The sequence below is a fragment of the Cyrtonyx montezumae genome, unplaced genomic scaffold (genome assembly GCF_038088225.1).
Source record: "Cyrtonyx montezumae isolate F1298 unplaced genomic scaffold, pur_monq_1.0 scaffold_8, whole genome shotgun sequence".
Lineage (NCBI taxonomy): Eukaryota > Metazoa > Chordata > Aves > Galliformes > Odontophoridae > Cyrtonyx > Cyrtonyx montezumae.
The window spans coordinates 1,122,737-1,194,825 of NW_027072089.1; the positions used below are offsets into that span (position 1 = coordinate 1,122,737).

The window sequence follows — 72,089 nt, forward strand, 5'->3', positions numbered from 1 at the left end:
AGTGTCTGCTAGACTTGCTGAAGACGCAGAGGGAAACACTTGTCAGTCACCCACCAGGAAGGCTGCCCTTGCTAAACGAAGCAATGTGCCATGACCTATATCATAGGCACCCACCTACACTGTGTGTGGGCTGCGTCTTCTCCTGGGGGGAAACCCAGCAGATGTGTGTGGGTATTATTCCAATTAGTTTTCACGTTGTCACTGTGAGTGTAATACAGAGACATGCTGGCATGTCCTGCATGACAGCCTTCTGCCAACAAATTAGACTCCCCTTGCTACTGGGAAAATATCATTTATTTGCAAATCTGTCCAAAGTCTTACATATATTTGTGGTATTCTATGAAAATAGATTTTATTTATTATTTTTTTAGAAACATATATCTGCCTCTAAGCGTTTGGAACTATATCCCTCTCTACATACAATACTTGGCTGGCATTTTCCAAACTCAGCAATTTAAGCAACAGATGAGCTGGGTTTTTTTTAATCCTTATGTGTCATTAGTTAACAGCCTGTGTGCTTCTATCCCAGGGAGGAAAAAGCCCGCAGCTGAAACTCCAGTCCCTTTCTCACAGGCTGAGTCAGTGGGAGATACTTATTTTTATCTTGCTGGAGGGCAAGGGGAGGGAAAGAAAGGACTTGCATTGCACACACCACTAAGAAGGAATAGGTCACAGAACCACACACTAACAGAATGGTTGAGGTTGGAAAGAATCAATCTGGTCCAGCCCCTGCTCCAGCAGGGGATATCCACAGCAGAGTGCCCAGGACCAAGTCCAACCTCTTTTCACAGGAAAAATGCTCCAGGCCCTTCAGCATCTTTATCGCAGCCTCTCTCTCCAGTATGTCCATGTCCCTCTTGTACTGAGGTCCACCAGCACCACATGCATGGTAAGGTCCTGGGCCAAGGCAGTCTTTTTACTAATTTTCAGGAGAGAAAGTAGTTGTTAACTGGATACCTTGTTCTAAGCTACTTTTATTCTCCCCCCCCCTCTGCTTCACATCTGTCTTATAAATGTCTGACTTAATGCTACATATAGTCATAGTAACATAGGATCATCGAGGATGGAAAAGACCAGTAAGATCAAGTCCAACTGCTGACCCATCCTCACCATGCCAATTATATCATGTTCCTTAGTGCCATATCTTCATTCCTCTCGAACATCTCCAGGGATGGTGACTCCACCCCTTCCCCCGGGCAACCACACTTTGAGAGAAGAATTTTTTCTTAATCTTTACCTCCTCTCCAAAGCATCCTCCCTAGATATGGTGAGTAGTACCCAGAGTGGTGGGAATAATTCATTAATGAGCATATGGCCTGAAATCCCGAAGTTGTTCAGGGTTTATGGTTTTGATATTTAGGCTTCACCATCCAGAGAAGAAAAGAGCTGTTAATGGTCACATAATCTGTCTTCTGGCTTACAGAAAACTAATGGACGCTACAAGTACTCCCTGATGCTCACTTTCACTCGCATTAGGACAGTGGGAAAAATACAGGCTTTCTAAATCCTGGAGAGATGTTAAAATAAATAAGTAAAACATGCTAGCGAGTATGAACTATTCTTTTTATTTAGGCAATGCTCTGTGTTAGAGGAAAATTTGTTACTTAAGTCTAGAAGTACAGAGTGAAATGGAGCAGCACACACAGCTCCTTCAACAGAGCTGAGCAGATGGAGGAAGAGTCAGCAAGTAGATAGTTTACTTGCTTTCAAAACTTTTCAACAGCCACGTCTCTTCCCCCTCCCCACCTCTGTTTGTTGCTAGATGATGAATAGTAATGTTTCTGGAATGAGTTCATAGCCTAATAAACACACAGGTTTGCAGCGATTCTGATTTTGGGAAATGGTCATTCTTCTCTCTGTCCTGTTCTGTTAGCCATCAGGATTATCTTTATTGGTGTTATAACTTGGTTTGCCCTTTAATTTAAGGCAAAACACTTTTCTAACTGAAAATTGGTTGTGGGTCATGATAACCCTCAGCTCAAGTATTTATGTATCTATTTATTTTACTTCATTTTTATTTAGGAAAGGATTAGAGATTTGAATACTCTACATATACAAAAATACCCTCTGCTTGCATGTCTAGGGCATGTCAACATGGACATCTCTCATTCCAGATCATAAATATTAAAGTAGGCATAAGATAAGCCAGGGAACAGTGTTGAAGGGCAGAAGTTATTCCTACATTCAGTTATACCTATTTGTCTCAGTCATTTTCAGCAGCACTGAAACTCCAACAACTCCCCTTCATGCTGTTCCTGTGTAGAGCGCTGACTGTAGAATCATAGAATATCTGGAGTTGCAAGGAAAACTTAAGGATCACTGAATCCAACTGCTGAATTTTTTTTGGCATGGGCAAAAGCCATATGGTGTCAGGAAGTCTCACCCACTGTCTGTAAACCCAACCTCTGTAAACCTAACCGAGACTTGCAACATCTCCCCAAAAGACTGAAGATCGTAGGAACATAGAACAGCTTAGGTTTGAAGAGACCTTAAAGCCAATCCAAAAAGCTCCCCAAATCCTTAAAGCTCCTTTGTAACTAAACTTTGTGTTAATGATTAAAAGACTAAATCACAGAATCGTAAGTTCATAGACTGGCTTGAGTTGAAAGGAATCTTTTAAAGATCATCTAGTTCCAAAGATGCTTTGGATGGGTTCCCTCACCAGATCAGACTGCCTAGGGCCCCATCCAATCTGGCCTTAAATACCTCCAGAGATGGGGCACCTACAACTTCTCTGGGCAGCCTGTGCCTGTGTCCTGGGTAAAGAATTTCTTCCTAATGTCTAACTTCGATTTCCCCTCTTTCATTTAAAAATCATTTCCCTTTGTCCTATCACTGTCAGACCATGTAAAAAGTCAGTCCCCCTCCTGCTTATAAGCTTACAGGCTCCCTTCAAGTACAGGAAGGCTACATTGAAGTTTCCCTGGAGCCTTCTTCAAACTATACAAGCTCAGCTCCCTCAACCAAGATCACAGACTTTTCAAAGCTATGGGGAGATTTCTCCCCACGGTTTCACATATCTGAAAGAATAGAACTGGAATAAAATATCATCTGAATGTCAGAGGAGCAGAAGCTGGCAGGTAGCTCTGCCTCCCTCCATGGGGTCTCCTGACTCAGAGGAATTGCCTTGGGGGCTTTCACAACCACCTCCTCAGCGGAGGATGGTGGGTGGGCAAGGCAGAGCCTCAGTCCTGCGGGGAAGAGAGATGCATTCTGCCATGACTCATCCGTTGGCTGTCTTCAGAGGGAGAGGCAGCAGTTTTCATGAGTGGGAGTTGCTTTGCTATTTTCTGTTTACAGGTTTTTCTAACCGTCTTTTCCCACCTGGGGGGACTGCAATTTTGAAAAACAACGTGCAATCATTTTGTGGCTGGAACACCTTTTTTTTTTTTTTTTATCTGAAGATTGAAATATTGGTGTTTTCTGGGGAAAATTGTAAATGCAGAAGTGAGGAGAAGAAGAAAAAAAATTTCAGGCAGGGATGGACTATGCATAGGATGCTCTTATTTTACATTCCTAGCCTACTGCTTGCCCAGAGGGCTTATTGGCACTAAAGGACAGTAACATGTCAACTGGAGGAATCTGGGGAAAAGGAAAAATCAAGGATCTTTTGCTTCTAGATCTTTGATAGACACTACAGTCAGGGTCAAAGTATCACTGCTATACAAGACCTACATAAGACATGAGTCCCTTTAGTTCAGTTTCTCCCCTCGCCTATTTAAAATGCATCAAACCTGTCAATCTTCCCATCAAACTCTGTTGCCTCTCTGGTCCATTTCACACTGGGTACATTAGCCATGGTGAATCAATTGCATGGCTTGGGGCTGGGTTATTAGCACCATTATCTTGTTTACTGCCTGTGGATCTCCCTAGCTTTACAGCGATGCCCTTTTTAACACCATAGTAAAAGAGAAGGTCAATTATCTCCAGGTTTCACATGGGAAAATGACTATGGAGAGATGGACTTACTAAGGATCTTTTCTTGCCAGATTTATGTTGTTTGCAAAGCTTGATCCAATCCTCATTCTTCAGGAATGTACTCCAGCCCAAGCCACTCATTAAACATATCTGCAAGAGAAAGAGCCTGCCTAAGATGCACAACAGTCCAGTGACAAGATCAAAGTATTTTTTGCCAGAAAACAAAATAACATATAAGTTCACTTATTAGAAACCTCTTAAAGAAATCTCCTAGAAAAAGGTGGAAGGTATCCTGCACTGGTCTGGGATACTTCCCAGGATGCTGAAGCTCAGAAGTAGATGTTGATGAGTTACCAGGATGGTCTTACAGGGCTTCTCTTTATGGATGAACACATATGTTCATGAGACAGCAGTCTTACCCTGAGAGCTCACGACCTGGATTTGGCCCTAAACCGATGGTTTGACCATCTCTGGCACCAAGAAAAAGCCCTATGCAGAAAGCCAGTGTTCAAAGCTTGACTCAAAGAATGGGTGTTTAGTAGCAGTGAACCATCTTCAGAGAAGCAAATGGAGATGAAAGCCTTTAAGAGCAATGTGGCTGTCAGCTTTCAGAAAACCAGAAGCAAAGCTTGTGGAATTGGATGGCTGACATGCAGAGTTTCACATCTTGGCAGGGCACGTCTGTCTGTCCAAGCAAGTTCATTTCTCACATATTGCTGAACTAGCAACTGGGGTTTAGCCACATATGAGACTGGAATTTTGAAGAAAAAAAAAAAAAAAAACATGAAGAGAAGCAGCATAAACTTTGTTTGTGAAAGGGATGGGTACCTGAAGAAGTCCTCCAAGTTCAGAAAAACATCCTCCAGTGCTGAGAAACAGTAGCACCTGCATTTAGCTTTCAGGGGTGGGTCAGAGTTGTGATACTCACAAGTATTCAGATTCTCCCATCCTCCAGATTACACACTTAATTGCTGCAAGCCATAATCCCTTTCCATATTCTGTGCCCATTAACATTTTATTTCTTTTTTTTTTGTGTGTGTGTGTGTAATGATAGAGATGCCCTATTTTATGTGGACATGGAATTGAAGCTGAAACATGTGTCCAAACTTAGGATTGACTAAAACTCTGGATCTATATGTCCAAACACAGTCAGACAGTAATGGAAAGATGAAATTTTGCAAACAGTGAAGGAGATAAGTGAACAGATGATGCTAATGGAGTGAACAGAAGAGTCTCCAGACCAATCCCTATGTGTTAGCTCTGGAGATTTGCAGAACCCTGTTATACACTTAGGTAAACTTTGTGGCAGCTCTGCCTTTCTTCTTTTTGGCTAAGGACAGCCAAACATGTCCAGAAGATGTCTTACCTTGGATACGTCCATTGCTTACATTACTAAACCCAACTTCACTTTACATTCAGCATGTTTTTTTGCCAGTGTTTTGAGTGAAGTGCTCTATCCACGTGCCCACTGAAACAGCACCTGCACAAATGCTGTTCATGAAGGTGGAGTTGATTTACTGAGATGTAGAATTACCAAAAAACATACATCATGTTCTTTTCAGTTTTGGAAACTATGATTAAAAGTTAAGTTGCTAGACGATATCATTTAGAATCTTGGATTGTTCCTTTTTATTTTTGTTCTAAATCCTTTACATTTAAGCACAGATGTACCTTCCAATCATCTTCAACTGTCTTTCTATTTAAAACAATTAGAGAAAATTATGTATGACTAGGTTTGTACTGTGGAATATAAGTCTTCTGTTTATTTAAGAGTGAGCAATGAGCCATATATGCTATGCAATTATATGGAAGATAGCAAGATTATCATGTTTTGGAACAAAAAAAACGTGTCAGCATTTGGATCAAAAGGGGATTGCTGAAAGTAATTTATGTAGTTTAGAGTGATTTAAGTCTAGTTAAACAATTGCACATCACGGTAAAATATATGACATAATAGGCAAAGAGAATTGAAATGTTTTCCACTCTTCTTTCTATGTCAGCTTCCCAGCTGGTGCCCTGCCAGATTGATCTGTGGGGCTCTGTCACTTGGGGAGAGGTTTCTCTCTGAAAAAACATTATTTTGATGTCTATTCTTTTTTGCATCATACTGTGGTTGGTCACTAAACCCATGGCATGTCCTTCAAGGGTATGAATGGACTTTCTCCAGTCATTAGAAGTGCTGATCCTTACTGACCATCCCTGTTCAGCTGCTTGAAATATTTGGCCAGCATTCTTGATTTTACATTTTTGTATTGTCAAAGGTTTTTCTATTCTGGAGAAAATAAGGCCAGGCTGCATGTAATAGATTAAATGTAATGGATGGATATTCAGGAAGGGATGATAATTTTTAGGGACTTCAGCACCTATCAGCAGCTGAATCACCTATCTGAGCTGTTTTAAATGATGGGGAATAACATCCATTTATTACTTAGATTAGAAAGCAATGAATGAAAACATTGCTCTGAGATATGAGCACTTCCTAACTATGAATGCTTGAGAGCAGTTAATAGCCTACTGGAGTGGAGAGAAACTTCCTTTACTGATGAGGAAACTGAGGCACAAGGAAATAAATTAATTATCTTTTTTCATGTTTGCTTTACTGTTCAGCACCTGTGGGAGAAGAAAAATGCAGCAAATACCAAACTAGCTCCTGAAAATGTATTGGCTTAGTTCAACTATCTGTAACATTATTAATTTCCATTACAATAGAAGGAGATCCCCTAGCTAAAGTCTGCATCCAGAAAAGGTGAAGAGGTTCATACACTAAAGCTTTGACTTGGAAACAGCCAGAAAGTGCCCTTTTCTCAGAATGAAGATTCAGTTTGAGAAGGGGAATTACGCAATGCAGCTCCAAAAAGGTTAACTGAGATGGAGAAATAAGACTGCAGTCACATCACTGAATGACTGATGTTGTGATTGCAGCCAAAGAGTGTGACCTTGGCTGGTATCATCCTTCCTGAAACAATAGCTGGAGAGCAGGACAATGATGTTTGGGTACTCAGTGCAAAGTGGAAGGAAGTGGGACTTGATACTTTTGGTTCCCTTCCAACTTGTGATAATACATGATTCTACATTATGGGCTTCTGAATGTTTACCTTGATACTCTCACCACTCTGGTGAAGGACTCGGGTGTCCTGGTAGACAACAGGTTGGCCATGAGCTGATAGCATGCCCCTGTGGGAAAGAAGGCCAATGGTACCCTGGGGTTCATTAGGAAAAGCATGGCCAGAAGGTTGAGGGAGGTGAATTTCCCCTTCTACTCTGCCCTAGTGAGGCCATATCTGGAGTACTGTGTCCAGTTCTGGGCTGCCCAGCTCAAGAAAGACAGAGAACTGATGGAGAAAGTCCAGTGGAGGGTCACAAACATGATGAGGGCCCTGGAATATTTCCCTTATGAACTAATGCTGAGAGACTTGGGGCTGTTCAGCTTGGAGAAGACTGATAGGAGATCTTATCAGTGCTAATAAATATTTAAAGATGGGAGTCAAATTGATGGGGCAGGCTCTTTTCAGTGGTGGCCTATGACAGACAAGGGCAATAGGCATAAACTGGAGCTTAGGAAATTCTGTACACAAAGAAGGAAAGATTTCTTTACTTTGAAGATTACAGAGTGGTGGAACAGGCTGCCCAGAGAGGTTGTAAAGTCTCCTTCTCTGGAGATATTCAAAACCTGCCTGGATACTTTCCTGTGATTTACTGCAACCTGTAGTAGGGGGCCTGTTTTAGCTGTGGGGTTGAACTAGATGACCTGCAGAGGTCCCTTCCAGCTCCTGAAATTCTGTGATACCGTAACTTAGCCTCTTCCTTTACTCTAGAATCAGTTCTTGGTTGGGTTTAACAGCCAAATTTTAAAGCAGACATGAACGGACATGTTTCCCCTATTTCAAACTCCAGCTAAGGATCCTGATATCTCATAAAAATTCCAGCTCACCAGACTTGACTGAAGGGCTAGAGCAACTATCCTATGAAGAACAGCTGAGGGAGCTGGTCTACGTCAGATTGGAGAAGGATCTCAGTAGATCATGCAGCCTTCTAGTACTTGAAGGGAGTATAAGTACTTGAAGGCTTATAAGTAGGAGACTAACTTTCACATCATTTAATAGTGATAGGAGAAAGGGGAATGGATTTAAACTGAAAGAGATTTAGGTTAGACATTAGGAAGAAGTTACTTAGAAAGTGGTGAGGCACTGACACGGGTTTCCCAGAGAGCTTGTGGATGCCCCATCCATTGACACATTCATAGCCAGACTGGATGGGGTCCTGGGCAGCCTGATCTAATGGCTGGCAACCCAGCCCACGGCAAGTAGTTTGGAAGTAGATTATATTTAAGTTCCATTCCAACCCAAGCCATTCTATGGTACTTTGATTCTATGATGCCATGATTCTGTGATGCTATTATTCAATGCAAAGTGAAGCACTGAGAAAAAAGAAGAGATTATAGCAAGCTAAATTAGAAGCTGAACTTACCCTTGTATCATTCTTGCACAACAACTCATGGTAACTCCTCCACTGCTCACTGGGTCTTATCTTTTACTACTCAGCTCATAGGGTGCTCCAAACATAATTCCTTAGATCTACAGACTTCCCAAACACAACTCTGTGCAACCTGGTCTAGGGAGCCTGCCTCGGCAGGGAGGTTGGACTAGATGATCTCTAGAGATCCCTTCCAACCCCTACAATTATATGATTCTGTGATTCTGTGAACTCTACTCTACAGATTAACACCTTTTTGGGTTTCCTGGGTTCAACTCAAGGGATATGAGAAGGAAAGACAGTGGAAATCACCTGAGCTCAGAGGATAATTACTGGTGCCAATACAGTTCCTACAGGCAGTGTTCAAAACTTCAAGCAGCACCAGCTGTGGAGTCATCATTACCAGCAGAGCCCAGTTCCCTGCTAGAGTTAATGACTCGAGCCCACTTAATTGCCTATTTCTCCCCTTTGCCCTAGATGTTAATTACTTACTCAGCCATGAAATTGCAGTTTTGTTGAGTTGCTACATTACCTGTGCTATGGTATTTGAGTTCAGTGAAGCACTGAAAGTGGGTCCAGATCCCCCCATAACTTAAATTGAACCCTCTCCTCAAGAATACATTGATGTAACAGAACTTTTATTTATTATTATTATTATTATTATTGTTATTATTGTTATTATTATTTTCTTTGCCAGTACTTCTACTAAGCATCTTCGTATCAGAATGAAAAAAGAAAGATTCTTGAAAATAATTTCTTGACCTTAGAAAATATGAAATAAGGAGCAGCTGCCTGAGACAGCTTAACACACATGATTCACTGATGGCAAAGCAAAGCTGAGATCTGAGACTTAGCTTTAACTACTGTAACATGCTCCTGTGAAATGACGGCAGCAGGGGTGCCGTGGCAAGGAAGATTGCCATGAGGAAATAGGTGTAGCTGCTGGAAAGACAACACAGTCAGGGAATAAAATAATCCCCTGAGGCCAGGATAGGTTTTTGCAGCTTGTTCCTTCCCACTCTCGCGATTATTTCTGATGCAAAGCGGCTGCAGGGGGTTGTGGTGCAGGAGCTTCTGTCAGGAAATACTTTTGAGACATTACCACTTGTTTTGCAGAGCCAAAATCTGTCTCCAGATATTGCTGAACTGCAACAGTATATGGAGGTTGAAACCTACAGAAACCTATGGAGTCCTGATTGCTCTCCAGCAGTACTTCATTCTCCTGTGTTTTTTGTTTGTTTTTTTGTAACACAAAAATATCTGATAATTTCCTCGCCAGACAGACTCTGAGCATCAAGAAAGTCAAAAATGCTACAGTAGCATCGGAGGTTGCTGAGAATGGATCTGAGCAGGAAGCAGAATTAATTTTCCAGGGTGGTATCATGTGTGTAGCTCAGATGCTGGGGAAAAGGGAACACAGTGACGGATGGATGATCGTAAAGCAGCAAAAATGAGAGACTTGCATCAGAGCTACTGATTTCCATCTCTACGTCACCTAGCAACATTCCAATTAAGGATTTGACTTCCGAGAAATTGATGCTGTGGGAATTTTCCCATTAGGTGGCACCACTGTCTTGAGAAGTTTCTTCTGCTCCTACTCTTTCATTCTAGATAGCCCTAAATCATAGAATCAAGGAATCATTTGAGTTGGAAAGGACCATTAAAGGTCATCTAGTCCAACCCTTCTGAAATGAATTTCTACAGCTACATCAGGTTGGTGAGAGCCTAGATCCAATGCACAGGCTCACAGAATTCAGGAATAGTGGAGATGAACAAGGGTGCCAGGCAGGGATTTGTATAGACCCAGAATTGACCTGGGCTGTCAGTTTTAATTAAATTTGTAGATAAATTTTTGATGGGAACCAGTCCACCTTGAAATGGGCATTGCACAACTTCTGGAAAACACCATAGAATGGCTTATTTGCACTAGGGAGTGTTATGGCTTCGTTAAAATTGTGCTGGTACCTGGTCCCCAGGCCACATACTGTGCAAGCAGAATGGAGACATGGTTGATGCTCCATCCCTGGAGACATTCAAGGCCAGGCTGGACGGGGCCTTGAGCAACCTGATCTAGCTGTAGGTATCCCTGTTCATTGCAGGGATTTGGACAAGGTGGCCTTTAAGCGTGCATTCCCCCTCAAACAATTCTATGATTTATGATTCTGTTTTTAAGGAAAATCAATTTTGTGTACTCATCACCAATGTTTTCAACTTCTATTAGAGCTCTTTTTAGTGTTTGGCGAGTGAGAGTTTTGCCTTTTTGGCCTTTGAGAAGTCAGCTGAAATTAATCATACCCCAGGAATATATTTTGTACCTCTAGGGCTTGCAGAAAAGTCCTGCCAGGATCAGGAAAACCCTACATATCCTGTGGTTCTTGTTACCTATAAGACTGATATACCCATTTTGCCTTCTAGGAATTTGACAGAGTGGGTCATGGCTATTTGTAATGCTAAATAGATCAGAGCTCTTAAGAAAAGAACAAAGCAGTGCTCAAGGTCTCCTTCAACAGAATCCTAGATACCAGTGTTTCAGAATAGACCTACTCTTTAAAGAATAAATAGGCCCTTAGCAGATGCACGGTCTAAACATAAGTATCCCTCCAAGATCAAAGTAAACAATTGTGACAGACTCCACAATAATCATCTAACAAATCATCTGGCCATGCAATTCTTTTTCTTTCTGCCTTCAGCATTTGAATGAGTAACAACATTCTAGAAAGAGTTTTCTATTCCTGCAGGCTGTTCCAAATGTTATCTGTAGGATCCTTAGTCATCGTGCTGAAGAAACTGCTCCCACAAGCATCTTCTTTAGATAAATATACACAGACCTGTTCTGAACCTACACCCTTGGTTTTATGGAAGTTTTTGTTGTTGTTGTTGTTGTTTATTAAAAAAACAACAGTAATCTGTACTTATATTTTCTTTGCAGAAGGGTTGCCTTTAGCAAAAAGATTTTGCCTGATCCACTTTCAGGAATAATTGGATGTACTTGATGGGAACAATCCCCAGCTACTTTATTTTGGATCCTTTTGTCCCAGTGGAGGTGAGACAGACAATAGGATAGGCAATGAGGAGTGCTAATTTCTGCTTCAGGAATGATACCTGATCACTCTTCTATGACTTCAAATCCCTGAGCAATATGCCAGGTTCAATGTCTCTACCTGACACGAAATATAACAGGAGTTAAAGTTGAGTTATCTGATGTTCACTGCCTTCAGCAATGCTCTAGATTTGATGACATCAAGCTGTGTGGTGAAGTCAACAGGCCTGAGGGACAGGACATCTATCATCCAGAGAGACCTAGACAGGTTGAACAGTGACCCAGGAGAACCTCATGAGGATCAACAAAGCCAAGGGCAAGGTCTTGGGGCTATAAGAAGGAAGGGGACAGACTCTTTAGCAGGGTCTGTTGTGACAGGACATGGGTAAACTTCTCTCATATCACTGCATGAGTATGCCTGGCTCCCACTCTTCAGCTGGAGAAAAACAGATTGATGTGAAAGGATTAGCCAGGCTCTATGAATAACCCCAATGCTACAGTGGGGTCAATGAAAAGATACTCAAAATACCTGTTCCATGGTAATAATCTCAAAGGGGCCTCTCATCAGGTTGCTGCTGAACTCCAGATTTTTTTTTTTGCTGAATTTTATAACATAGATCTTTTTCTTTAGGTACATAACGGAGCTCCATGTACTTATTTCTTACCAGCATGCCTACATCTCTCCCTTCAGAGAAGGATCTGAGAGACTGCTGCTCTTCCTTTGCTATTTTGGATCTATACAGACAGTTTGGAAATGTAATTAGCACATTTTTTCTGGTACTGTTATTTGATTACTGGCAGAGTTATGAACATCCCTGTGTTCCATCCGGTTTTGATCTTCATTCTGCAATTACAGCATGGTCTGTGGACAATGGAAAAGTGGAAAGACAAGTCTAACGCTATGGATGACAATGAAATTAGCCAGCATAACTGATATCTAAACCTAATCCTAAGTATCATGATCAATATCATAAACTTAATCCTAAATATCAAGAATTAGTATCTGAGGAAGGCAACAAAGAGCCTTTTCAAAAGCAGAAGCAGACAGAGTAATCTATGCTTGAATGTCCTTTTTATTCTCTTTATATTCACAGTCATTTGTTGAGAACTTCCTACAAATCATTTGTCATTCTCTTCATTCTGTGGATGACACAAAGCTGAGTGGTGCAGTTTATATAACAGAAAGAAGGGATACCACCCAGAGGGACCTGGACAAACTTGAGAAGTGGGTTGATGAGAACTTAATGAGTTTCAAGGCCAAGTGTAAAGTTTTATGCTTGGATCGAGGCAATCTCAGATACAGGTACAGACTGGGAGAAGAACCCATTGAGATCAGCCTTGTGGAGAAGGACTTGGGGGACCTTCTTCCCAAGCCACTCTATGATTTTATGTTCCTCCCATCACCCTTGTCATCTGATATTTAGCAGCCTTGTTAGTAGCTTCATAATTTTAAAGACCTAGCTCCATCTCCATTTCCTTGAAATGATTGGAAAGTGATTATTCTCTTCTATATATAAAGGTAAATGCAATCATTTTCAGCCCTTCAGGAAGACAATCTTTGTTTCCCTGCTTGCCTACTATATATCATCCAAAACCATTCCTTTATTAAAAGCTCACACACAGAACCTCAGTATGTAGAGAGGTGACTTACAATGACTGTATAATTTTATGCTGTTGGTGAGACCATTGCTTTTGAGCCATCTGTTTCCTGAAATTACTTCTTTGACTCACAAGCTAGTGTAAAGGACACTTGTCCGAATAGGGCCAAAATATAATTACACTGCATCAGGTTTTACAAATAACTGTGCTAGGGCAGGGCTGAAGTAGCTCAGCTGGGAGAGCGTTAGACTGAAGATCTAAAGGTCCCTGGTTCAATCCCGGGCTTCAGCAGTGTTTTGCAGTAGTTTTGGGGGCTCCAGTTCTGGGATTACCATACAAGATAGACATAGCATGGAGAAATAGTAAAAAGTGCAGCAAAGGGGACAGGAAGATGTTTAAGGGACTGGAGTATCCATCACACAAGGAGAGGCTGAGAGACTTGGTAGTGGTTGCCCAGATACTACAGAATTCATCCTTTGAGGAATTCAAAAGCCATCTAGCCAAAGTCCTGGGCAATTGGCTCTAGGTAGCCTCATTCAAGCTGTGTTTGGACCAGGCGACCTCAAGAGGCCTTCCAACCTCAACTGTTCTGTGAGTTTGTGGACAGGGAGAGAGACACAAGTTTAAGGATACAGCAGAAAATGTAATCCCCATATATTTCCATTAGTAGTGGCCACCTGGCCAATCAGCACAAACATGTGGGCTGATTAACCAGTCAAAAACATGTGATTAATACTGGAATATTAGTAAACTGGACATAAACATATATCAAAGGTTTATACCTACATGTCCTTACAGAACCATTTTTTGGTTTCCACATCTTTTCCTTCTTTTCTCTTTCATCTCTTTCTTCTTCATCTTCTTTGATTTTGTTTTATACAAGCTAATAGCTCTGTGGAGAGAGACTGCTTCAAAATTATCTCATCACCTGCTATGAAATCCTAGTGTGTCATCTGTTGCAAGAGCTGCAAGAGCTGCAGTGCTACGTCATGTGCAGAGCCCCCAAATAAACTTCCGCTCTCATTTAAGATACCATCTGTGTCCCATTTCTGCAGCACTTGGCAAAGCCTGCTTCCCTTCTATGGTATGTTTGTTCCTCTGACAGAGCTGCAGCCTTCTTTGGAGGTGGGAAAGTCAGCTGGAATGAATGCCTGCCACCTCCGTGCCAATGGGGATCACTTTGCTCTGAGACTTTTCAGGTAGCAGGGTGTCCTTAGTGTTCCACCTCAGCTGGGTGGTCTTCAAAAACAGCTCCGTGGAACACACAGAGCTAATATTAAGTCATATTTGGCTGCAAGAAGAGGAAGAAGCTTCACTGGGATGTCAGCTGTTAATGAGAGCAAACACAGCGAGGTGAAGAAGTGCTAAGATGAGGCATTATGAATAGGCTCAAACATATAATGGAGCATCCAATTGCTCTGAGTCCTTTACCTGTAATTGGTGGAGTTCATAGCCTTGTTCTTCTTCAGTGCAATTAAATTAAGCTTTATTACATAACTCTGACAGCTACAACCCACTCCGAAGGAAAAACAGCATTAGCTTATGTTCTCCATCAAAACAACTGCAAGTTCTGCTCAAATCACATTACTGTGCCTCAGTTTTCCTAGTTGCAGCACAAGAACATGCCTAGGTGTGGTGAAGAGTTAAATTGCAGGTGGATGTACTCTGTGTTCTCAACTTGTTTTTCTGTGTTATCCCAGCACGTGTCCCCATGGATGATACTATATTACTCACACACCTCTTGAGTCCTCAATTTTTCTAATTCCTTTTATTTGCAAGAGCTGAGAGCAGTCAGCTATCCAGGAAAACACAGCCTTCAAAATGCTGGCATCAGCGTCATTGAGCTGTGCTCAGGAGACTGTTTCTTATGAATTCCTATGACTTTCAAGTGAATTAAGTTCAAACTTCAAGAGAAAAGAGGAGGGATAGAAAAAGGGGGAAAAAAATGAGACCACTCATCTCAGAAGCACAGAGAAAAAGGTGAGGTAAATAATAAAGAAACAGTGTAGGAATGAGGATGATAAAGTGAAGATGATGTAGGAGAGTAAAGAGGCCTGGGTCATCAACCATATTAAGTGGTTGAGAAGGACTTTGGAAAAAGAAGACCTATCGTATAAATTTAGAAGATAAAAAATTGGTTTTGCTTATAATGGATAAGACTAGCACAAATTCATTGTATCTGAGATAAACACTAAAGATGGAGAACCTATGGTCAAGCTAGAAGGCAACATAAGAGGAATGGAGATAAAGTGATTAAAGGCATCTTGGCTATAAATTCTAAGTTTCCTACCATCACAGCATCATATTGTGGAATGGCCTGGGTTGAAAAGGACCTCGAAGATCACCAAGTTTCAACATCCCCACCACGGTCAGGGTTGCTAATCACTAGACCAGGCTGCCCAGAACTACATCCAGCCTTGTCTTGAATGCCTCCAGGGCATCCACAACTTCCCTGGGCAACCTGTTCCAGTGCATCACCACCCTCTGAGTGAAAAACTTCCTCCTAACATCCAAATTAAGTCTCCCATGTTAGTTTAAAACCATTCCCCCTTCTTCTATCACTAACAACCCATGTAAACAACTTTTCCCCGTCCTATTTATATGTTCCCTTCAAGTACTGGAAGGACACAATGAGGTCTCCCTGGAGCCTTCTCCAAGTTAAACAGGCCCAGTTTCCTCAACCTTTTTTCATAGAAGTGCTCCAGCTCTCTGATCATTTTAGTGGCCTTCCTATGGACCTCTTCCAAGAGTTCTGTGTCTTTCTTGTGCTGGCGACCCCAGGCCTGGACACAGTACTCCAGATGAGGCCTCACAAAAGCTGAATAGAGGGAGACAATCACCTCCCTCTTCCTGCTGGCCAGCCTTTTTTTAATGCAGCCCAAGATATAGTTGGCCCTCTGGGCTGAAAGTGCACACTGCTGTCTCATGTCCACCAGGACCCCTAAGTTTCTCTCTGCAGGGCAAAGTTATCAGTTAGAATAAAAGCTTTCCACCAGCCCTTTGCTGCCCTATCTGAGTTTATTGGTTAATGTGAAAACCTTGCTCAGGAGATAAACATTGCTAAACCTCTCATGTCATCAACATTTTTCTCTTGCTGGCATAGCTGAAGGATCAGCGGACCAACAACAGACACAGAGGATACAGATCTTGGCCATAATGTTATGGTCTTATTTAGAAGATTACTGGCATCATTACCATGAGCATGGTAGTGATATGGGATGCTGATATGGGTTACGTAAATGGATCTCCATCCCTATAGAATAGATATTATTCTGGTTGAAACCAAATGTCAGAAGGAAGTTAGATTTAATTAATACCTGGAACAGGGAAAGAGAGAGTTCTGTCCTCACCCTGTCCTCCAGCTAGGTATCTTTTGTAGAGGGTAAAACTGCTAGTTCTCTAAGGAACAAACTCTTCTTGCAGTTTTGCTTCTCAGACATTCCAACCCTTCATCAGATAACAAAACATTAACAGAGACAACTTTGTTTCTGCATCTTGGCTGCAGAGATAATTTCAGCTAGGTTTCAGAACAACTTTTTCAGAACAACCAATTCATAATTTCAGCTGTTTTCAGAACAACAGGATGGTGGTACGGAGTAAAGCCCTAATCCATCAAACGCTGTCTGTCAGCAGAGGGTGATCTGAGTAAAGCTCTGATATAGACAGCTGTGGAATTTCTTTTCCTTTGCTAATTACAGTTCCTAAAGCTAAGAGTGTAGGAATTCCTTCATGCCAGTTTCGTTGGCAATACCATATTTAAAAGCTCTTACAGATATGTCCAAAAAGACTGGGAGAACAAATGAAGATCTTTTGTTTTACCATTGTCATTTCTATCATTAGCTAGTAAGTTCTGTTACTGTTCACAGATATTTCTAGTGCCCTTGCTCACTTTGGCAAAAGAAGAGGGCATCACACGACGCAGGGATGGCACAGCATCTGAGGTGCCTTCAAACCAATCTCCAGAACCTGGGTTGATTTGAGGTCTTCTTTCTTCCCTACCTATTTTCACAATGTGACCCATATTCACATGAGTCCCAGTCATATGCATTAATCTCAGACCAACTTGCACTGACTCTCATAAAAAGACATGTAAGAGAAGGAAGGAGATTTTTAACCTCATTTTTCAGCTTTTCTCATGTTGTACACTGAGCCCTCCTTTTCCCCTCTCTTTCTAACACTTTTTATCCCTGTCCCATACACCCATGAAATGTACTAGTGAGGGTGGCTGTCAAAGGGAGTGGACATGGGAGGGAAGTTATGGTCTCTTGGGAGTGACAACAGAAATGCTCCAGCAAGGAACAGGAATAACTAGTTAGTAACACATTTCTAGAGCACAGACCTGCTTGCTGTCTGTGCCACCCACCTGCTCAGCTCTAGGCTGAGTACACCCACCTGCAAGAGGGAACCAGCCTGAGCAGCAGCAAGGGAAAAGTTCACCTGGAAGGGAAAGCAAGCACTCCCCAGTGAAGGTGGGAAGAAAAGAGGGGACCCTGCAAAATACTGTGACTATGAGGGAGACTTTCTAGAATAAACATGATCTGAGGATGTTAAATGAAGAAAAAGCATGGGGAGATCAAATTGGTGTTGTAGCATTCTCACAGTGTAGTATGGAGGGGAATGGATTATTCGGAAAGTTTAGGTTTAACATTAATTTATGTTTTCCTTGAAAAATCACTCCTTCCCCATTTGTAAGCACTGGTTGAGTTATCAACAGTGTGTGGAATCATTTTGTAACTATTTATCTCAACAGTCACTGGGCCTGAAGTGGGATAAACTCCCCAGCACTGCTAGAGGATGCATATGGCTATGGGATTGCTACCAAGTACTGAGATATTTGTAGTGTTTGCCTCATATTTCTGACAACTCCTGACTCACTTGTATTTATATTTGGCCTCCAATGTGTTTAACCCACCTGGGGAATCATGGAATCATTAAGGCTGAACCCAGTCCAAATGTCCGCTTACCACCAATACTCCACATTAATCCATGTCCCTCAGTACAACACTTGCACATTTCTTGAACACCTCCAGGGACAGTAACTTGATCTCTTCTCTGGGCAGCCCATTCTGATGCCCAACCACACTTTCAGAGAAAAAGTTCTTTCTAATATTCAACTGAACCTTCCCTGCTTCAACTTGAGGCCATTCCCTCTTGTCCTATTGCTGTTACCTGGGTGAAGAGACTAACTCCCAGCTTACTACAACCTCCTTTAATATACTTGTAGAGAGTGATAAGATCTCCCCTGGGCTTCCTCTTCTCCAGACTGAACACCCCCAATTGCCTCAGCTGGTTCTCATAAGACTTGAGTTCCAGACCCTTAACAAAACCATGGGTGAACCTCATCCATAGGAGGTGTGAACAATCCCCCCCAGCACCCGTACTTGTAGCTCTTCATGGGTCACACCTGGAATGCTTACACTTGATTTCATGTGTTTCACTTGGATTTTTTATCAGTACATGGATAAGATGGTAAACTGTTTCTTGAAGTAAGGTTTCACAGAATCAGAATCATTTGAGTTGGAAGAGACCCTTAAATGTCATCTGCTCCAACTCCCCTACAATGACCTGGGACACCTACAACTAGGTCAGGTTGCTCAGAGCCCTGTCCAGCCTGACCTTGAATGTCTCCAGGTATGGGGCATCCACCCACATGGGCAACCAGTTCCAGCATCTCACCACCCTTATTGTAAAAAACATTTTTCTTATATCCAGTCTTAATCTCCCCTATTGGAACCGTCATGATGTTGAGTCCTGCTCGGCCTTTGGGAAGGCTTTAACTTTCAACTCCAGGCTCTAGCAGCTCTACTGAGCTGTGTTCTCCAGAAAAAAAAAAAAAAAAAACATTACAGATCTGGCAGAAAAAAAGAAGTGTTTCTACATTCTATTAAGGGCAGAGAGGATGGATGTCTGAGTGATCACCAACTAAATGAAGATAAACAAGAGCAGGTGTCCAATTTTGTACCTGGGATAGGGAAGGCCTGGATGTATGTACCCACTGGAGGATGAGAGGCTGGAGAGCAGCCCTGCAGAAAGAGGGCTGGGGGTTTTGGTTGGTGGGAGGTTGAATCTGAGTCAGCAGTGTTCCCTGGCAGCCAAAGGACTAACCGTATCCTGGGGTACATCAGGCTCAATAATTCTGGAGGGTGAGGGGGGAGGGATTATTTTGTTCTGTTCTGCACTGGTGTGATGTCACCTCAAGCACTGAGTGTAGATTTGAATCCCAGAGTATAAGAAGGACTTAAACTATTAGAGAGCATCTAAAAGAGGGCTATGAAGAAAGAGTTTGTTCATCCCAGAGCAGAGGAGTCAGAGGGGGGCTTCATGGAGCCCTACAGCTGCTCACAAGGAGCACAGGAGCAACACTGAGCTCTGATCTCTGGTGACAGCAACGGGACCCAAGGGAATTACATGGAGTTATGACATGGGAGGTTCAGGTGGAAATTAGGAAAAGGTCCTGCACTAGAGGGAAGTGGGCACAACTCCAAGCTGACAGAGTTCAGGGAGCTTTGGGACAATGCTCTCAGATTTAGGGTTTGGATTTTGTATGCTCTTGTGTGGACCGTGTTGAGTTGGACTCCGTGATCTTTTTGGGTTCCTTCCAACCCACTTTTCAATGAGCCTCCACTGAGCAGTCTGGCAGTAATAAAAGCTCCCTCAACTTGTTGGGTAACCACATGCTCCCCGTAGATTTGGTAATGGTTGTATAGTTACATCTATGCAAGATTTACAAAGCAAATGCTCAGATGCATGCGCTTAGCTGCAAAAGTTGCCTATGCACTGCAGTCTGATGGAAATCCACAATTTCTTAGAGTCACGGAATCATAGAATGGCTTAGGTTGGGAGGGTCCTTAAAAATCATCTAGTACCAATCCTCTTGCCATGGACAGGGCTACCACTCACTAGAGCAGGCTGCCTAGTGACTTTGTGCTACCCAAGAACACAGTTGGTTTGAGGTTATGTACAGACACCTCACATTTGTTCCGGAAGCATCAGACAGCTGAGAGATGTCAATCTATTTACCCAAGAAAGCCAATTCCAAACCCTGAGCTAACATGTCTTTCCTCAGGGAAACACTGAAATAACAATGTCGACCAACTTTTCAAGAGAATTTATGAAAAAAAGAGGTGTTAATATAGAAGATTTAGTTAAAGGCTTAAAGCTACTGGAAGTCTTTGGGCTGAAAAAAAAAAAAGAAAATGCATTCCCAATGGCTTTGTAGCCTGGATTTATTTGCATAAGCTTTTTTGCTTTTTCTTTTTTCTTTTTTTTTTTTTTTTTTTTTCATGTCTCTAACACTAGAGGTCTTGTAAAACTTTTGCAAGATTTTAGGTTGGGACTGTAGCTGCAAAGCTAGCTTCCCTGAAGCAAAAGGCAATCCAGCACATCTGTGGCCACCCATCAGGATCTGTAATAGAGTGGCTTCAAAATCAGCAGGCAACTGTACTGCCTCTCACTCAGTCCGAATTAAGAAAAGCTGCCACCGCTTTCTAAGCTAATTTTATGTTTTTTCAAAAGCCCATTTCATGTCTCCTCCTCCATATACTTCTCTCTCTCTTTCGCTCCTCCTGTGGAGGTGCCAAAGCCTCCTCCATCAATTTGTGAGAACTTCTGCTTGAAAACTAGAGCAGAGAATCACCCACGTAACCAGGCTGGCAGGAAAATATTGGAGGCAGAGACACTGACTCAAAATGACTCGAGGAGTTTCCCCATGTCAGGGTGAAAGGAATGGGAGCCTGAGCCTGGAGTCAACTCCACTAAAATCCCAGGGGGATGAAAAGTCTGTCCATCATCTCCTGACTATGGCTAGTGAATTTGTTTATCAGGGAGATATTCTTGCATTTGTTTCTACCATATGTTATATTCTGATTTTATCTGTTTTCTGCTTGCCTAGGATTTGTGGCGTTCCCTTTTTATTCTTTTTTTCCCGTGACAAAACTCAGTAGGATGAACTTTCTTTTAGACATTTCCAATTGTTTATAAGGAGGGATTAAAGGGTTTAGCTGAATTTCTGCAGATGGAAGCAAAACAATGAGGCTTCCAACCCTTGTTTCATGATATATGTAGCTTAAGAAGCTGATTTAAGTGTGGTTTCATAGAATCACAGAACCATAGGATAGCTTGCATTGTAAGAAGCCTCAAAGATCATCTAGTTCCAACTCCCTTGATGCAGACAGGGTTGCCAACTGCTAGATCAAGCACTAAGTCAGGCTGCCCGGGGCCCCATCTAACCTGGCCTTGAGCACCTCCAGAGCTGGGGCATCCATGTGGGCAGCCTGTGTCAGTTCCTCACTACTCTCTTTGTAAAAAACTTCCCTGACATCTAAACTAAATCTCCCCTCTGTTAGTTTAAAATCATTTCCCGTCGTCCTAGCAAAGCTTAATGCCCTAAATGCTATCAAGTAATTGAAATCAATCCTGAATTGTATTCTTACATGTTTTACATTAACTATGTCAATTTAGAGCTTTGATGAGGGTGATGTATGTGCTAGAAATGATTGAGAACCACAGTGCAATCCACCCACACTTCTGCATGGGCTACCCCATCTGTCACCTCTTATGTGTTCCCAAATATCATTCACTCTTGCCCTGCCCTGAATCCCACTTTGAAGAAGGAAATGAAATAGTTCTTATCTCAGAAGTGACAGCAGGAGCTCCACAACCCTCTTTATCTGAGTGTTTCTGAACACAGTTTGCATATTTAAATAGCCTACTTCCACTTGTAATGAGCAGTGCTTCATGTTCTTTCCTTTTCCTCTGCTAGCTCCCTGCAGTCACAAATAAAACTAGACTTCACTATTCAAATTGAAAATAAAGGATAGCCCATTGCCCCCAAAATTAACAGCCCAAAAACTAAACAGACCAAATACCAATCTAAACTACAATTAATTAATCAGCTATAAATACTAAAGGTAAGACCCTTCAAAAGTGTCTTAATTGACTACTTATGTTAGTACTTCTGAAGAATTGAGCTAGGTCCAAAGTCTGGTTTTTTACTCTCCATTTTTAGCACTGGATATTCAGATCAGGTTCTGGACAGCTGAAAGAGGTTGTTGGGTTTTTTTGTTTGTTTGTTTGTTTTTCAATTTTATTCTTATTTTAGCGTGGTGTATAACCTAACCATGCTTTGGGATGTTCCTTAGGCAGAGAGAAATAATCATAACCTGAAATTTTCCAGAACCTTTCTGGATAACCTGAATGGACAAGTCTCCCACATCATACCTGCCATCTAAAGGTCAATGCTGGGTAAGTCATGTGCAACACAAGTTTACCAGGTGAACTAGGACCCTGCGCTTTTCAAAATCCAAACAGCTTTGCTTGAAAATGATAGCTCTTGATTTTCAGAGAAACTGGAATACTGGAACAGCAAGGTGTTAAAGAAATGTGGAGATGTGGCACTGAGGGGGTCCTGGTTTAGTGGGCATGGTGGGGATGGATTGATGGTTAGACTAGATGATCCCAGTGGTCTTTTCTGACCTTAATGACTCCACAATTCTATGATTCTAGGAATTCAAAGCTAGTTCTCCATCAGATGGTCTGTGTTGCATCTGCTGTGCACCCACTGCAGCTAGGAGAGCAGAAAGCATCTTTTAATGCAAGCATGTGTGGCCCCCATCATAATCTAGGCTGCACAGGGTTGCATGAGAAGTATAAATGTGTGTGGATACCTTTAGGGCCTCACACAAGCTGTGTGTTCACAGCACAGTGCTGCTACACCTCTAAGAGCTCTGCACTGCAGTACAAACCAAACCTTAATATCTTTATGCCTGGAGTAGTCATCATAGCATTATTGCTCCCATGGCGTGTAAATAATAATCTTTTCTTCATCTTGTAGCTCTTATGTAATTTAGTAAATTAATCTTCAGGGCTGGAAATGTTTTTTATTGTCTATGTGTTCTTTGTGCCTTCCTCTCCCTGTCAGATCTCATTTTACAAACTCACTGGACAATTTTACTCCATTTTCTGATTGGGGAAACTGAGGCATTAATAAAACAATCGCTTTCTCATGTTAGTTATTGACAAAGAAACAAAGCAGATGTGCTTCCACTTAGCCCAATTTGCCTAATTAGTCCATATATTACAGTAATTCCTTCAAGAATGTAAGATGGAAGAAATAGCTTAAACAACCCATGAGAATGCAGTCACAAAGATAACAAAACAGAAAAAGTGATGATACGAAGATGTATGCCTCTCCACTTGAAGTTATTGCCAGGGCAGTTGCATTGACACTGCAGCAGTGTTTCACAGTGATTACAGAACAGAAGGTTGGAATTTTCTGTCTGACCCCACAAAGCACAACTAAATATGCAGTAACCCATCTATGACCTGCAGTCAGTAGTTTTAACGTGAACTTTCCCAAATGTACTAACGGATTCAGCCAGGACCAAAGGAATTGAAAGGAAGAAGGGGAAATAGAGCATAAATTTTGAGCTGAATGACATCGGCAGAGCTGAGAGAATTTGTGGGGAGGGAGGAGCGTGGAGCAGCGGTGCACAAAAGGACTCAGAAGGAGGTGGTTGTGGGGATCCAACACAGGCTGATGGATCTTTGCATGTGGGCTGGGGAGAGGCAGTGGCAGGTCAGCTGCCCCCACACTGCCTGCCACCCACTGCCTTAATCATCCTGCACCTTCCTGTTAATCATTCTGCACCTTTCCCATTATTCATGCTGCACCTTCCCTCACTGCCTCCCGGTGAGCAAGAATCCAAGAATGGGGCCATTGTTAACCCTTCTTTGTGGTAAAGGCAAAGAAATGTGGGAACTTACAGCACTGAGGCTTGAGCAGGAGCTGTTTCAGGGAAGAGTGAAGCCAGCATCGGATATTATTAGTTCTACAGTTACTGCATTACAGCCTCTAGGGATTTCTTTGCATTCCTGCAGTGTGCAGCGTCTGTTGCGGGCATTAGTAGGAATCATTCCTTTGCCTTCCCACAGCTGTGGATCAGGATTCAAAGCAATTTGTTTTCAGGTATTTCCTTGCACTGGGATGCAGCTGTGCTGGGGGTGAGAAGCTGTCACCAGCACGTTCATGGTGGTGGCTTGGACCATGAATCCTTCAATACTGTCTGTAAAGATACACCAGGGAGAAAGAATAGGGCAAATGCATGTGACAGCCCCTAAAAATTTCTTCCACTTCTTAAAATTATAGAATGGTTTAGATTGGAAGGGACCTTAAAGATCATCTAATTCCAACCCCCGCATCATGGGCGGAGTTGCCACCCACAGGATCAGGCTGCCCTGGCCTTGATCTGGTCCCTTGACAATTTTCAGCTTAGGGAATTCATTTATCTGGATGTGATTTATCTGTTCAGCAATCCATAATAAGGCTCTGCTACAAACCGTTATCTTCACTGTGGCTAGCAATTATTTATTTCCTGAGATAAGTGTGGAAGTGATCCATCATGGAGAGAACTGGTAGAAAACACCAAGTCCTCTTTGGTCTGTTCTGCTCAGTGGCACTTAAGTCACCTTCTTTGATCTGCTGGCCATGCAGTCGATACATTGGAGGGAAGGAAAGCCATCCAGAGGGACCTGGACAGGCTGGAGAAATGGGTCTATGTGAACCTAATGAGATTCAACAAGTCCAAGTACAAAGTGTTGCACTTGGGCCAGCATAATCCCACATATTTATACAGACTGGGGGAAGAACTCCTGGAAAGCAGCCCTGTGGAGAAGGACTTGGGGGTCCTGGTGGATGAGAAGCTGGACATGAGACAGCAGTGTGCACTTGTAGCCCGCAGGGCCAATTATATCCTGGGATACATTAAAAAGGGGTTGGCCAGCAGGAAGAGAGAGGTGATTGTCTCATATTCAGCTCTTGTGGAGCCCCATCTGGAGTACTGAGTCCAGGCATGGGCCCCATCTGGAGTACTGAGTCCAGGCATGGGCCCCCAGAACAACAAAGACACAGAACTCTTGCAAGAGGTCCACAGAAGGGTCACTAAGATGATCAGAGGGCTGGAGCATCTCTCCTATGATAAAAGGTTGAGGGAACTGCGCTTGTTTTGCTTGGAGAAGAGATGGCTCCAGGGAGACCTCATTGTGGCCTTTCAGTACTTGAAGGGAGCATATATACAGAACAGTGAACAACTGTTTACAAGGGTTGTTAGTGATAGGACAAGGGAAAATGGTTTTAAACTAAGACAGGAGATTCAGGTTGGATGTTAGGAGGAAGATTTTCACTCAGAGTGTGGTGATGCACTGGAACAGGTTGCCCAGAGAGACTGTGGATTCCCCATCCCTGGAGGCATTCAAGACAAGGCTGGATGTGGCTCTGGGCAGCCTGGTCTAGTTGAAACTAGATGATCTGTCCATGGCAGGGGGGTTGAAACTTGGTGATCTTTGAGGTCCTTTTAGACCCAGATCATTCTATGCTTCTATCTTTAATGCACCCCAGGATACCACTGGTCTTCTTGGCCATGAGACCACAGTGCTGGCTCATGGCCAACCTGATGTCCACCAAGACACCCTGGTCCTTCTTTGCAAAGCTCCTTTTCAGAACACTAGCCCCTAGCCTGTATGTATACATGTGGTTATTCCTCCCCAGGAACAGATCTCTGCACTAGCTCGTGTTGAGCCTTACAATGAACCTTTCTGCCTAACTCTCCAGCCAGTCCAGATCTTGCTGAAGGGCAGCATAGCCTTCTGCTGTTTCGTGCCATAAAAATCTTTTCCCCTTCTGCCCTAGTGAATAGCTGTTCCCTGTGTCCAAACTTCCACTTTGGAGTGGTCCCTGTCCCATGTTATTCCTGAAGCACAGCTGGGCATTGTTTGGGAAAAAAAGAGTGAACATATTCAAGCATTCTGGAGGGGCAGTGGGCAGTACAGGTGTCCAAGCACTGACTCTAGGTTCTCAGCATATGTGGTAGATGAAGTCAGAGAAGTTCAGCATATACGATGTGCAAGGTGTTCCTAAACCAGTGGGCACTGCTGGCGATGCACACACACCTACTCAAGTCCTGATGTAGGCATAGAAAATAAGAGTAAAGGAAAAAGTCAAAGGAAATGCATTTTCTACCTGATGTAACCTTGAACTAGAGAACTCTGCCCAAATGAGTCAGATCTGCAAAAGGCTGTGCTAGATGAGCAGCTGGTAGATCTGCTGAGCTGTGAAGGAGGCTAATGCACATTCTGACCCTGCTTGCCAGTGGATGGTGGTTGTTGACAGAGAAATTTGCCCAGAATCTCTTCAAGGCTTGAGCCTTGAAATCATGATGTCATTCATGTATGCATAAGTCATTATTCATTACTTGTTATTCAGTAATCATTATTCATCAAGCACTGCATGGTCTGATATTGTGTCCGGAGGTTAAATAGCACCACTAGGCTGAAAAGAAGAAATAAGAGGCCTTTGCCCTATTTTGGAGAAGAACTGAGAAATATATAAACAAAAGTTCATTGATTTTCACTTCATTTTTCCAGAAAAATTGCAGTTGAGGTCTTGTCTCTACTCTTTGCCTGAAGACCTCCACATATCAGCAATTATTTAGAAAGAAATATTGAGAAAAACGAAAAACACAGTTACTCACCTGAAGAACTTCTGGGGTGCTTGCACATCAGTGCTATCATCACAAAAACGTTGGTCTAGAAATGGAAGAGTTTCAGAAAAGGGTAGAAAGGTTCATTAGAGATCTGGAGCTGTTTCCCTGTGAGCAACAATTAGATGAAAAACTGAAATTTTTCCACCTGGAAAAAAGAGAAAACAAATTTTAGGGAGAGAATTTGCTTCAAAATCAGTTGTAATTCAGACTAAAATTAACCCTTCCTTACATGGTAGTCTTTTCCAGATCACAAGTCTGACATTCAGATATTTAAGTACACCCATGAGATCACAGAATCGCAGAATCGTAGGGGTTGGAAGAGACCTCTAGAGAACACCTAGTCCAATCTCCCTGCCAAAGTAGGCTCCCTAGACCAGGTTGCACAGGTAGGCATCCAGGCAGGTCTTGAATGAGGCTCTCCAGAGAAGGAGATTGCACCACCTCTCTGGGCAACTTGTGCCAGTGCTTCATTGCCCGTACTGTGAAGAAGTTCCCATGCACATTTCCACATGCCAAGCCATGTCTGTGTCTTTATTGGTGATCCCCAAACAGAAATGCCCAAAATTACTGTAAAACACTGCTGAAGCCCGGGATTGAACCAGGGACCTTTAGATCTTCAGTCTAACGCTCTCCCAACTGAGCTACTTCAGCCCTGCCCTAGCACAATTATTTGTAAAACCTGATAGAATCACAGAATTGTAGGGGTTGGAAGGGAGATCATCTAGTCCAACCCCCCTGCCAAAGCAGCTCCCTAGACTAGGTTGCTCAGGTAGGCACCCAGGTGGGTCTTGAACGTCTCCAGAGGAGACTCCACCACCTCTCTGGACAACCTGTTCCAGTACTCCATCACCCTTACTGTGAAGAAGTTTTCATGCATATTTGTGCGGAACTTCCTGTGCATCAGTTTGTGGCTATTTCCCCTCATCCTATCGCCACACATTTCTGAGAAGAGTCCAGCCTCGTCCTTTTGTCTCCCACTCCTTACATAGCATAGAAACATAATTAAATTTTGAAGCAATACCATTCAGGCTGGCTTTGCTGACATTTGACTCTTGTCCTGTTACTGGAAATGTTTGAGAAGGGCATAACTTCATCTTCCTTACACTCTCTCTTCAGTTACTTGTGTAAATTGATAAGATCCCCTGAGATCTTGTTTCCAAGTTAACTTCTCATCTCCAGGCACTTGATGCCCATGGTTAAACTACAAAGGGCTTCAGAAATCCAGCTGTCCCACAGTTCCTACTCCAGGTGTTTGCAGACATGCCCCACCTCAAGTCTTCAACCCTGTCTCATAGCATTCAGCCATGGCTTGGACATTCTTGGCACTCTTAACATCATCAGATGCCTATGAACATAAAATAGCACCTTGTAGGTCACATCTGCTTCAATTCTCTGACTCTGAAAGTGGCACAGGGGGAAGATCCACTGCATAAGCATGGGAGCATAACATGCACTCTATTCCCCTTAAGCCATATTGGAGAAGCTGGAAAGAATATATCCACCTTGTCTTTTAGCTCCTATTTAGGGATCTATAACCAGTGCTTAAAACTATGCTGAAACAACAGTTATCAGAGACCAATAGGAATGATAGCAATCAGGGGTCTATGAGAACGAAGAGGACAGGCTTTTTAGCTGGTCTAATAAGACAAGAAGAACGAAAAGTTTTCTAAAAGTTTTCAAACCAAAAGAGGGGAGATGAAGATTGGATATAAGGAACAACTGTTATAATAAGGGTAGTGAAGCACTGGAATATATTGCCCAGAGAGGTGACGGATGTCCCACTCCTGGAGACATTCAAGGTCAGGATGAATGGGGCTCTGAGTAACCTGATCTAGCTGTAGATGTCTCTGTTTATTGAGGGGAGTTGGACTAGATGACTTTTAAAGGCCCTTTCCAACTCAAACTAGTCTATGATTTGTTATTCTTATACACTGGTAACTTCAAACAGGTTTTCTCAGAGGCTGGGCTAAGGTGTCATTCCATAAAACCTACATCATCCATATCCTGCTGGGAAGGTATTCATTCCCCTGTGAATGGACGTCTGAAGTCACCTTCAGGTTTTCCTCTAGGAAAAGTAGATCTGCCAGAAGAGCATCTGCAGAAGCCTGTCTCACCTATGACTCAGCTCTGCCCTTTCATCTGTACTGTTGTTACTTCACCAGCTTTCTCTTTGCAAAGGAAACTGACTGCAGAAGCCCAAAAAATAAAAAAGAAAAAAGAATATATATTATATATATATATTTCTCACCAGCTTTCCTCAGACAGGAAGAGATGATCCAACATGGGAACTATGGTATTTGGCAACCTACTCTGCATTGCTGGAAATACTCAGGCATCAGCTGGTTACAAAATTCCTTCTGAAAGATAAGCTGTGCTAGCAAATGCTAGCAGTGCTGGAGGAAATGAGGAAGTGAAGCACCTGATAAAGTACAAGCCTTGAAGTAAGTGCTATATTGCAGTTAAATTAGAAATTTCTTGCTGTGAAGTTGACTCATTCAAGATGGTGAAACATCACAACTGAAAGTCTATGAGAAGTGATCAGAAAGCAGAGAAGTACTGCCAGTTTATCATGTCAGACTAGGAAGACTTGGAAGCTCCAACTTCCCCTCACTGAAGAGAAAGAAATTCAACTTGATCCTACAGTTTTTCAGACATAAGAGCTCTGTAGGGAGCTCTTCTAAGGAAAGTGAGTGAAGTGCAAGAATATTAAGTCACACTGACTGTTCTAACTGCATTGTGGGCAGGTCAAAATCTCTTTTAGCAGACACTGCTTTTTGAGCCAGAGCTATGGACACCTCTCTCTGCCACAAACAAGTCCAGCTCACTGCTGCACTACAAGATTTGAGAAAACTGCTTTACATCTTATCTACTCTCTTGAAAAAAAGACAGACACTATGATCTCCTGATGGAAAAATACCCTCTCCATGCGTCATATTTTCCTCTGAATTAGGTTGTCTTCCTCTTTTTCTCTGCCTCTACTTCGCCTGTCTATGCCAGAAAGTTTCTGATTGGTAGACTACTACAATTTTGAATTTAATTTGGCACTCTACATAGGCCACTTGAGTCTCCCTTGCATCAGATTCATAGAGTGTGAGCTCCTCCGGACTATACAAGAGGTTCTCCTCTTACGGGTCTTCATTCTTACTGCAAAAATCCCATTTCATTCTCATAGAATCATAGATTTATAAAGGTCAGAAAAGTCTTCTAAGATCATCTTGTTCAACTGTAGACCCATCCCCACTGCACCCAATAAACCATGTCTCTCACTGCTATGTCTCCATGTCACTTTAACATCCTCAGAGAGAGTGAGTTCACCACCTCTCTGGGCAGCCTGTTCTTCACCACTCTCTCTAAGAATAAATTTTTAGGGAAGTAGGAAGGATATTATCGGATGTAGATAGAAGTAATAAGGGTTTGATTGCTCATTGTCTCTTTTGATGTAACAACTAGGATTTATCATTTAAAATTATCAAATACCAAACTCTAAACAAAGAAAAAGGAAGAACTGCTTCAGATATGTTCAACCCATTGCTGTAGGACCTTGTGGCTAGCCAAAGCATACAAGAAATAATGAAGTGATGAGCTAAATTAATGGAAGGAAAAAAAATCCATAAAGAGTAAGTAGATATGAAACTACATACTTTGGCTCATCTGGTGCCTGAGCCATAAATCTCTTGAGACTGGGAGAGTATCTGATGATATAACACTGAATTCTCTATTATTGCACTCTCCTGTAGACATTAATTCATGGAAAGTGTTTGAGATTGGGTTTTGAGTTAGATGTTCTTCCATATAACTTCTCTGGCACCTTCCTATCCTCATGCCTGAGCTTTCTAAGACATCTAGATAGCATCAGCCTGTTAAATCATGTTCTCATGAAGGGCAGAATGGAGACGCGTTGGAGGTGTTAATTTAAGCTATCAGACAACTGTTGGATCTACCACTCCCACATGGGTGTTTGAGGCTTCAGCCATGTCAAACAGTTGACAGGAGATCCCTCTGTTCCCACTTTCCCTCCTTCTATTCTTCCAGTCTTCTTATCACTCAAGGCTGATCTGCCTGTGCTTTTTAAAATATCCATCTGGCATCCACCAGATGCAGCTTTCAAAAGTTACCACTTCACATCTATGGAGAAAGAAGCCTTTGAATGCTTTTCTCTAGATATGATGTGCCTGACCATAAGGAGAGGTTGGGAACTGGCCTTTGTGAGTCAACATGAGTTCATCACCCCTTGCTGAGTGTATCGTTTGTTAATGGGGGTCAATGCGTCAAGCAGATTGAGATACAGAGAACTGACCTTTCCTACACAGCTCAACACATAAGATTTGTCATAAATCTTCATTTTTACTGCAGATTTCCTGGCACCAAACTATACCACTGATCAGATTTTGCCCTATTTCTCCATTCCTACCAGTTATTTGCACCAGCGGAAGAACAGACAATAGCAGGATCAAGATGCTATATCTTTTCACATACTGACTAGGCTCTGATGTGTCAAATAAAGCACATGTTCCCCCTTGGGTTTCTTGATTTTTTTTCCTGTCTCATTTCACCAAGTGGGTTTCTGGTTTACTTGAAAAGCATTTTCAGTGATTATCTCTATTTTGCTGTCGCTATTTTCTCTTCTTTCTTTTTTCTTTTTTTCAGACTTTTCTGAAAATGATCTCATTAAGAACACCAAACTCCTGTTTCTGAAAATGGTTCCTTGAGGTTTGCAAAGGTCTCCCAGCAGGAGAGCTGGTTGCCTCCATTTTCCCTGCAGTTTTGCAAACCCCCCAAGTGAGCCCATTAGCAAAAATGGACTGCCCTTAAAAAATCTGCAAAAATGCAACAGCAGCAGCAACAGCTCCAAAATGTAAGGCTTCAGCAGGCAACAAACTATATCTGCAAACCTCTTCTCTGATGGCAGTTTAATTTTAGGGAAAGGATGAGCTAATGACACAAAGGCGACTGCGGGTGCTTGCTACTTCCTGCAATAGCTGTGAGGGGACATACTAAAGGGTTAGAATATGGTGCCCGAGATAACTCAGCCATTGTTCTTGAGAGATAAATACATCTTTGAAAAACAGAATTAATGAAGCTTAGCTGCCTAACTATGCCTGTCACATAGCCTTTTTCTTCTCTCCCTCCATCAGTCTGATGTCTAAAAAATGCTGAGTTCATTAACCTACCCTTTGGGAGGATTACAGTACTAGGGCTTATTTAAAATTTTGATTTTAGTTTTAGCTCTTAAAAATACAGGCTATGCACAGTGGCACTGGTGTCCTTACATGCAATATCCCCATGTTTGAAGCATATGCTTTGAATGGAAAGATGCAGGGCACAGTCCTGTTACTGACTAAGCAGAATGATCTGATTCTGTGTGAAAATTTGTAATCTTCCCTGTTATAAAGTATCCAGATAGAATAATAGAATCAAAGATTCGTAGAATGGTTTAGGTTGGAAGGAAACTTAAAGATCATCTAATTCCAACCCCTCTGCCTTGGACAAGGTTGCCACCCACCAGATCAGGTTGCCCAGGGCCTCATCCAACTTGGCCTTGAACAGGGACAGGGACAGGGCAATCTGAATCTTTGGGCAATCTGAAATATATCCACTGGCAGAGAGGCACAGTGATAAAAAGCACCAGATCTGGTATTTAAGTTCTCACTTGGTTTGAATCACTCTTTTCCTGAGAAAATTTAGTCTTAATATTGGCTCTAGTGACTCTGTTATACACAGAGAGACATCCAAAAGGTCTTGGACGCATTTTGTGTTATATACAAAGAGACATCCAAGAAGTCTTGGATGCATTTTGCTTAGACTAATTGTCCAGTTTTGTAAAAATAATCATCTATGTTCACCAAATCCTTATTTCTGATCAGGCAGAAGATATCGAGGGCAGAAGTTGTTGAGATTTGAACCAGGTGAGCTTTATTGGAATGCAAAAAAGAGAGGGCAACGACCATCCCCTGGTTGTGTCCTGTATAGGTCTAGGCTGATGAGGCAATGAGGAACACCTGAGAGTTTTGTTTTGGAGCTGAGCACTGCGAGAAAAAATTCTCTGTGAGTTCAGCCTAAGTTTATTTTGTGCCAATTACTGGGTATTGCAGTTCTGCAATTGTGCTCAGTGTACTAGTCCTGTTGCTTTCCACAGGCATAATAACATTTGCAGATCCCTCTCTGCCTCCACAAACTCACAACGCTCTATGCTTTCCTCAGATCTTTCTTTCAAGATGGATCGCCCACTGCCACTTCAATCCATCAAAACTTCATTTTCAGAAGGATAAACCTGATGCATTTGAGAATCACTCTTTTTTAATAAGCGTTAATAGAAAAGAACAATAAAGTGGATACTGAGGAAAAAAGAAAAACAACACCAAGAAATCCCTTGTAAAAATAACAGGTGCATTAAATTGTGTGGGAGTATGTAGGTGCGTATGTAAGACAATAATAAACAGACTAGGTGACATGCTACTTCATAAGAAATCCACTTTTTCTTGCCAAACAGCTATGATGGGATTCCCTGAGAGGTTTCCCAAGAAGTCATAAAATTAGTAGTAAACAACACTTGAGGTTTGGAAAATATTGTCTGACTTTGCCTAGCATCCCAGCCCCTTTCTGAAGTTTTCTGTCTTGCAAAGTCTTGGGAGGAAAACTGGGGAACAAAGAAGGGGAAATAAGAAGAGTATAAGCAGAATCCATGGTAATTGAGTTCGTGCTGAAAACTTAAGAATGATTGCTTGGACAGTAATGCTATATTGATATATAAATGGGTTTGTTACTTAACTCTGATGATTCATGCTGTCAAGTACAGGGATGAGGGAGCTGCCAAATTTGATGCCAGGAAGGAATTTTCTTCCCTATATCAGATTGGCAGGGGATTTACGAAGATCAGGCTGCCTGTGCCCCCAGCCAACCTGGCCATAATCAACACTCCAGGGATGGAACATCCACAACTTCTTTGGTCAATAAAAGGGGTCAGCTGTAGTTATGACAATCATGTAGACAGGCAGGGGGTATATTTCAGAGTAGAGCAGCACTACCATACCTTACTTCATGGTACCAAGCGTGCTCCCAGAATCAGTGCACAAGGCTTTTGCCTTTTTCCCCATGACGCCAGTAAGTCCATGTGCAAAGGGTTGAGTTTGGTGGAACAGATGAACAGATGAAGACTAGGTCTGTGGTTCTTTTCATATTTTTCATATTTTTCACATTGCCTCTTTCATACACATTCCTAAATAGAGTCTAATTGAAGCTAAATGAGACCTAGCTGTTGGCTGTTTGGAGTTGGTGATTTTTATTGATGTTTTTTTCACCCTGTTTTTAGAAAGTGCTCAAAGAATGTTTTCCAGCTGCCAGAAAGGAAAGGGCCAGAAAGAAAAAGAACAAAGGAAAGCAGAGGAGATATTTAATTGCGATAATTTTAGCTGTTCTAAATGGCACAAGCAGCGTGCACAAGTATTTAAGAGAGAGGAGATGAGAAAGGGAGAGGGAAGAAGTTCCATGTTGCTCAATGAGTCCCCAAATTAAGGGCAGGGAAGTGCCCTGTCAGAGACCAAGGAGGATCCTACCTGGTAGCTCTTAGGTGATTGACTTTAGAGCCTCCATGGTCTCTATACTCTATCTCTATCTCTATGCTATGCCATAGAACAGACTCATCCAAGCTTTTCATGATCAGAAATCAGAAATCATCTGTTTATGGGTCTGACCAAAGGAAATAGGTATCCTTGAGGTGGATGAAATGAAGTTGATGTGTCATATCCCTTCTTGATCTGAATCTTGGTGTCCTAGATGAGCACTCCTCAAGTGTGGGGAGAAGACTTGGTTGCTCCCTTTGGGATACCTATGCTTTGGGTGTGATTGATTAAACAGAAAACAATACAGACAGATGGTATGAGCTTTCCTGTGAGGTATGGGAAATACAGTCTTGGGTTTACATCCTGAAATTTGAGGCTTCCTGAAATGGCTCAACTTCAGTCTGGCTTGATGGAAGTTTGGTGAGTTAACTGAAATGGAAAACATCTTCCAGAAGATGCTGGGCTTAGCAATACGGAGGTTGGAGATCTCTGAATGTGAATAAATCACAATTTATGCCCCAGTTAAAAGACATTTTGAACTTGATTTTCCATAGCTTCCAGAAGGTTGCCCTACACCTAGACTATTCTGTACAATCAAGGGCACCTTGTTAACAATGTGAGGGATAAAGATTCTTTTAAAACTCCTTGTCTCCAGAACTAGGGCATTGGGTGGAGGATCATAGCATCACAGAATCATAAAATGTCTTAGGTTGAAGGGGACCATTAAGATCATGAAGTTCCAACTCCCCTGCAGCAGGCAGAATTGCCAGCCACCAGATCAAGCTGACCAAAGCCCCATCCAAGCTGGCCTTGAACATCTCCAGAGATGGGGCACACACAACATCTCTGGGCAAACTGTTTCAGCGCCTCATCACTCTCTGAGTAAAAAATTTCCTCACAATATCTAACCTGATTTTTCCCTCTTTTCATTTAAACCCATCTCTGCTTATTGCTGTCAAATCGTGTCAAAAGTTGGTTTCTCTCCTGATTATTAGCTTCCTTCAAGTATTGGAAGGCCACAGTGATTTCTCTCCAGAGCCTTCTCTTCTCCAAGTTTAAGAAGTCTAACTATCTTAACCTTTCTTCCTAGGGGAGGTGTTCCAGTTCTCTGATTACCTTTATGCCCCTCCTCTAGACCCACTCCAATAGTTCTGGATCTTTCATGCACTGAAAGGCCCAGATCTGGACAGAGTACTCCAGATGGGGTCTCACAAGGACAGAGCACAGGGGGAAAATCCCCTCCTTCTCCCTGCTGCCATCCCTCTTTCAATGAAGCTTTGGATACAGTTGGCTGCAAGTGCACACTGATGGCTCATGTCTAAGATTTTGTCCACCAGAACTCCCAAATCCTTCTCAGAACTTCTTTCAATAAGTTCTTCCAGTCTGGGATTGCCTTGATAAAGGTGCAACACCTTGCACTTGGCCTTGTTGAACTTCATTAGGTTCACATAGGCCTACTTTTCAAGGCTGTCTGTGTCCATCTGAATAGCATCCTTCTCTTCTATTGTGTCAAGAATAGGATGGTGCTTTTTGTATGATTGCCGACAGACACACAGGGATATCTTTGCCCTCATAAGGCATCATGTAACAGACAACAAGTGTCATTCATATCACATGCAAACACTGGGGAGGGGATTGGTTGAGGTTTTGGAGAGCAAGCAGTGCACAGGAAGGAAGGGAATGCATCTGCTCATTGTAGGGACAAAAAAATCCAAATCTGAAGGTTTCCAAATCACCTAGATCCCTGCAGAAAGTCTTGCTGCCTTAGAGCAAAGTGATGCCATGGCGTCTTGCCTCCCCCCAACCCTCCCCCTGCTGCCTCCCATGAGGACCTTCCCCCGTCTCCCTGATACAGAACCTGGATAGAAGGAAAAAAAGGCAGTAACTCACTCCACGTCAGGCACAACAATGCATGGGGAGCCATACCCACAGACATCCACATTTCAGCAATGCTCCAGAGGTGCCACCCTGGCCCACTTTCTCCCCCTGTCTTCCTTCCCTGCTTGCGGGGGGGGGGGGGGGGGGGCAGGGGAAGAACAGATCCCATCTGTCTTACATCCGTGCTGTTCATCCCCTTTGTCTGCCTCTCCGCCTGCTCCCACTCCTCCCCCACACTCCCACCCACTCCCATGTCTCATCCACGGACCACTCAGGATGCCTCAGGCAGCCACAGGGATGGATACTAACCTCTGCCAGGCTGCTCTTTAAGGAACCCATTAATATGGAGCTGCTGCCTTTCCCTCCCCTTCCTTCCCGCAGCCAAGCTCAGCTGCTGAATGAGCCTACAGAAAAAAGGGGGAGCGAGGTGAGAAATCCAGGCCACTGCATCCTCCTCCACAGTGTGTGGGTCGGGTTTTTTGAGAGAAGGTCAGCAATAAGACTGTCAAACGTGTCAAGCAAGGCGAAATGGTGACAATCAGCTGAGGAGCAGTGACACGGTGTGATGGACACCTCTGCATCTCCCCCCAGATCTTTCCCTCTCTCTGTTGCAACATTCCGTGGAGGGCTGAATGCTATTGTGCTGGGAATGAGTTGCCATTCCGGCCTCAGCATCTGCCAGTTTTCACGCAGGAGCCCTGAATGGTAGTAGCCCCTTTTCCCAACCCCATAGCCCTACAGCTGAACTGCCTCTCTGTAAGTCATGGCTGAGGAATGAGGAATTCCCACCCTCCCTACCTCAAAAATCAACCTTCAGTACTTAGGGATCTTTCCTTAAAGTCGAACGTAAGTAAATCAGGCTAGTGTTTTGTTTTGTTTTGTTTTTCCTTAACATTTATTCTTTATTTTTTTTCCTTCTATTTTGTTTTGTTTTGATTTGATTTGATTTGTTTTGCTTTTGTAGTCAATTGGATATTGAATAGAATGATGAGGGCAAATATCTAGTGCATTCCTCCTCAGCATAAGTTGAAATGAGGAGACAATAGCAAAGAAATTGAGTTAGGATCACCTCTGTCCCACACATATGCTTCCTACTCCTCTGATCTTAAAGAGTACTCCATTCCAAGATTGTGGTAGAGTCCCTGGAGGTTTTTAAGAAATGTGTACATATGGCACAAAGGGTCATGGTTTAGTGTGCATGGTGGGGATTGGTTGATGGTTGGACTAGATGACCTTGAAGGTCCTTTCCAACCTTAATGATTCTATGATGCTGCAATTCCCTGTCACTATCATTTTCATGTGGTCTTGGAGCACAGAAAACTTCATTCTGTCCGTGCTACCCCTACCCCTTTGAATTTCCAGGTCTTGATCTCTTAATATGATCTACATATTTACCTTCAGTTAATGCTACCTTCATTTAAATGCTCCCAAATGCTCACCTATCTCAGTGAGGCAATGTGAAATTACCATGTTGCTTAGTTCCCATGCAGCTGGTGATTTCCATCCTGAGACCACCAAGGAGTTGTATCCACTGAGGGGTAGTGGTCGGAGATTTTTTCACCAAAAAGAGGGGAGATTTAGATTAGATGTCAGGAAAATATTTTTTACTCAGAGGTGAAGCACTGGAACAGGCTGCCCAGAGAAGCTGTGGATGCTCTATCCCTAAAGGTGCTCAAGGCCAGATTGGTTGGGGCTTAGGGCAACCTCAGCTGGTGGCAGGTGTCCTTGTCTGTGGAAAAGAGTGGGAACTGGAGGATTTTTAAAGTTTCTTCCTCTCCAAACTATTATGTGATTCTTTGAGTCTATGATCTGGCACTGTGCCAGCATTTTGGGAGAATAAAAAGCTTCAAGAGAGAGCCTTACCCAGCAGCTTGCTCCCCAGCTACTGCTAGTCCTGATCTAACACTTCTTTTAGTGATGTTTGGGGCCTCATATATTTGAAAATGAGTACAGTCTGCTCCTCACTGTTCACATTTCCTCTTCTTCCCCTGAGCCTCCCTGCTGCCCTTAATGATCCATCTCTTCTTTGCAGGGATTTAAAGACAGGAAATGGAAAAATTGGTTGAATTTGTCTGGAGTGAGGATGTACTCAATGGGGCTCTGTTCCCATCAGAAGAGACCTAACATTACCTTTTCTTTTCTAAGTGACACAGGCTTCCCAATACCACACAAAGCAGCTGCCCTGTTGTTATCCTGAGCCAAGGGGACACAACTCATGCACTGACTCAAACTGTGACTCCCTGTGCCTTGGAGAGATTAGCAACTGAAAGCAAGGTAGCTGAAGGGAAAGCCTTTTGTTAACCATGATGTCTGGGGGAGCAGAAAATAAGAGAAGTAGCCTAGAAGAAGAAAAGCAAATGGAAAAAGATAAAAAATGGACAAATCAAGAAATCACTGAGAGATACAATTGCTGAAAACAAGTGATCCAGCTGATGACCTCATGGTGACGATGGCTGTGAGAGCTGCTGGCTTTGAACCAGCTTACGTCAGTATACAGAGCACTGGAGTTTGGGTTTGATTGGAAACAGCAGCCTTATGTCCTGCTGCACCCATGTCCACAAAATGGATTAAAATAATGCATTTATCTTTCTTTTAGTTTAAAAATGTGTCCTAGCACTGAGGATATCTGTGTAGATACCTTAGTAGAGTTTTGAACCTGTCCAGGGCGCTGTCTGAAAACACCTATGTGGTGAAGTGATATACTGGCTGGGGTAAAGCAGATTTGAAAATGTTTTGAGATTTCAATCTGAATGAAGGCAAACAAAGCATTTAGGAAAGATTATATGTGTTTGAAGAGAAAACCTGCCTATTCTGTGAGTCAACAGAAGATTCATGATTCAGTAAGATAAGAGAAGACCCATGTTTTAGATAGATAGATATTTCTGGAAGGAGATTCTGCTTCATGGACCCCTGTTATTAAACTAGAGTGCTCTAGCCCAGATTAGAGACATCAGACAGAGGGAAGTTAATAAAGGATTTGAAAAGGAGGGCAGCATACCAGTATCTAAAGGATCATGTTTTTTGTTGTCATCTTGGATGATTCCTGCAACTGAATGTCCAGTAGCTCTGTGTCTTCCCCAGATCTGTACCTGTGATGAGAAAAAAGGATTCTAGTAGATTCTTTGTAGGACTAATTGATAACCACATCAAGGAAATAACTTGTTACAGACACCCAGAAGGACCCAGTGGCTGAGTGTTGGGATCATGTGGAGGAGAGAAGACAGCAGCAAATGAGATCAGTCTTGTCTCAAAAATCTTCCTTATCTCATAGCTGCAAGTTAGTGGCTGGTAAGTCTTGAACCTGCCACCAAGACAGGAATGTTAACAAAGAGCCAAGGTTGCAGTAGAGGATGGGACTGGTTCCCTGGACCTGTCATGGTCCACTCCCAATACACTACATGATGTTATGATGTGGAATATCAATAATGTAAGAAAAACCATAAAACCATGACAGGACCTTAGTGAGTTACATTGTCCTAGCAGATGGTGGGAAGCACAGCTCTCCCAGGCTCTTGGAATGCTGTACTGGGAGGAAAACCAGGGCTGTGCTCTTCACAGCCACCCCAACACTTTTCCTTATTTAGCAGACCTCTGATTTACAGTGTTTACTGCTGAGGAGGAGTGAAGAAGCACTACATTCTGTAACTTGTACTAGAACGCTTAGAGGGGCACTCTGAAGGGGAACAGGTTGGGGAAGAATCAAGAGACCAAATGTGCTCCAGATTCAGCTTTCAGACATTTAGTATAAAGGTGGCTTAGATTTCCGCAGGTTTCCATCATAGATCAGATCTGAATTAGGCCTTTAGATACGGGGATTGCTTGTTTTGCTAGCAACAAATGTACTCTAACACCTCATCAGTGATTTGCATGGCTGGAAAATGAAGTTCATTTGAAAATGCTTGTTTGTGTTGACCCTGTAAGGATCATAACAGCCAGCACCAAAGCTCAGGTTTGTATGGAGAAAATACTTGACGCTAGCTTGACTTGCTTGATTTAGCTTCAGGCAGTCTTGAGGAGGCAAATGAAGTACTCAGTGGCACTCATTAATGTTTTCTCTGCCCAGAGACAATGCAAAAATAACAAAGAAAAAAAGAGGCAGAAGATATTTTTAGTTTAAAAACAAAATACTCTATCATCCCCAGGAAGGAGAGCTTTTCAGAGGAAAAGAAAAAAAAAGAGAGAACTTGCATGCTCCTCCACACCAAAAGGAGTGGCACTAATAATAAGAGTAATTACTATGATTATTGTTAATGTTGATAGTAGACTGCCCTCAGCTCTCTGCTTGTTTCCCAACCTTCCCACCATGTGACGTGTGGGCCCCAGGCGCAGAGGACAATGGGTGTCCATGCCAGGCAGGCAGGAACAATGAAGCCACTGACGTGAACTGTGTATTGAATGTGGAGTTCTGTGTTGAGAGTGCCAACTTCAATGCAATAAAGTGTTCCAGAGATGGAAGTGGTTGAATAGCGACGTGTGGTGTAAATAAAACATGCTATTATTGTTTATATATATATATATATAAAACAAAGCCTAACACTTTGGTTTCTCATTTTCTTCCCTTCTTGAGGATTTTGCTACAAGAGAAACAAATGATTGACCAACTTTCTGCAGTATCCTATAGGTGGATCAGTAGGGGAAGGATTGTAGTTCCTTCCTCTATTTTTTTTTATTTTTCCTTCTAGAAGATGGAAATATTTCTGGAAGCAAAAGAGAAAATTCTAGCACAGCAGCTATAGGTTAAAACAGAAAACTCGAAAAGGTATGGGACTCATTGCACATTTACATTCAGATTTCTAATTTGAGGCTCTTCACACAGTCCTTGGTGAAGGATGGGGTCCTTCAGACAATTATTCCAAGAAGAAATGCTGTGCATACCTCAGTAAATAGTCAAAGTATTGGCATTGCATAACGCAGAACCCAGCAGAGCTATTCTGAGCATAAAATATTAGAAGACTGTATGACTGCTGCCCCTTTAATATCTCTCTTTGCTTTGAAATCTTCCCTTCCCACTGACCTACCAGGCTCATGGATCAGGCTTGCTCCCAGAAGGTGTCTTGTCTTGTCATGAGATAAAATTGGGAAGGAAAAGTCATAGAGTCATAGAATCATAGAATCAATCATAGGATCATGGAATCATATGGCTTGGGTTGGAAGGGATCTCAAGGATCATCCAGTTCCAACTGCCTTGCCACAGTCAGGGCTGTCAGCTGCCAGATCAAGTACTAGACCACATTGCCCAGAGCCACATCCAACCTGGCCTTAAACACCTTGAGGGACAGGGCATCATCCCCCATCCATGGGTGAGATGGGTCCTTAGCAAAGAACCTTCCCTCACCAGGAAAATTCCAATGCTGGCTATGGCTCAGTTATCCCATTCTTTTTTTGCTCTCCTTCCCTGTACCAGGATTTTCTGTTACTTCTTGCTGCCATATAATTAGGCTGTCTTATTTTCTCTTTCCTCATGTTTTGGGACTGATCGTAATCTCCTGTGCTTTAACACAGTTGGGAAGCTCTATAGAGACAACTCACATTGACAGCATCCCTGCTGAGCTGAGATGTGGCTTTTACTATTTTCTCTCCCTTCCTTCTTTCTGCTAGGCTGCTTTGGACAAATTTATCCCTGCTCAGTGCTCTCCCTTTTCCTTTCTCACTTTAAACCTCTCTTTCTCTTTTTGTCCCCTCTTGTCTTTCTCTGAAGCCATGGAATAAAGATGCTATGGTAATGAAAGTATCCTTTCCAGCTTGCCCCATACCTCCTGTCCCTCCATACCCATCATTCTGTCTGTGCCACTATATTATCTATCTACCTCAAATTGCCTTTCTTTGTCAGCTTTACTTCATAGTTCTTCCTTCTCTTCCGGCTACCCTCTCTCCTCCTCCTCTTCCCACACACCTTACTTTAATTAGAAATACAATGAAAATTCTTATCACTATGTATTAATCAGACATTCCTCAGCAGATCCAGAAGGAAAACCCCCCTTTCCTCCTCCTCTTCAGTCTCCCCCACCACCCCTTCTGCAAAAGAAGAGCACACAGACTGGGAGGAGAGCTCAGTGAGAAAGGTACCTGTGTGGAGTTTATCATGGAGAAAACAGAGGTCAGTGGTGAGAAGACAAGAGATATCAGGTATTAAGTGAAACAAGGCACTCACTCTGGATGTAAGGAGAAATATTTTCCATCTGAGGACAGGTTGTCCAAAGAGAGCTATCATAACTCCATTCCTGGGGCTTTCAATATCTGTCAGGATAAGGCCTTGAACAACCACTTTTGACCCTGAAGCTACTGATCCTAGTTAGAACAGGAGGTTGGTCTAGAAACTTCCTGAGGTCCCTTTCAGCACAGGTTATCTTGCTTGGACTCAGATCTTGCTCTCAGATACAGGGTTTGAATTTTGGGTGGAACTGTGAGGAGTCAGATGTTGGACTCAGTTTCCCTGGTGGGTCCTTCTAACTCAGAATGGTCTATGATGCTGATTCTAAGTGACAAAAGATGCCATTCAGCCCCTGATGAATCCTCCCACACTGAAAACTAAATGAAAATGAGTTACTAGGGGCTGGAGTACCATTTACTGATATCTCTTAAGGGTCATTTCTGAGGATCCTGAGTTAAAACCTTTCCAGAAAACAATCTTACTCTAATCCAGACATTCATAGATTGCATAGACTCTCCCAGTTCCTGTAATATTTTATAGGCAAGATAGGTTTAAGGACAATTCTCTAGGGTATAGAAATTTCAGCAGAAAACTTCTTGATCTGTCCCAGATCCTCAAATCATCTCATTTTGACCCTTTCTAAACACAAACAGTTGTACAAACATATCATGTCCAGGAAAGCTGAGTGAATGTGGAAAAATAAGGAAGACAGAAGACATAGTAGCCTGTCAGTCATACCCCACATATGTGGGATAAAGTGGCATTAAGAGGGTCTGCTGGATTAGGAATCCTGGGTTTCTACCCTAAGATTTTGTGCCATTCCCTTCTCACTGGCACTGTCCATCTTAACTCAATCACACAGCCCCAGATAACCCTCCTCTTTACCCCAGTTGCCCGAATCATTTGTTCATGTGCCAATACTGCATCATCTGATAGGGAACAGATGTATTTTCACAGAGCACATAGATGTGGTGGGAAGGGATGTCCTGACCCCTGTCCCTCATGGCATTCATCTCAACGTGCTTTTTAACCACCACCACTTTTCTCCAGGGGGACTCTACCTTGACCAAATGTATAGGATAGCTGAGATCCCCTTTCACCCCTGCATTTTGCTCTGACCAACAGAAAACATGTGGCAAGGAGCCAAGGGACCACGGACTCATTCTAAGCCTGCCTGGCACACTGCCCACCATCTCGAGCAGAAGCGAGACACCCCCTCAATGGCAACAAAGCTCAAAAACCCTTTTTAGGTAATATTGATGAATCAGCATCCCATTGCCTCCGGTCACTGTCATCAGGAGGGGATGAGAAGCCCCGGATGTTCTCAGAACATCTCCGGGGAGGTTCCGGCAGGGAACTCTCACAGATTAGGGAATCCTTTATCTTTGTCTTACATAAGTCCCCGGGTCTCCTTTTATGGTTGGCTTTTCCTGCTTTGTCAGGAGCAAAGAACAAATGTAGCTTCATCTGCGCTTGTGGGTTGGCTAACTGATTAAGCATCTGATTCAAGCTAAGTACGGAACAGGCTTCTGATGGGCGGATTTAATTTGGTGTAAAAACCAGGATGCCATCCCCCTCCCTGACTGAATATTCCCAAGATAGCGGTTGGTCTTGTGCAATTAAGCAGTGGGGATGACTCCCACCTGACAATGCTTTAGAAAAGTCCAGAGTGCTGCAATGTGTACTGAAGTGGCTCCTTTGAGTATTTCCCCCTTTTCCTTCCCCCCTCCTTTTCTTTTTGTGTCTTTTTCTCTCCTCTTTTTTTTTTTTTTTCCTGCTGAATTGTCACCATTTCCAAGCATGTGCACTAGGAGTGAGCAGCTCTGTGTGTGTGTATGTGTGTGTGCATTTGTGCGCATGTGAGGGCGTGCGGGGGGACCGTGGGCATCTGCCTTGGTGTGACACACTGAATTCCTCCTCATCTCTCTCTCCGAGAGCCCTGCCAGGAGAAGCATGCTAATGATGACCTTGCTGAGTAAATAGTTGTGGCATGAATAAGTGTTTTTCCTGCGATCTGAAAGGCGGAAGGTGCGATTACTCATCCATCTATCCAACTGTCTCCAGCACCTTTCAAGTGCTTCTCGCGTCGAGTCTGGGGGCGTAGGCGAGGGGGTGGGAAGCAAGGGGAGGCTGCCAAGATCTGGGTTGCCACAGACACCGGCCTCGCTTTTCCTCCAATGAATGCTGTGCTGAGAGTGTGAGAGGAGGCAGGGCAACACCCACATGTTGAGCTGTGTGGGGTATAAGTAGATGGAAGTGCCTGGACTAGTGGCAGTTCAGTCAGGGAAGAGAAGCAGCTCTTCGCATCTCTACTAAAAGCAATTTTGTCTCGACAACTTTACCGGAGAAGAAATCATCAGGATTTCTTTCTTTTTTCTTTTTTTTTTTTGCAGCACTAACAGCTTTCAGCTTCTGTGAGCATCGCTACGTGTTTCAACGAGCGGGGACTCTGCGTTGTTCAAGATTCTCAGCTACGGACGAGCAGGTAGTGGGCACGCGTTTGGGGTCAGACGTCTTAGCCAACTCCTCTCCTTGTGCTCCTGAAGGATCCTGACTCTCTCTGGGACGCTGAGCACGTGAGACCGGCATTTCCAGGAGGAGAATTTTGCCTCCAACTCTCTCTGGGATCCACGGGGACTGAACAGCTCGCTCTGCGGTGATATCTGATTTGGTTGTGTTTGTGTCTAAAAGTCCTTTGAGGGGGGGTTTGGAATTCTCTGTGTGTTGTTCAGGAAGTGGTGCGTTGAGGTTTTTAGGAGCAGGCTCTAGGGCCAGGGCTTGTAACCCAGTTCTGTCTGTGTTCCATACCCATAAAGTAATAGCTATGCAGCTGGACAATGTCACCAATGCGGGCATCCACTCCTTCCAGGGGCATCGTGGGGTGGCCAACAAGCCCAATGTGATCCTACAGATAGGGAAATGCAGGGCAGAAATGTTGGAGCATGTCAGGAGGACCCACCGGCACCTCCTGTCTGAAGTCTCCAAGCAGGTTGAGCGTGAGCTGAAAGGTTTGCAGAAGTCAGTGGGGAAGTTAGAGAATAACTTAGAGGACCATGTGCCAACTGATAATCAGAGATGGAAGAAATCCATCAAGGCCTGCTTGGCCAGATGTCAGGAGACCATTGCCCATCTGGAGAGGTGGGTCAAGAGGGAGATGAATGTTTGGAAGGAGGTCTTTTTCCGTCTGGAAAAATGGGCAGACCGTTTGGAGTCCATGGGAGGCAAATATTGCCCTGGGGAGCATGGCAAGCAGACTGTGTCTGTTGGGGTGGGAGGCCCAGAGATAAGGCCAAGTGAGGGGGAGATATATGATTATGCTCTTGATATGAGCCAGATGTATGCACTAACCCCTGCTCCTGGGGAGGTGCCCAGCATCCCCCAGGCCCATGATTCCTACCAGTGGGTTTCTGTGTCAGAGGATGCTCCAGCATCCCCAGTAGAGACTCAGATCTTTGAGGATCCCCATGAGTTTCTGAGCCACTTGGAGGAGTACTTAAAGCAGGTGGGTGGGACAGAAGAATACTGGCTATCTCAGATCCAAAACCACATGAATGGTCCAGCTAAAAAGTGGTGGGAGTACAAGCAGGACTCTGTCAAGAACTGGGTTGAGTTCAAGAAGGAGTTCCTGCAGTACAGCGAGGGGACTCTGACAAGGGATGCTATCAAAAGGGAGCTAGATCTACCCCAGAAAGAGGGAGAGCCCCTGGACCAGTTCCTTTGGCGCAAGCGAGACCTGTATCAGACCCTCTATGTGGATGCAGATGAGGAGGAGATTATTCAGTATGTGGTAGGAACCCTCCAACCCAAACTGAAGCGCTTCTTGAGCTACCCCTTGCCCAAAACCTTAGAGCAGCTGATTCAAAGAGGGAAGGAAGTCCAAGGCAACATGGACCACTCAGAAGAGCCTAGCCCTCAGAGGACTCCCGAGATTCAGTCTGGGGACTCTGTAGAGAGCATGCCTCCCTCCACCACTGCCAGTCCTGTGCCAAGCAATGGGACACAACCCGAACCCCCTAGCCCACCAGCTACTGTCATATGAGCTAGCTAGATGGACATGGCAATCTGGGTTACATGAAAGAGAGAAAGGGGCATATTTAGGAAGCTTCTGCTCAAAGAGAGGTTCCGGCTGAGACATGACATGAGGTGTGCTCAGTCCAACAGCCCATAGCAAAGGAATTAACTTTGCTTGTGGGGGGAGGGTGGTGAAGGGGGAGAGGCATCTTAGGATGTGGTTGCCCTCCTCACTTGAGCCACGCAATCCAGTGGTGCTGGAGATACTACTTGCACCACTGTAGGGAATGGACTATTTTATAAGACCCATGACAAGAAACTAGAGACAATTCCCCAAATTCAGAAACAATTGCTTGGCACTGGCATCTTTCAAGGACTTCATATGAGTGCAGCTATTGGCTGAGGGTTCCTACCCATCTGAATCTCTTCTCCTTCTCCCCTCCCTCTTCTGAAGAGGTGCCCTTTTTGTGAGAGGGCATCTTTTTCTTGACCTTGCTGATTTCTAGTTTACCACTGGGGTTCTTTACTTGACAATCTCCTATTCTATCTTAATGTAAGGGATTGAATCATTTTATGATTTTTTAAAAATTTGTTTATAGTTTTTAGTGGTTTTAATTTCACTGCACCTAACACCTGCTTTAATGCTTTTACTCCCAAGAGGACAGTTAACTCCTTATCTTAGTTTCTGTTCACTCAAATCAAGGTCACTGCATTGCAGAAGTGAATTTCACCCTTTCTCTGCACATTATAATGTGCATTCAGCAGTAAATAGAGTTTCAGATTAAATTCTGAGTTTATTTATTGAAAGGAGAATGTTTCTCCCTTCGGAGAAGGGAGAGCGTCCAGGTGGAGAGAGAAAACACCAGAGATTTTTAGGGAGTGGGAGGTTAAGGGAAATAAATCCTTATATTTTGAATGAAACAAACAAACACATCCTAAATTCAGAGCAAAATATCCCCAGAGCAGCAAATCATGTCCAAGCTGATGTTTGGAGACAGCAGGGACTATTTCCCTATAAAAGCAAAACAAAGGGAAAAGAGAAGAAGAGAAGCTATGTGTCCCCACACAGGCTCAACCTGTGCATCGTAAAGAAGAACTTCTGCTTTAACAGACAGACTCAAAATACTCTTGGAAAGTCTGGCACCTCTGTCCCTGAGCACCTGAGGATGAAGCACTGTCTGCTCGCAGAGAACTTTTACAATAATCTCTTTGCCATTGATGGAGACAGGCTCGGACTTGGTGATATTTTCCATGTTGAGACAGCAATGCTCAGCATTCACCTTGCTTTAACTGATGGCTGAAGATAGGAGCTAGAGATCGAATTGCTGTGAGAATGATGAAATTTGGCTCTTCTAAGCTTCTCAAGGCAGGACACATCTTGAACATCATCTGCATTCATCACCAGACCAAATAAGAAACATCTCTGCAAGGAAATACAGCAGGGATGCAGCAACAGGAGTGCCACTGGAATGTTCCTGGCACTGCAACAGCAGCACTAGTGGCTTGGAAGACCTTTGGCTTGCTTCCTTCCGAGAGGCTGAAGGTAGGACAACTTTCTAACATTGTTCTGTCTGCACTCCTTAGATCTAAGTTAGCCTGTCCAGTGGGATCCTTACACTGGGATAAATGTGACATAGAGCACTATAAATGCTAAGGTAGAGCTTGGAAGAAAAGAAGGGAGGGACAGTAAAAGGAAAATAAAGGACAGTGAAAAGGAAAAGTTGCCAAACATAACAGTCATACAGGATCCTTTTAAGACGGGGAGGGATTGGGAAGGATCTGCCCTGTGAAGTTCTGGGCTTCAGTGCCCAGCTGTGACAACACATCACAAGTCAATGCACAGCCCAGTTTGTTCTGCATATTTGCTGAGATGTCTGTGTTAGGAGGAGCAAGGGCTCTCCCCTCACTTATTCAGAGTGATTTAGCCTGCAGTGGCTGCGTCTGCAGAGAGAAATGAGCAGTTATCACTAATGACCTGGAATGGATGGTGGAGGAGTGGGTGTCACTGCTGAGGATGAGCTGGCCATGCATTACAAGCATTATCTTCTCTTGATTACAGTGACTCACTCAGATCCTCCTCTGAGAAGAAATCACAATGCTCAAGACTTGGAAGGAAAGCCAAAGGGAAAAGACTTCAAAACCAATGATTCAACATGGGACCTGCTGCCAGGATCCCCAGCCACCCAGTGCCAGATCCACTGTCTGAATGAAAGCCTGGCACAGGTAATTACCTCTTCTTTTGTCCTTATGAGCCTTCCTTAGCCTCTTCATACCTTATTTAAGATACTGAATAGCCCAGGTGCAAATACCCATGCTGGTCTTGGGACCTCAAACTTAATGATCACAAGGATCTATTACCACCTGGCAGTGGGATTTCAGCTGCTTGATTTGGGAACATAAGCATCAGTCCCAGAGATTAATGCCCTGGGAGTAGTGTATGTCATACCTTCCTTTCCAGTTGGTCCCTGGCAAATACCTAAACTAAAATGCCTAATGGGACATAGAGCCCTTGAGCACCTGGTGGGCACAACTGAGCATTAACCCATCTGCTGAGATCCCTTGCACTCACCACCTTGGAAATCTAACCTGAGCTGTCTTTTTTTTTTTTCCTTTTAGAGATTCCTGCTGCTCCTGTTACTGCCTTTTCTCCTCTGTGCCCAAGAGTCCTGTCTTCCCAGGTGAGAAGCAAGCACTGCTAGAAAACAGAGGGCAAAGTGTGCACCAAAGAGCCTCCCATGCAATGCAATGCCATACTCAGGATGCTGAGAGCCTGAGTGAAGGGTGGAGCCACTTCCAACAGGATGAAGAAAAGGCTGAGCTGGTCCACCTGGTCCAAGTGCAGAAGAAAGTGTTGAGAAAGAGAAACCAAGAGGCAGAACAGACGAGACAAATCTGGGCTTTGAGGACAGCAAGGATACTGGACTTGTAGTAACTGTCTGTTGAGATAATACCATACCTCTGCCATCTGGGGCCACTGAGAAATCTTCACTGGATTATCAGTTAGAAAAAAAACTTTCCTGAATAACTTTGCCAAATGACTGACCATACAGAGGCTATGAACCCTCCATGCTCTCAAGGCTGTAACTCATTTTTCCTGAGTTGAGGGTCGCTTCATTTCATGCGGGTATCAGTTTTCAAACCTCAAACAGCTCTGGAGGTTCGGAGAAGCATCCTGGGGTTCAGATGCTTGTCTGAACTGCTTGAGTTTGCACAACAGGACCAGCTGTCTTGCAAAAAGGGACACTCTTGTGAGACAGCAGGCACTTCCTGGATCTGCATGGGCCAGAGTTACTGCAAGAACCAGGTTCTTGTGTTGGCTTTGGTGTGGCTGCTTCCATCCAGACCCAGGGAGGGCAAAAGGTGCATGAAAGACAATATGCGGATTTCATCAGGCCTTTTTGCAAGACAGTTTTGGTTCACATCTCATTGAAAGGATCCAGTTGGTTCCTCTCTCTTCCAGAGCCAACTGTCCTGGGTATGCATGTGTGCGTGTCAGTGTGGGTGTGTATGTTTTGAGCAAACAAATCTACTTAACCAAATTCTGAGTTGTTTTCTTGTGTTTAATCTAAGCCAATGGAACTTAATGTGCATTCCAACATTGCTCAACAAAAATGTCCAGGACAAGAAAATTATGTAAAAACATGTAAAAGTCAACTTGATAGGCATCATCCCAAGGTCAATATGAAGTTTGATTTTGAGATGCTTAATTTCCACAGTCCTTCTCAAGGGACCTAGCTGCCTCAGTAGGCATTTTCTACATATACAGACTTTCCAATGAATTAGCCTGTCTGTGCTACTTGATTTGGTCCTGAGCTTTATACATTTTCAGCTGACTTTGTGGAATGTGCACAAGTGAATATCCTTGGCTGATTTTATTCAGTTATTGCTCCTAGCTGACTGGAGCTTTACCTGTAGCACCCTGGTTTATATTACCAGCTTCTCTAGGAAGGTCTGGTAGTTTGTTTTGCTGGGGCAAAGTCACGTGAATGAAGAAGTGTGTATGTGTTGTGCCTGTGAAACTTTAGCCAATTTCAACTACTGGATTTTTGTTCCTTAGGCGATTTTACATCTGATTCTGACAAAACAACCTTAGAGTTTTTATTTTTACTAGAAATATTATTAATTAAAGCAACCTTGTACAAAAGGCAAACACATTGAATCACTGCAGGTTGTAGAGGTTGAAGCCAAAGGTCTTTGTAAGCCGACATCACTTGCCCTAGATCTGACTGTATCAGACAGCTTATTCCTCATGTGTCATGTTGGAGTTACAAGATCACACCAAGCCACTAGAACCTGTCAATAGAATAGTGCTACATTTTATTTGCTATTGTAGCAAAGCCTTTTGTAGATTTATATAATAAAATTTTGAAATATCTGCTACAAATGCTTTGTGCCTTGTTTCCTTATCTTTCTTCCTTGGTTCATGGGATACTCAAATATTTATTGCTCTCTGGATACTTAGTCTTGTCAGTCATCTGGACTTATTTGAGCCATTAATCTTACTTATCAGCAAGATTAGATAACTGACATAAAAATTGAATGTACTGTGCCTTTTGAGGAAAGGATTTAGATGTGGATAAGGAGGTGTTCTAGTTGCTTTATTTGGCCCCTCATATTGGGTTATATGTGGCCCAGGAGTCTGGGAGACATGGGACTTTGGATTGTCCAGGCTCTTTCTGAGTACAACAGATAGAAAGTTGACTGAAACAAAGACAATCACATCTACCCACAACTGAGAGATAATTTGCATGGATGAGCCAAGGCAAGTCAGGACAAGGTAAAGAGGTTGCTAGGCCTGAATTAACTCTACCTGGTATTTAAAAGGACTTCAGAATTCAGAATTGCCAGCATTCAACAGCACAGATATCTAGGAGCTGTTATTAGACTAGTGCTTTGCTACTTGATGTATCCCTCAATAGCAGGGATATTCTCCATTCTTTGAGTTCATTACCTATAAAATACTTCCAGGTCATCAGGACTGAGAAAAGGAAACATGTCAGAGGAAACAGTTCAGAGAGATTTAAACATATTTCTGCAATAGGCTAAGTTCAAAGATCTGACCCCAAAGACCTTCATCCCACGGGGCACTGACAAATGTATCTCCCTGGTATTCCCTTTGGTGGAAAGGCAGGACATGGTCTTATGGACGAAGATCCCTAGGTGACAACTGGTAACCCTCGTGTCTTTTGCCTTTTATAGATCATTCAACCACAAACTCAAGAATGAGAAAGGGAAATGGTCACATCACCAAGCTGCTGGAGTTTCAGAAACGTCTGAACAATGCTCTCAGATAGTTTCAATTTTGAGTGGTCCTGTGTGGAGCTATGAGCTGGACTTAATGATCCTGATGTGTTCTTTCCAACTCAGATTCTTTGATGCTATGAAAGTTTGAAGGTGTAATTTGGGTCCACAGCTTAAGTTCCACCTTTGTGCTCCCAACAGCAGCAGAGGTTAAAAATATCCATTGAGAGGTCAGACCAGCAACACGGTGTAGAGAAAGTCATTCCATGCTGGGAGAGTATTGGAGGAAACTGTGCAGGAGAAGGGAGTTAGACTTTGCACTGTCCATGGACATGACCAAAGGGCTGGATCTACTGCAAGGACCTATGCCATATCTCAGAGTAAAAACCAGAAGCAATTCAGTTGGAGATTCTGAGCTCTTCCAGTAGAGGGGGGCAGAACTCCACTGTGCACTGTGGGAATTAAAAATAAAACCACTATAAAAGAGAAAAGTCTTTCTTGTTATCCTTCATCCTCACCTGGCACACTCCCACAGCTTCAGCAATACAAGATACATGGTTGCTTTGGTGGAGGATGTCTAAGGGCAAGAAGGGAGAATCAAGGACACTGCAAGGTGGTATGGAGGGCAAAGATACAGGGAAGAATTTGCAAGGATTGGGAGTACTCTGCCAAAGAAGGTGAGAAAAATGGGCGAGGCTGGGGAATGCCTGGCAGTGCCAGATGAAATTTGTTACAGACCCTTGTGGATTTGAATCAAATAATTGTCGTTTACTTTCTTTCTGACATATCCAGCTTAAAATCTCGAGAGATTCACCGATCTTGCACCTTCATTTACTGAAGAAATACCTCATCAGTGCTCCTGAATTCACCAGCAGGGAGTCACTTGGAACAGATATAGTCCAGCAATAGACTACCTGCCTCAAACTAGTGGAAATCGCCTCTGAAATCAAAGTGGGAATACCCTACACCCTGGGCTTGAAGAGATGCTCATAAACATTCCACGGGTTGAGAATGAAAGTGAGATCACACATAAACAGAACTGATAAGAAGTCATTAATTTACACATATTTGATTCTTTTTCTTCTTTTTCTTCTTCTTTTTCTCTCTTTTTATTTTTCTTTTTTCTTTTTTTTCTTTTTCCTTTTTCTTTTCCTTTTTTTTTCCCTCACTTACTCTTCATCAGAACTATAGTAATGAGCTCCTTAATTTTCTTACTCAAGGCAGCTTAAAAAAAGTTGTGAAATAGACTTTCTCAGAGCATGACATTCACATAAGAAACATGTATTCTCCTTTTTTTTTCATTTCAAAGTGATTGCACCGGTCAGTCATGTAAATCACATTTATTGACTCTTCTGGCAGACATATGTTTATGCACAGCATAACTGCTTCCCTGGAGCCACTTTTTCCAGCAAAGCAATGTGTAATTATGGAAGCTGTGAATTTTTTCTTATTTACACAATCTGCTATAATGGCTTCACTTTCCATGTCAATATGATGCTCTGAAGCTCTAGGCACTCACTGTGATCATGCAGTTGGACATTATTTCAGGACTATTCCCACAGCTACTACAAGTAGGCATTAAAGGAAGCTTACATGCTTCCTACATCCAGTATCTAATAATCAAAAACAGAAAGGTGTATTGTGAGGTGCAAAATTGGGTTAAATTCAGCAACAGCTTCTGGTGAAAAAAATGCAAGTGATAATTACTCAGGAGACAACCATTTTTATTACTTTTTAGGCTACACTTCTGAAACTGATCATGCAGTGTAAATGTGTCTTTCTATCCTTCCCCTTGCAACTTTAATACCTTTCAGTATATGAGTTTGCATCACACACAAGTTCCCAAAGTCAATAAATGCCTATATGTGTAGCACTGGGGGAAATGTGTTAGTGGCCATGGTGATGATGGGTTGATGATTGGGCTAGATGATCTTAGCAGTCTTTTCCAACTTTTATGACTCTATAATTCTATTGTGTTATTCTGTATGTTTATTACATAGATTTGCTGAACAGGAAACTGTTGTTTCATTGGTCTCACATGGCAGTATTAAAGAACACAAACAAAAGCCTAAAGTCCATAGAAAATCAGATGTCATTTAGTCCTGAATCTTATAGATTCACTTGCTGAAATAAGTGATTGCTCTTGATTGTTTTTTCTTTTTTTTTTCTTTTTCCTAGAGAAATATCATCATTGTTTTCAAAATAAAACTTTCTGACTTTTTGCTTACAAGAAGCACTATTTAAAAACTGACTTCAAACTGAAAAATTACAAAAGAATGAAATAAAAAGAGAAAGGTTAAAATACAACCACAAGGGCTTTGTTACAGGGCTCAGAGGCATATGCTGTTTGTTTTTTTCATCTCCAACTTGATCTGTTACTTCATTTGGAAGATTTCTCCTCTGAATTCAACTTTCTCCATTTTATGCACTCCTCATTTGACTGCTGAACTTACAAGATCTCCACTGTCTCTCATTGTCAAAAATACCTGCCTTATGTTTCTATGCTGCACACCTCAATGAGGCAGAATTTTCTGAGGATTCTAGGAGCAGCGTGAAACCCTTGCCTTAAGTGAAGTCCAGGGTATCTGATGAATGATCCCTCTTTGTATCCATACCATTTTTGTGCTCAGGACTCCAAACCTGGATGCAGTACTCCAGATGAGGACTCTCAAGGATAGACCTGAGGGGAACAGTCCTCTTGCTCTCCCTGCTGCCAACCCTATTCTGATGCAGACTTGGATACAGTTGGCCTTCCAGGCTCCAAGAGCACACTGCTGGCTCATGAACAGCCTTTTTCCCCACCAGAACCCCCAAACCCTCCTCTGCAGGGCTGCTTTTAATTAGTTCTTGTCCCACTCTCTATGCATATCGGGGATTGCCTCAACCCACATCCAACTCCTTGCAGCTGGCCTTGTTCAACTTCATTACATTCACGTGGGCCCACTTTTCAAGCCTGCCCAGGCTCATTTGGATATCATTCCTTCCTTCTGTTGTATTAATTGCATCACTCAGCTTAGCATCATCAGCTCGGTAAGGGTGCACTCAATTCCACAATCCAGGTTACTGATACAGATGTTGAAGAGCATTTGTTTCTCATGGCCATTTATGAGCCTAAATCTCCTTGGAATCAAGTAGGAACTAGACCCTAATTTATCATGCTTCAAAGGCCTTTAACTTCAAAATCTCCTATACACTTGCCTAAAAAGTAAAACCAAACTTAGTAAAGGCTTTGTGTAAGAAATTACTTGGAAGACTTTAAGCTCTGTAGCTTCAATCTTGTTCAAAATTAAGCTGATCTTATGCACTGTGTCACTTCCCTTTGGCTTCATCAGACAAACAGGTCTGCAAGCTTAATAAGCTCTGTTAAATCAACATCTCTTATTCTTTATGAGGCTTGTCCACATCACATTGGTCCACATTGGTACCTTCTCTCAGTCTTTCCCACCAATGAACAGACACATGGTTGCCTCTCCATGACAAGAACACAAAAATCTTCTCAGGTTCTGCTTTGCACAAACATGTAGAGCATCACAGATATTACAAATTCCATATAGAATCAAACTTTGATTAGCCAGCACACACAGACTGATGCAATTTTACATGATGGATATACAAGTCAGGCTCCTGGAATAGCAGACTATTTTCTTAAAAATACAGGGAAATAATTTTCCTATAGGCTCTTTATATAGGATATCAGATTTGAACAGCTGGTAAAAGTCATTTTGTAGAGTATGTCACATATAGCAGGAAAAACAAACAAAAAAAAAGCTTCATTTTTTCCTGTCAATTTTCATTATTTTTTGTCGTTTTTACCTTAAATCAAAGTAGTTAAAGGGAGTGGAACCTTCCAGCAGCCACTGGGCCAAGCTAGATGACCCACAGAAGATCATGAACATTTTTTTCACATTAGAAAAGCTGTTTCACCTGGAACTACCCACAGGAAAATTGGGATAATTGTTACCTCTATCAGCAGAAATTACTGTCTGGCAACACTTCTAGCACAGGAGTAGAATTGTTTTCGCTGTAAACATGCAGTGTGAAACAGGGTTTGGAAGCAAGAAAAACAAACAGGAGGAGTCTGTCTCATTAAATGGAAGAATTCCTGATTTCACTTACCCATGTCACTCAATGATGTCTTTCCTGAGATTGAACATACTTAGTGCTGAGTGTCCAAAACCAGCACCGCACCAGTGAGACCAGAGCTAGGCTCGTTTGCCATCCAAGAGAGAAATGGCTTCACCCAATGGCTCCAATTAATCCTAGACCCTGCAATGCATTCAGGGTAGAGAATAACATCACCTTACCTGACCCCTTGTACATTTTTGTGGCTTTGGGAAATCACCTTTTTTCTGCTTTTGTGGAAAACCCTTTCAAGACTACCTACAACTAATGAACTTGTATTCCCTTACAATACTCATCATCAGAAGCAATCAAGCACCCTTTGTTTTCTTTTTTTCCTCCTACTCAACCTTTTTTTTTTTTTTTTTCTAATATACAGAGTCCAAAATAGTCATTTCCCTGTGGTTTTACCTGGTAACTGAAATCAAGATGCAATCACAGACTTCAAAGATATCAAGCCAGTGCCTTTTTCATGGCACGGAAGAGACTTTATAAGAAAATAATATTAACAACTTTAAAAATATTTAAAAATAAAATAAGGGAACCCTGAAAAACTCAGTCATCTGTCACAAAGCATTCATTAGCATTCAGAGCTTGTTTCTATGTTGCTGAGGCTCTACATCTGAGAAGGTAGAAGGTGTCAATCAGGATTTCTGCTACTGAATGCAGGGACCCAAATCTCTATGGAAACGAGACAGAGGTGATGGTGACTACAGAGAAGCATTCTGCATAGATTCCCATCCCAACAGTTTGCATTTGCTCAAGGTATTAATACTGCTGTAGTTCTAGAAAAGACAAAAAATGATTTAGCTTTCCCAGTCCTGCTTCGCTTTTTCTCTACCCTCTAATATAATTCAAGGAACCATAACCTTTAACTAGCTTTACTTGTTTGCTACCATATTATCACTGACTAAATTTTTGATGTGGGTAGAAAATCAATCTAATGAGTTTCCATCTATAGAAAATGTCAGAATATAAGGCAGAATTGTAGCCTTCCAGGGTGGATTTAACTCTCTATGACTCCTTGAAAGGAGGCTGTAGTGAGGTGGGGGTCAGCTTCTTTCCCAAGTAATGGCAATAAGTCCAGAGATAATGGTTCTCAAAGTGTACTGCAGGAGGTTCAGGTTGGATATTAGGAAACATTTCTTCTCTGAAAGAGTAGTAATGCATTAGAACAGGCTGCCCAGGTTGTTGGTGGAGTAAACATCCCTGGAGGTGTTAAAGAAAAGGGTAGAGGTGGTGCTGAGGGACATGGTTTGTGGACATGGTGGAGATGGGTTGACAGTTGGCCTAGATGATCTTAGTGACCTTTTTCAATTATACTTAATGATACTTTGATTCTATCCTTCTATGATTTATGAATGGCGATACAAGCAGAGGGGATGATTCAAATTAAGCCATTCAGAGTTGTTCAGTGGGTATGTGGTTTCCCATTCACTTTTGTTGTTCTACTGCTTGTTGTTGAGTTAAAGGAAAAAAATTGGTGAATCTAACTGACTGAATCTAAGGAAGTGAATGAATGGATTCATAACTGGAAGAAGTTCTGTGTCTGCCCTTGTGGAATCTGGGATCTAGAATGGAGTTTGGCCATGCATGGAGTTGAAAGATTACAGATACAGCTTCTAATTACACAGCTCTGTACTGTACTGCAGTAAATATGTGGGAAAGGACAGTAGAGTGCCAAGTGGCCATGAAATAGATACAGTGAAGGTCCAAGCATCAGACATAACAAACTTGCTATATATAAAAAGCAGCATGACATGTCTATGACAATCATTCAGTGAAGGCAGAGGGGTTTGGGGACTGTCTCCTAGGAACTTTGGCTCTGGTCTTCACATACTCAGTGAGTCCCTGCCTAAATATATTACAAGTCAAGCAGGAGCTGTCAAGTCCTGGGGTAGTGGTTTAATAAGGTTTGCAGCAGGAGTTTAATAAGGGTTTCAGCAGGAAATGTCAAGAATGACTGTGAGGATGAATCTTGCTGCTCCCTGGGCCTGGAAACACAGGGATCACACAATGAGTCATGACCCATCTGCTGCTCAAACCTGGCCGTGGCTTTCCTGTAGCTCATCCCATGCAATGAGAAGAAAGGTGGATTCTCATTTGTTGTGTTGTTCTCTGGAAAAGGGATCAGAGCTACATGTTTTCTCTTAGAAACTTCAGAGTCTGGATGCATCTGCTTCACTCACTGGAGGACCTCACAGTGATGAAGAATTACAGGATCATATTGCCCACTTGCTTTAGGTTAACATAATCTGTTGCTGTGTGTGAATATATATCATTGTAAAAGCTCTTCTAGTGGTGGATACATCAGACTTTCTTCAGCTCTCACAGACCTTCAGCTTACTGCCAGAACATCTGGAAGCATCAGCTCTGGCTTTGGATAGTACATGATCATAAATTGCAAGAATTTTGTTGTTGTTTTTGCAATAGCTGAAGTCCTTTTAGAGGTAAAAATGGACCTCAGAGAGTAAGTTTCTACATTTTTAAGGTTGAATTTCACTAGGTTTTATATAACTGCAGAGGACAACCTCTGAAGAAACTTTCTCAGCTTCCAGCTGCATCTGCTCTCTGCACAATTCAAGAATATATTTTCTTTCTGCATCTTTGCTTTGACTGTTTTTCTGAACATTGAAGCTGGAATTTCATCAAACAACTCCTCATTGTTCCCTCTTCAGGAAGATATTTGATAGGGGTAAGATGAAATGATCACAAGGGAATTACCTATACCCCAGGCCACTTAAAATAATACAAAGGTCAACTCATCCTTCAGGCAGGACTCTGCTGGAAATGCATTGGACGTGAATGAGTTGAGGAACTAATTAGATCTGATTGCTTCCATGACTGCTGTTGCTAAGGAGATTGCTTCCTTGGCATCTGCAGGATGAGTACTCCCTTATCATTGACTTCTTTAGAAATTAGACTCTCAGGTACTAAGCAATGAGAGGAAAGAAAAATAGAACCAGAATTTGAAAAGGGAAAATACCCATAGAGTATTCTATTCAAACAAGCAAACAAACCTGGAGCTCTTTTTACTCGCTCGCACTTAAGTGGTGTTTCCCACATCAGTGCTGTTGCTATGTGATAAAGTCTCCAAGACAAGATGCAGAGTGAGAACAATGAAGAGAGATGCTGGACCACTCTCTGCCTTTCTTCTTCATTCAATAGATGTGTGGCTCAGTAGCTGAGCTACTTGCATTCAGATAGAGTCCATGGTATTTCTGCTCTTCTATACTTCTCTCAGCTCTGATCTACTCGGAGGCTAATGAAAAGTTCTCTACACATTCACCATCTGCTCCAGTGAATTCCAGGGCTATAAACACAGCAATAGAAAGATTCACAATGCATGAAACAAGCTTTTCCTCAAAGCTGCACTTCTTTGGATCTCTGTAGACGAAGTGATTACATTGTTATAGGTGTCAGACAGGTTTAGTAGGTACGGTGGGGATGGACTGACAAAGATGATCAGAGAGCTGGAGCACCTCCCGTACAATGACAAGCTGAGGGAGCTGGGCTTTTTCAGCTTAGAGAAGAGAATGCTGCAAGAAGACCTCATTGCATCCTTCCAGTATTTAAACAGGAGTGGAATCAACTTTTTACTCAGGTAAGTAGGGACAGGACAAGTGGGAATGGTTTTAAGCTCAAGGAGGGAAGGTTTAGATTAGGTATTGGGGGGAAGTTCTTTACAGAGAGAGTGGTGAGGTGCTAGAACAGGCTGCCCAGAGAGATTGTGAATGCTCTGTCCCTGGAGGTGTTCAAGACCAGGTTGTATGGGCACCTGAGCAACCTGATCTTGTACCAGATGTGGAGGTTGGTGGCCCTCTCTGTGGCAGGGGGGATGGAACTTGATGATCCATGGGGTTCCTTCAAACCCAAGTGGTTCTACGATTCTATAACAACTCAAGACTCAGCTGAGACATCGGTGTGCTGGCTACAGGATCAACATAACTGTAAAGAAGTTACTTATGAATACTTGAAATTACTTAAAATGTTGCTATTTAGGTGTTTTCAGATCTTGGATAATCTTGGAGAATTTAACAACCTAATATAAAAGTAATAATTTAGGTTTCCTTCTTGAATTATGGAGAAGAAAAAGTCAACTCCAAAGTACATTTTCTTCTATATTATGATGCTGCCTAAGGGTTCAGCAACTTCTCGTAGATTCACAGAATCATAAAATGATGAAAGTTGGAAAAGACTACTAAGATGCCCTAGTCCCACTGTCAACTCATCCCCATCATGCTCACTAAACCATGTTCTTCAGTGACACATCTCCACACTTATTGAACACTTCCAGGGGTCAAGATTCGACCACCTCCTTGGGGAGCCTGTTCCAGTTCCTCAGCACTCTTTCTGAAAAGAAATTTTTCCAAATATCCAGTCTGAGCATTAGGTTATCAGGTTTTCATCAGTTAAACCTGGATGAAAGAAATCCCATTCCTAAAATCACTTCCTGTACAAACGAGCTACTCTCACTTATTCTCCTGCCTTCATCTATTCATGAGTTTCTATGTGTAAATATATATATATAGATAGATATGCAGCATGTCCAGTTTATATATTCTTATGTATATACATATGAATAGATACATGACATTGGTTGGTAGGTGGCCTCTAGATCTGGTAAGCTTCCAAGTATTTCTATAATACATGTAATGAGGCCTTGAGTTTTTACAGATCTCATGACTTCATGTTCTTTCAATAGGTATAAATGTCTGGTTCCTCAGTCTTTGTCTTGATGAAGATGTAACAGTTCATGCCAATAATTATATGTGGCATGTGGATAACCAAAACAGAAGATACTCCATGATTCTGAACCATTCATACCTGATAGCCAAGCCTGGCTATAAGGTGACCACAAAATTGAAAGGGATTGCAAGCATCACACTTTCAGTCTATGAGATTGCTTATAGAATGAACAGGTGTGGTCCTTTCCTTATAAAACTAATACAGTTGTGGCTGTAAAATGGGACATGGTTTAATGAGCATGGTGGTGATAGGTTGACAGATGGACTAAATGATCTTAGCAGTCCTTTCCAACCTTAGTGATTCTATGGCAGTTTGGTTCAGCAGGGATTTAGAATTTCCTGGCATAGTCTGAAACACTCCACCATAACTCTTTAAAACAACACAGCTCTTTAAAACAGCATAGTTCAATTCTCTTTATTGGATTTTTACAGTCTACTAGTAAAATCTTCCTGAATAGTATCGCAGGCTGTGGGTTTCCCATTTTGTCTCTGAGGTATTCTTTGCTCTAAGGGGCTTTTATTTGTCTGTTCCTTTGAAGCTCACCGTCTGCTGCCTGTTCCCAACTCTCTCTGTTCTCTCTGCCTGACATATGTGAAGCTTGAATACTTTCCCTTACAGATACTGCCTGCCCACTGCAGTCTTTAAAAATAATTCAAGCCAGGAAATAGTCATAATTAATGGTCTCATGCAAAGACAGAGCATCAGTCAGTAATCTATTACCCAGCTTGTCTGCGGTACCCAACACAGTGACTATCCGTACTTAACTGTTCTCTTGTCCTTTTTTGTATGTATGTTGCTTTGTTCTACTTTTCTTTCTCAGATGGATCCAGCAGTCCATCACTGCACTCTAAAACTCTTCCCTCCCTCCCTCTGGGACAGATGGAGCTTATCAGAACAACAAAGGGGGAAGCAGGTGACATTAATTCAGCTGTATTAGTGAAAAAGCATCTCTGCATTAATTGTGTAGGTGCATATGGAATAGGGCAGGCAGGAAAGGAAAGGGAAACAGAAGACACCAGGATGCCCTTTCTGGTGGGGGTGAAAGGAGTTCTTATACCAGTCCTAGAAACTATAATTGTTGTCCTTGTTCCCTTCAGAGCTATTCATCAGTGGATACTGGAGAAACCAAAACAAAGCAGAGAGGCCCTGGAGTGTGTCCAAAGAGTAATGAAGCTGCAAAGGGTCTGGAACACAAGGCTTACAAGGAATGGCTGAGAGAAACTGGAATTGTTTAGTTTGGAGGAGAGAAGGCTCAGGGGACATGCATCACCCTCTACAACTCACTGAAAAGAAGTTGTAGTGAGGTAGGAGTTTGTATCTTCTCCCAGGTAACAGGAATAGGATGAGATGTAAAGATACCAACTCTTGCCAGGGTAGGTTCAGATTAGATACTGGGGAAAAAAATATTCTCTGGAGAAGTGTTTATGTATTGTAACAGGCTGCCCAGGGAGATGGTGGAGTTCCCTTCCTGAAGGTGTCCAAAAAATGTGGAGATGTGCCACTGAGGGACACGGTTAGTGAACATGATTATTGTGGGTTGACAGTTACACTAGATGATTTTAGTCATCCATTCCAATCTTAACGATTTTACGATTCTTTGCTTGTTCTGCTGCCATGCTACTCTGGGACCTTAGGGAAATAAATTCATTCCCAAGTTTCCATTTCCTCCTATTGTTCTGTCCATTCAGATGGTTATGTAAGGCAAAGAGGATCTTTTCATTGCATACCACCTAATCCCGATTTTATACCGAGCTATGAGATGGTTCTACAACACCAGTAGTGGCAATAATATTCAGTCCATATATTGGAAAACAAACACAAACAGCACAGATGGTTGAACTGAATCATAACATAAAGTGTGGAAAAGTCATGTCTGCAAGAAGCAACGAAAAGAAGGAATCAAAGAGTAACAGAATAACTTGAGGTGGAAAGATCCCAAAAGGAGCCCAGCTCCTAACTCTGCACAGGACCACCCAAAATCCAAACCCTGTGTCTGAGAGTGCTGTCAAAATGCTTCTTGAACACTGGCAGCTTGGGTCCTGGGGATCCTGTTCAGTGCCCACTGCATTCTGGTGAAGAATCTTTTCCTAACACCCAGGCTGACTCTTCCCTGACACAGCTACTTGCCATTCCCTTGTGTCCTGTTGCTACCACCAGAGAGCAGAGATCGTGTGTTGGCTGTATGCCACCATGAAGCCTTCCCTCAGCCCCCTCTGCTCTGGGTTGAACAAACCAAGGGACCTCAGTCGCTCATCATATGTCTTCCCCTCTAGACTTTTCAGAGGTTTGCTGTTATTGAGAATGATGCAGAATAACTCCTTCACACATCAAGTTGTTTTTATAATGCAACCTTGCCCACCATTATCTAGCTCAAAGGAAAAATTACTGACTTGGAGTTCATAAGGGAAAGCCTTGGGGTCTTCGAATGAACATGTTGCCCAAAGAAGTTGTGGATGCTCCATGAGTTCAAGGCCAGGATGGATGGGGCCCTGGGCAGTGTGATTTGGTAGTGCAACAGCAGAGGGATTGAAGCTAAAAAAATAGAACTGCAACATAAATGCATACCTTGCTGTATCTGATTCTGGTTACAGTTCTGGATTAATATAAAAAAATATATATACATGTATTTACATCCTTTTTTTTACCTTTCTAATCCAAGGTAGCCAGACTCACATGGCTACTGATGTGGTTAATAGAGCACCAGAGAACCACTGTTTTGCAAAGGACATTTCTGTTTAATGGGTGAACAAAAGGAAGGACACTAATGTCCTGTAATGAAGCAGTGTCTGGGAGTGGTAAATGAATCCATTCTTAGTCAGAACAATCTTATTGCTTGAATCCTAAATCAAAACTGAGTCTAACTGATGCTGCTTGTCCTTTCCCTTTTTGAATTTTACCCAATAATAAATAAACACTTATCTCAGCTCCTTTTAGAAAGAACATCCATGGTACATACTGATAAGGTACTTAATGTCAAATTAAAATATTTTGAAGTAAAATGATATGCACGCTTAAGTAATGGTTGTTTGGTGTTTTTCTTTTTTTTTTTTTAATTTGTGTTTTTGTTTGTTTGTTTTTGTAAATTTCATAAAAAGGTGCTAAAGAATAAGATTTGTATTCAAAAAGAGGATCTGGCCCTGGAATCTCTATCTTGCGTCTTCCTTGAGGAGGAAGAACAGACAAATGAAAGTGCACTGGTGAGAAAAATGTGACCAGGAATAGTACATTATGTTCCAGGCTTGATATAGACACTCAAGGAAACAAAATATGTGCTAATAATTTGTATGTCAGTACCCAACACACATTTCCAGCTGGCATGTTATGCATATGGAAAGATAGGTTCTGTTTGGTAAAAGGAAAGTCAGTACAGCAAATTATTATTATTGCAGCCTTCATAAATTTGTCAGTTCCCAGAAGAAAAAAATAACTAAACAGTGTGCATTGTATTTCCAAAATGGAATTTGAACTTTCCTTCCTAAAAAACGATTGAGTTGTTTTTGTCTGACACATAATATTCTAGTACTTTATGCCTGTTGTAACAAGAAAACTTACTAGAAGATTAATTATAGTTATAAGTCAACTATGAAAATAGACTTGCTTTTATGTTGGGTGATGTTATCTCACTGTTAATAACTCTTCATGTAAGAATTTTTCTCCCTACTGAGGAGTTCAAGTGAGATGAGCTAGTAGTTATGTATGTCTCCATACCTAAGATTTTCCTTGCAAAAAATATTCTACGTTGACTCTGGGGAGTCATCTTAGTTGTCATCCATAAACTTTTTGACCAGCAGATGCAATCCCTGTATTCATCTCTGGGGAGGCTGCATCTTGAGTATGGTGGTCAATTTGGGACCCATCGCTACAAGGAAGACATTGAGGCCCTGGAATGTGACCAAGAAGAGTAACAAAATTGGTAAGGGAACTGGAGCAAGCTGAGGAACAAGCTGAGAAACAGCTGAGGCAGCTGGGATTGTTTAGTCTGGAGAAGAGGAAGCTCGGGGTAGACCTTATCGCTCTCTGTAGCTATATTAAAGGAGACTGTAGTGAGGTGGAAGATGATTTCTTCTCCCAGGTAACAGAAACAGGATGAGAGGAATGGCCTCAAGTTGCACCAGGGGAGTTTTAGATTGGATATAAGGAAAAAATTATTCTCCCAAAGAGTGGTCATGCTCTGGAATGGGGTGCCCAAGGAGGTGGTGGGAGTCACTGTGCCTGGAGGTGTTCAAGAAACATTTAGATGTTGTACTGTGGGACGTAGCTTAGTGAGATATATTGGTGACAGGTGGATGGTTGGACTGGATATTCTTAGAGTTTTTTTTCCAACCTTGATGATTCTATGATTCTAACAGTACAACAGTATCTCCTAGGTATTTTGAACAAAATTAGGCAACTGAATGTACTCTTTAAATTGGCTATGAAAGAATATTTATGCAGGTCGCTCCAAAAGTAGTGCCTCCTATTTATTTCCACTGAAGCTGCAACAGATAGAAAGAGCCCAATGACACTATTTGATAAAGCAAATTCTCAGCTACAAAACACTATTTTTCGGCAGTCACCACCATTGCATTTTCACTAGTTATAATCAAGAAACTGTATACTGCAGTCAGAAAAATCTAACCAGTGGAGGTTAACCACTGTCACCACTATTGAAATACAACACTCACTGCTTTATTGTGCTCACATCCTCTGTTTGGTTTCCATAAAGATTCAGGAAGAGTCAATTAATATCAGTGGGTGCAATTATTTTCCACGTCAAGGAATTCATTCAATTCCATGCCTTGACTTCATACTCACTTCCTTGATAGGCATCATTGTGCCAGACTGCCCCTCTGCTGCTGTCATATAGCAACAAAGTTGAATGGAATATTGGCAGGAATGTTCAAACTCTACTGCCATTCTATCAACATCTGCCTCTAATTTCACTGGCCAACATAGTAAAATAGGAGATATTACTTTCAGGGCAGCCCTTGTTAAGTATGAAAACACGCAGCCAAAACTCTCCTCAGCTGTAAAATTCAATAAAAGTATGATCATCCTCTGAGATTGAATCAAGGTGCTTTTTAAATGTCATAATGAAAAAAAAAATAAAAAGAGAGAAATACAGGAGAGAAAGTGAATTTGACTTCTCTTTAATGAAGGAAGAGGAGGCTCATTTGCTCTAGAAGAGGTCTTGGAGAAGTGCAGGTTTATTTTGAAACAGTTCATTCAAAATGTCATTACAAATCATATACTTCAGATGTGAACCATTTTTATCCAGTCTGAGGAGACTGCAAGGCTAGAAAACACTTGCTGAATTGCTTACAGCTTCTCCTAACTTTTGCAAAGTCTGGCCTGACCTACTTCGTGAGACAAGTTATTAAATTTTCCCAACAATTCTTGTGCCTGAACAACAGAGAATTCTTCTGTAATCATTGACACATGAAATGCTCCCAGACTTCTCAAAAAGACCTGAGCCAATCTATTTTCACTATTATTTATCCTAATAGCCTATGTTAGCCTATCTTAGAATGATGTTTTTAGTCTGCTTCTACCTATGCTTGGCTTCCATGTCCTGGATTTAGATGCATTTTATGTAGAGAAGGAAGGATCTCCCACCTCATTGAGCTATACTATCCCCTCAACATCTATAGGAGGGTTATAAGGAAGAGAAAGATACTTGAGCAGAGTCTGTTGTGATAGGACAAGGGGAAATGTTTCCAAGCTTAAAGAGGGGCAAGTTAGATATTTGAATATAAATAAAAAGTTTTTTACAATAAAAGAGATGGTGGATGCCCCATTCCTGGAGGCATTCAAGGTCAGGCTGGACCGGGCTCTGAGCACCTGATCTAGCTGTAAGTGTCTTGTTTCTAATGAGAAAACACAGAAAAGCAAAAAAGGATGACACTCCTGAGTTGTATTCCTACCACAATAAAATGAGATGTGAAGGAGGCTCTTCTGGATGCTTCACAGACGGAGCACCGTGTAGCTTAACACTTTCTGAACTTTGCTTTTTAATTGCATAATGAGATCACTGTCAGGTGTGGGCATCCCAATCATGCTCAGCTGAAATGCAACTCTTCCCCAGAGCTGCTTGCCTCCATAACATCCCTGCCACCTTTCATTAGCACATTCCCAAAGGTAATGCAAACAGACATCACCATTCCAGTGCAGCCCAGCATGGGTCATTTCCATGAAACAGCAGAATTCATTATGAGTGAGCACAGGAGTAGGAGGAAAATAGAGAAGTAAATGGAGAGAGACTTTAGAGCTCACCTCATGCATCTGTAATACAATTACTTGCCAAAGGGAATGATAATTTTGATGTGGTTTTTTTTATTCCTGTACAGTCAGTCCCAGACTGTAAGCACAGCACAGAGCTTCTATAGTCTCTGAAAGGAAGATGAAAGGGAATTGTAACACAGTAGCTGATCTGCAAAGGGTTGGACAGAGCGCTGTGCCTTGACACTTTTCTGTACTTTTCAGATTGAATGCAGATATTTGAAAAGGGCACTGGGAGACAGCAAGCCATAGCTGTTGGTGGAGGAGGTACTTCTCTTTCCACTTACAGCTGAGTCTGAGCATAGATTGCATATGATGTTATTATGAACTAAAGGAAAAACAAGGATAAGATATCCTTGCAAAATAAACAGAAATTTTGGAAGTGCAAAGAAAGGATAGGGGTTCCCTACAAAAAAAAGATAAAGCTTAAAAGAAGAGTTTCAGTCACAAGGATCTGGTTAAACAAATTTATCTTGCAGGACATGCTAACTTAGCACCTGCAGGTAAATCTTGTCTGCTGGACAGAACAAAGAGTAGTAGACTTTTCAGGATACAAAGACAGTTCTAGTTGGGCTAAACAACAGACTCTGAATCCAGATTCCAGAGTACGTATTGTCATCCAAAATCTGGAAAGAAAACTCTCTAACACCAATGTGGTGTTAGAAAGAGGCATTCCTTTATTCCTCACAATACATACTGGGCCACCTGGCAAGTCAAGCGTGTGCTCTCAGAGTTCAGGTTATGCATTTAAGCAGTTAAGACATACATACGCAGTACATTGGCATATTTACCCCTTCTTTTCCAACAACTCATTAACATATGCCAATGTTCCTCTGGGCATATGTGTTAGGGGTCTCTGGTGGTCTTAGACCACCTACTTCCTCCTTGTTTTTCTATCTTCAGCTTCATCACAGTGACTTTTGGCCATTCTTTACCTGGCTTTCCAGAGTTTGTCACACTTCTGTTGTTTGTTAGAACATAATGAGCCATTTCCAAAACAATGAATCTGAAATCCAAGAAAATCACCCTTTCACCTGGTGAAATTCAAAGATAAAGGCAGTCTATTGCAACTTCAGTGCTTCTGTGAAGCAGGATCATTGAGAAAAACAAGGCTGTTCGCACACCAAGCAAAGCTAACCTAGGAAGTTTTAGAACTGGCACTTTTTCTAAACTAATATACTGGTCCTTATTGCCAAACAAACCAGTCTATATCACTATAAACAAAGTTAATGACGGGGCATATCTACTGGAGATTGAGCTGATAAGCAAACTGAGAAGAATGTGAACCCTAAGTACCTCAGCCAATGGGAAAAGAGGGGAAGGCTCACCACTGTTGAGTTACAGGGATAAAAGAGCTGCTGTGTCCCTCAGTATTTTGAGAGTCCCCACAGGGGTGTGCCCCAATGGACTCTCCCTTTATTTGAATAAATAAGGGTGAAGACTCTCTTTTTGGGATAAAGATAATCGAGCAAGCCTATTGGAGATGAAGTTTTGACTAACAAGAGGTGGTAAAGAGAAAATTATTTTTGGATGTAATATAAAATGTCCTGTGGATAATTCTGTATTAGTTAAACTTTCTTAATGAAAAGACTCAAGGAGACCTCTCCACCTTCAAGTATTGGTAGGTAGACGTTTGGACTTAATCATCTTAGAGGTCTTTCCAACCTTAATGATTCTTTGATTCTATGATTCTATTCAAATTTAGCTAAGTTAATCAGGAAAAACCAATAAAAAGACATGCAAATAATTTGAATTTTTCCCTTCTACTTCAATAAGCTCGTATTGTACCACACTGTCCTCATACAAAGGCTTATTGACAGATCGAGTTCCCTTGCACTACAACAAGAACTTCTGTGATTGTTTTGATACATAACTGGGCTCTGCGTTGCAGTGATGTTTGAGTTAGTGGTTGGAGTAGGAGCTTCTTCTTAGACAGCAAGTGAATGCTTGGGGATATTTTAAAGTGCCTGTGTGGGCTGGAAAGGGAGCCATTTGCCAAGCAGCTCTGAAATGGACTTTTTGGGAAGGAGCAACACGGGCAGTTAGCATTCCTATTTCTCATTGAAATGTGTCCCTTGAACATTATAAAAGGGAGCCTCAGCCTTACCAGCAAGATGAGGTGAATGCCAAAATGTTAGCAGTACTTATTGCCTACTCTAAGTTCTTGCTCAGAGCATCAGCAGGCATCTAGCAATTCACAGTCCCAGCCATGCTGCTCATGACCAACACCTATTTCCTAGCTTCAATTTGTGCTTTGGGAAGCAAATGCTCAGAGCATTTTCTCTGAGTCTCTCTCAGCCTTTGCCTTCAAGGACACTGTGTCTAAATTCTCCACATCCAGCCAGGCTGATGAGGAACTGGAGTAGATTACCCATAGATGTGGTAGATATCTCATCTTTGGAGATATTCGAAGTCAGGATGGACAGGGCTTTGAGCAACCAGATCTAGCCATAGGTGTTCCTGTTCACAATAGGGGAGTTGGACTAAATGACCTTTAAAGGTCCCTTCCAACTTGGATGCTTCTATGATTCCACCAAAGTCTCCTTGTGGCTCTGCACTGAGTTCCCAACCCATAGATATAAAGCATCATTTTCTTATGCTTGCAGTCTGCTTTGAGATGTCTGGATGGTAAAGAATTCTTGGGAAGAATAAAAGCAGTCTTGGATGAATTTAGCACCTTGGAAATAGGTAGATAAGAAGTCATCTGCAACTTATTCATTGTGTGGCTCACCACAAATGCTATCACACCCCATTTCACCTCCTGTGAAAGGAGATGAATATGTGATTCAATGCTAATATATGTGAAGAAATTCATGTATACATATACTGCTGAGCAACCCCATTTCATAGAAGGAAGAAAAACAGGCATTTTAAAACAGGATTCATCTCGTCTTATTTATCTGGCTACATTAGGATGAGAGGAATTACTCTCTGGAAATGGCTGTTGACTGAAAAACGAACTCAGGGTGACAATCACAGATGGCTCCATTTGGCCAGTGAATCCCTCCTGAACTGCCTCATCATGTGTGCACAAAGAGTCTAGCACAACAGGTTCACAGTCAAAGCTAAATGCTACTGAAATATCTGTAATAATAAAGAATATCTATTGCTGGGTGCAAGCTTTGTATTCTTCTTCATGTGGTAGATTGATATCTCAGTTCCTGGGGTGTTCCTATTTGCCTTCCCCTTGTTTACCACTGAATCAGCCTTTCCAAATTTCTGGGATAATGTGTTATATGAGCAGCACAGGAAGTGTGGACACACTGTAAATCTTCCATCAAACAAGTTCATTAGAACTTTGCAGTGCTTCTTTGAGACAGGTGGACACCAACACATCTTCCCTCTGAAAGTTCACATCCATGGCAGGTATAACAACTAACAGAATTCCTCCATGCAAGGATCTGGTCCAATAACGCAAAGAATCATAGACCTACAGAATCATCTAAATTGGAAAGACCTTCAAAAGAATCAATTTCAGCCTGTCCTACCAAGTCTTGTCACTAAACCAAGTTTCTTAGTGCCACAAGAGGTTGTACCACTGAGGAGTATGTTGGAACAGTCGACTCATTTCTCCCCAGTTTTGGATGGTTCAAAAACTCGATGGCTCTGCCCTAAGTTTTTGCTTTGACACTGTGGAAAGCATCTATCTATGGAGTCAGTTTAGTATAAACTCAGTGTAAGGAGCATTAGCATTCCCAATCAAGCACTTGTACATGAGTTATACCAACAACAGGTATTGCCATATAACACAGGGTGAAGGCAGCTGCTTCTATGTAGAATATGAAGGCACAAACATTTGTTACTGTCTTGTTTCAACTCCTTCCTTCACGTGTACTAGATGATCTTTAAAGTCACTTCCATCTTAAGTCTATGTGAGCTTCCTTCATAAACTAATCTAAACTTCATTTTTTGCTTATACATTCCTTTGAAACTCTTCCTTGATCTACTATCTGTTCCCATGGAACTGTGCTATTTAACTGCAGTGCTGCCATTATCTCTCTGTAGTACTCTGGGATTCACTTAGTGGTGCAGAGTAAAGTTGTTGTTGCTCTCCATGTCAAGTAACATCTTTTCAGCTCTCCCTCCTCCCACTCATTCTGGTTCTTTCAGTTGCAGTCAGACCCACACACTTGAGCTGATGGAAGTGCAGGTTGGGTTTTATTAAACGAATCTCACATTGCTCCCGACACACTGTTTATGAGTGTAACATTCAATGACTTCTTATGAAGTGTAAAGCAGGGTGACAGTCAGCAACTGCTACCAAGCCAGATTCCAACTTCTAAGAGATGGGTTGTGTCAGAACAACCCTTGTAAAGGACCAACAAAAAAGCACTTTCTCACTTTTTTGGATGTGCTTGGTATGTCTCAAATACTTCAGTGCAAGTCTATCACTATGACAACACGTCAAAAGATATCAGTAAGTACAATATCCCATCATCTAATGGGCTTGTCTTGCTTCACTGACAAACAGGCCTAGCCTTCCTGAAATAAAGTTTTGGCTACAGACATATTTTTGACAAACTTTTATTGCAAACTCACTTGTTTATGACACTGGGACGATACTCTTGTGAGCATATCAGGCATAAAAGGATGCTTGACAGGGACCCTGGGGAAGGTTGTCTTTTTCTTCATCTTCTTGGTGGTCTTCATTGCTGCTTGTCAGCTCAAGATTATGATCTCTGGACAAGCATGCTCCCCTCACCATCCATTCTACAGTGCTGTGGGCCAACACTGGAACTCCTTGAAACAGGCCTTTGAAATAATCTGGTGATCATTCTTTTTACTGTCTATTTCTTTGACTAATATTTTCCTCCATTTCTCATTTTCCATTTTCTCTTTTCTCTCTTTTTCTCTCATAGAATTGTTAAGTAATTTCAAGAGTAATTTCAGCTTCTTAGAAGATGTATATCTCATATACTTGTTAAGACGTAACGTTGCGAAGTAGTTGCGAGGCTTATTTTGGTTCCCTAAAGACATATATTTAAGACACACAGTTTGAGATAGATTCTAAGCATTAGATTGCCAATATTTGGAGCATAATTGTGTGCTAATATTTCTCAGATAACTGTAGAATATAGCTTCTGACACAAATTGATGATTATGTGTGGATCTCTGCGTATCATTTTACCTTAATCTAATCGGGGGTATTTGTTACCCTCACTCATAAATTAGGATGTTTCTGATTTTTCATTGTAAAGTAAGGTTTAACTTATCGTCATCAAGACAATATTTCAAGCATACTATCACTCCTCTTACAAGATATCAGTTGCATTCTATCATATCAATCACAACAATAATGCACCAGAATCTAAACTGTGCAGCAAGCGACAGGGCAACTGTCTGCAATGAAATAAAATTATAAGCTTTAGACTGCAGTATTGCTGCATCAAGTCAGTCAACAATATTTCTGCTATTTCCTGACAGCCACAAGCAACAAGATAAAATAAAAGAAAAATAAATTGACTCTTCATTTGTTAGAACTGCAAGATTCAAAACAAAGTCTATATTTTAAGTCAAGAGCAACTCCACAAAATAGTATCCGTCACTTATTACAG

General features: G+C 42.2%; 1 protein-coding gene and 2 non-coding genes across 3 annotated transcripts; 2 read left to right on the plus strand and 1 right to left on the minus strand.

Moving 5' to 3' along the window:
- Positions 1 to 13,248: 13,248 nt before the first annotated feature.
- Positions 13,249 to 13,321, plus strand: TRNAF-GAA (transfer RNA phenylalanine (anticodon GAA)). The gene has a single exon. It is a non-coding gene; the product is annotated as a tRNA-Phe (tRNA).
- A 13,825-nt stretch (positions 13,322 to 27,146) lies between these two features.
- On the minus strand, positions 27,147 to 27,219 carry TRNAF-GAA (transfer RNA phenylalanine (anticodon GAA)). The gene has a single exon. It is a non-coding gene; the product is annotated as a tRNA-Phe (tRNA).
- A 17,455-nt stretch (positions 27,220 to 44,674) lies between these two features.
- On the plus strand, positions 44,675 to 46,208 carry ARC (activity regulated cytoskeleton associated protein). The gene has a single exon (XM_065752887.1). The coding sequence runs from the start codon at positions 44,981 to 44,983 to the stop codon at positions 46,193 to 46,195; it is 1,215 nt and encodes a 404-aa protein (XP_065608959.1). The 5' UTR covers positions 44,675 to 44,980; the 3' UTR covers positions 46,196 to 46,208.
- The last annotated feature ends 25,881 nt before the right edge of the window (positions 46,209 to 72,089 follow it).

Coding starts and splice junctions, on each gene's coding strand:
- ARC (XM_065752887.1), top strand. CDS start 44,981: ATGCAGCTGGACAATGTCACCAATGCGGGCATCCACTCCTTCCAGGGG.